General features: G+C 54.0%; 10 protein-coding genes and 2 pseudogenes across 11 annotated transcripts in view; 9 read left to right on the top strand and 3 right to left on the bottom strand.

Annotated features, from left to right (window-relative positions):
• Nucleotides 1-1,403, bottom strand: part of THNSL2 (threonine synthase like 2) — a 12,521-nt gene extending 11,118 nt beyond the window's left edge. The window contains exons 1-2 of one of the 2 annotated variants that reach the window (XM_054172409.1): nucleotides 1,248-1,403; nucleotides 270-497 (exon numbers count right to left, since the gene is read on the bottom strand). In XM_054172409.1, coding sequence (XP_054028384.1) covers nucleotides 270-492 — 223 coding nt within the window. In that variant the 5' untranslated portion in view covers nucleotides 493-497; nucleotides 1,248-1,403. The remainder of the gene's footprint in view (nucleotides 1-269; nucleotides 498-1,247) is intronic. The other variant, XM_009896821.2, reaches the window with a different exon arrangement.
• Nucleotides 1,404-11,943: 10,540 nt separating this feature from the next.
• LOC128898443 (feather beta keratin-like) lies at nucleotides 11,944-12,279 on the top strand. Its single transcript, XM_054172271.1, has one exon. It carries the CDS (start codon nucleotides 11,962-11,964, stop codon nucleotides 12,277-12,279), a length of 318 nt encoding a protein of 105 aa, XP_054028246.1. The 5' UTR covers nucleotides 11,944-11,961.
• Nucleotides 12,280-23,340: 11,061 nt separating this feature from the next.
• On the bottom strand, nucleotides 23,341-23,679 carry LOC128898411 (feather beta keratin-like). Its single transcript, XM_054172083.1, has one exon. It carries the CDS (start codon nucleotides 23,656-23,658, stop codon nucleotides 23,341-23,343), a length of 318 nt encoding a protein of 105 aa, XP_054028058.1. The 5' UTR covers nucleotides 23,659-23,679.
• Nucleotides 23,680-29,909: 6,230 nt separating this feature from the next.
• LOC128898410 (feather beta keratin-like) lies at nucleotides 29,910-30,254 on the top strand. The gene has a single exon (XM_054172082.1). The coding sequence runs from the start codon at nucleotides 29,937-29,939 to the stop codon at nucleotides 30,252-30,254; it is 318 nt and encodes a 105-aa protein (XP_054028057.1). The 5' UTR covers nucleotides 29,910-29,936.
• A 4,829-nt stretch (nucleotides 30,255-35,083) lies between these two features.
• Nucleotides 35,084-35,422, top strand: LOC128898409 (feather beta keratin-like). Its single transcript, XM_054172081.1, has one exon. The coding sequence runs from the start codon at nucleotides 35,105-35,107 to the stop codon at nucleotides 35,420-35,422; it is 318 nt and encodes a 105-aa protein (XP_054028056.1). The 5' UTR covers nucleotides 35,084-35,104.
• A 3,521-nt stretch (nucleotides 35,423-38,943) lies between these two features.
• On the top strand, nucleotides 38,944-40,020 carry LOC128898408 (feather beta keratin-like; annotated as a pseudogene).
• A 3,098-nt stretch (nucleotides 40,021-43,118) lies between these two features.
• Nucleotides 43,119-43,463, top strand: LOC128898435 (feather beta keratin-like). The gene has a single exon (XM_054172244.1). It carries the CDS (start codon nucleotides 43,146-43,148, stop codon nucleotides 43,461-43,463), a length of 318 nt encoding a protein of 105 aa, XP_054028219.1. The 5' UTR covers nucleotides 43,119-43,145.
• Nucleotides 43,464-45,731: 2,268 nt separating this feature from the next.
• On the top strand, nucleotides 45,732-46,070 carry LOC128898444 (feather beta keratin-like). The gene has a single exon (XM_054172272.1). It carries the CDS (start codon nucleotides 45,753-45,755, stop codon nucleotides 46,068-46,070), a length of 318 nt encoding a protein of 105 aa, XP_054028247.1. The 5' UTR covers nucleotides 45,732-45,752.
• A 2,610-nt stretch (nucleotides 46,071-48,680) lies between these two features.
• LOC128898407 (protein NYNRIN-like) lies at nucleotides 48,681-52,186 on the bottom strand. Its single transcript, XM_054172079.1, is given in 2 exon segments — nucleotides 48,681-51,976; nucleotides 51,979-52,186. Coding segments are annotated over 2 exon segments (3,504 nt in total).
• A 4,316-nt stretch (nucleotides 52,187-56,502) lies between these two features.
• LOC128898406 (feather beta keratin-like) lies at nucleotides 56,503-56,826 on the top strand (annotated as a pseudogene).
• Nucleotides 56,827-60,841: 4,015 nt separating this feature from the next.
• On the top strand, nucleotides 60,842-61,180 carry LOC128898405 (feather beta keratin-like). The gene has a single exon (XM_054172078.1). The coding sequence runs from the start codon at nucleotides 60,863-60,865 to the stop codon at nucleotides 61,178-61,180; it is 318 nt and encodes a 105-aa protein (XP_054028053.1). The 5' UTR covers nucleotides 60,842-60,862.
• A 5,023-nt stretch (nucleotides 61,181-66,203) lies between these two features.
• LOC128898441 (feather beta keratin-like) lies at nucleotides 66,204-66,548 on the top strand. Its single transcript, XM_054172264.1, has one exon. The coding sequence runs from the start codon at nucleotides 66,231-66,233 to the stop codon at nucleotides 66,546-66,548; it is 318 nt and encodes a 105-aa protein (XP_054028239.1). The 5' UTR covers nucleotides 66,204-66,230.
• The last annotated feature ends 1,455 nt before the right edge of the window (nucleotides 66,549-68,003 follow it).

Genomic DNA, 68,003 nt, shown 5'->3' with positions numbered 1-68,003 from the left:
GGAGGAGAGCATGGAGCAGCAGCAAGCTCTGATGGGAGGGCAGGTCTGGAGCCCCGCAGCGAGCAGCCCAAGCTCCTGTCTGCACACAGGCAACGCCTGCTCTTCTGCAGGAGGTGACAAGCCCCAGGAAGGTGACAGGGGAGGGCATGACAGAACGGAGCAGGCAGTACGCATCAGGCTCCATCCTCCGAGGACACGCAGCCACATCTGACCGCTCCCAAATCCTCAGCCGGTGGCTGCGGGCAGCTCCCGGCACGGCTGGGGCTCACCGTTGAGCGTGCTCGGTGGCACCAGCGCGGCCGGGATGAAGAGGGCGCAGAGCTCCTTCACCAGCTCCCGGTAGGAGAGGCGGCTCCACCGCCGCAGGGTGTCCCCATCCAGAGAGGGGATGTGCTGGGGCATGAAGAGCCCCGCGTCGGGTGCGTAGCCGGAGAAGAGGGCTCCCTCGAAGTCCACAGCCCCCACGCCTCCCCGTGTGCTGACGTACTGCATGGGTGCTGGGAAGGCAACACGGTCAGTGCCAGGGCCCTGCAGCTTCCCCCCTGCCACGAACAGCCCAAGCTGGCTCCCCACAGAACTCCCGCTGCGCCCAGGCAGAGCTCCTCAGGGAACAAACCACCTCCTGCCAAAGGCAGCGGCAGGGGGCACGGGGGGGTTGCAGGCAGTGGGATCTGCGCTGAAGGGGCTGCTGCCTCCTACGGTGCGGTCCCCGCGCACTTCCCACCCTGCCCTGCAGCCATTTCCCGGCCGGAGCAAAAGCCCTGACGGCACTGAACTCACTGTACCAAGTACGTCATGTCCCTACGGGCTGCTTGCCAAAGCTGGGGCTTCGACAGTGAGAAAAGGGGAAAAGGAAAAGGGGAAGGGGGAAAAAAAAAAACAACAAAAAAACAAAGGGGTGGGGGGTGGGGAGAAAAGGGAAGAAAATAGAAGGAAAAAGAAAATAAAAAAAAAAATAAAAGGGGGGAAGGGGGGGAAGATAAAAAACAAAAAAAAAAGGGGGGTGGGGAGAAAAAGAGGAAAAAGAAAAAGAAAACAAAACTAAAGAGAGGCCAAATCAGCGCAGGCAGGAGCTCTGCTTTTACAGCAGGTCGGTCAAAGGGGTGAAGCTAAGGGCAGGATTTAACTCGGCGTGGGAAGAGCTGCGTTCAGTCTGCCGGAATCGTGCACACCCCACCGGGCAGCCCCTGGCCCTGCCAGCAGCGGCACCTCCTGACCCAGGGAACCCCCCCCCCAGCCCTTCCCACCTGGGCCACTCTGGCCAGCGCTGAGCCCCTCGGCGCGGCACAGTCACACAGCCACCTGCCCCCGCCCAGAGCCAGCGACGCAGCCAAGCGACCGCCGCCGCATGCAACCCAGCTGCCTTTGCACCGGTGCTCACGGAAAACTGCTCCCCGTTGCAACCAGCCCAGGATGTTCCTCTCGCTGGCAGCCAGCCGCTGCTCCTCTAGCTGCAGCAGCGCTGCTGCAAGCAATAGCCCTGCAGCGACCCCGAGAACGATGCAGGAAAGGTGGAGCCAAGCTGCGCCTGGAGGTGCTGGGCACTGGGCAAGAGGCAGCAGGGCACAAATCCAGTTAAATATTAGCAAATAGCTTCTAACAGAGAAGGTGATGAGGCACGGGGCATGGAGAGCTTGTTATCACCACTACCACCCCAGGGGAACTCAAAATTCGACTGGGGAAGCACTGAGTTGCCTGATTTAACTGTGCAGTTGGATTTAAAGCTGAGACTGAACCTGCTTAGAGCAGAGTTTGAGTCAGAAATCTGCAGAGGTCCCTTCCAGCCAAACTCAGCCTGTAACTTGGCTGTGCAAAGCTTGCAAGGATGGGATGTCCCAATAGCCCCATCCCACCCATGGGGAAACTGAGGCACAGGAGGGAGAGGGGACCTCATTTCTCCCTTGCAGGGAAGGAACATCTCTTTTCTTACTCTTTAGTTTAACAAGCAGTGGTTTTCAAAGGGCAAAATCAGCACAGGAGTTGTGGCTGCACAGACCAAGAGTGCAGCCAGTATGTGCTGCTGGAGCATGTGCAGGGACTTCAGCCCAGGAAAACAAGGTGCAGAGGATGGCTGGTAGCAGCCAGCTGTGAGCTGGGAAGCCCAGGTCTGGAGTAAGGGACACAAAGCAGCAGAGTCCAACCCAGCATCATTGCCTCTCCAGGTCTGGGGAGTACCTGGAGCTGTGAGAAACATCTCTGGTAGAGAGCAGTGCAGTCATTACCCCAAGCACCAACATGGAAATAGACTTCTGCAGGCAGCATCCAGCAGGGACTCTTTCTGCAAGCTTCTCAGTGGGAGGCCAGAGATAAACTTCAGGCTCTGAGCAAAGGTCACAGAAGCAGAGAATCATTAAGGTAGGAAAAGACCTTTAAGATCATTGAGCCCAACTGTAACCCAACTACCATGACCACTAAACCACATCCTGAAGCACCACAGCTACAGCCTCTTGAGCACCTCCAGGCATGGGGACTCCACCACCTCCCTGGGCAGCCTGTGCCAATCCCTGACCACTCTGCAGCAAAGAGATTTTTCATCATCTCCAACCTAACCCTCCCCTGGCACTACTTCAGCCACCCCTCCCAGTTTAGTGTCATCTGCAAAGTTGCAGGTGGTGCCCTCAAATCCCTCCCCCAAATCATTAATAAAGACATGTAATGGGTTGGGGCAGACCCCCTCCCCACCACAGGCAGAAATAACGACTCAGACAAACGGATTGCAAAGGTGATGAAAGTTTAAATAGAAAGCAGTGAATGTTACAGAGAACCCAAAGCGCAGTGACAAAGAAAGATCCCATCCCCACCTGAGGGTGCATCCAAACCCCCCCCGGCTCCTTCTTCCCCCTCCCTCTGCTGGGCTAGTCTCAGCTGGCCAGGCCTGAGGCTGCCCATCCCCCTGTGGCCTTGGGCCCAATCAGGCCCATGGCCGGGAGATCTCTCCCCCAGTTACCAAGGCTCGGAGAGGGAAGGAAAGAGGAAGTGCCAGACCCCACTGCAAAATTTATAGTGGTGCAAGGGATTATGGTAGAAATACCTAATTTCCTGAGTCCACCCACTGGGATGGACTTCTGGACACAGGAAACACCCCTGTAGCAGAGGGCACCCAGCCCAAACTACGACAAGACATTAAACAGAACTGGCCCCAACACTGAGCCCTGGGGGACACCCCTTGTGAGTGGCCACCAGCTGCATTGAACTCCCTTGATCACAACTCTTTGGGCCCAGCCTCCAGACAGTTTTGAATCCAGCAGTGTCCATCTGGTTATGCCATGGGCTGCAGGGTTCTCCAGGAGGATGCCATAGGACACAGTCATGGAATCAACCAGGTTGGAAGAGACCTCCAAGATCATCAAGACCAACTGATCACCCAACCCTAACTAATCAACCAGACCATGGCACCAAGTGCCTCAATCCAGGCTCTTCTTAAACACCTCCAGGGACATCAACCCCACGCCCTCCCTGGGCAGCACATTCCAAGGCAAATCTCTGTCTGTGAAGAACTTCTTTCTAATATCAAGACTAAACCTCCCCCTGGCACAGAACAAGAGGACACAGTCTCAAGCTGCACCTGGGGAGGTTTAGGCTGGATGTTAGGAAGAAGTTTTTCACAGCAAGAGAGATTGGCCATTGGAATGTGCTGCCCAGGGAAGTGGTGGAGTCACCATCCCTGGAGGTATCACAGTATCACCAAGGTTGGAGGAGACCTCAAGGATCATCGAGTCCAACCTGTCACCACAGACCTCAGGAAGAGACTGGATGGGGTGCTTGGTGCCATGGTTTAGTTGATCAGGTGGTGTTGGATGATAGGTTGGACTTGATGATCTCAAAGGTCTTTTCCAACCTGGTTAATTCTATTCTATTCTATTCTATTCTACTCTACTCTACTCTACTCTACTCTACTCTACTCTGCTCTACTCTGCTCTGCTCTACTCTATTCTATTCTATGTCCTCTTGTTCTGGTGCTGGGTGCCTGGGAGAAGAAACCAACCCCCACCTGGCTACAACCTCCCTTCAGGGAGTTGGAGAGAGCAAGAAGGTCTCCTCTGAGCCTCCTCTTCTCCAGGCTAAGCAACCCCAGCTCCCTCAGCCTCTCCTCCCAGGGCTGTGCTCCAGACCCCTCCCCAGCTTTGTTGCCCTTCTCTGGACACCTTCCAGCATCTCAGTATCTCTCTTAAACTGAGGGGCCCAGAACTGGACACAGGACTCAAGGTGTGGCCTAACCAGGGCACAGGGCACAAGGACTTCCCTGCTCCTGCTGGCCACACTGTTCCTGATGCAGGCCAGGATGCCACTGGCCTTCTTGGCCCCTTAGGCACACTGCTGGCTCATGTTCAGCTGCTGTCAACACAGTGTTAAAGGCTTTACTAAAGTCCATGCAGACTGCATCCAGAGCCTTTCCCTCATCCACTGTGCAGGTCACTGGTCATAGAAGGAGATGAGGTTGATCTGGCAGGTCCTGCCTTTCATGATCCCATGCTGGCTGGGCCTGATCCCACCCTTACCCTGCACTTGCCATATGAGCACACCTAAGATGAACCTCTCCATAATCTTCCCTGGTACCAAGGTCAGGCCTGGAGTTCCCCTTGGAAGAGGGAGTTGCTCAAGGTCAAACAGAGCAGCGGCAGCAGAGCAGCAGGCAAACAGCAGCTCTTGTATAATGTATCTGAGTTTACCCAGTGGGCCAGAGTTCTGCTGATGGTCTTCCCTTCTTGGCCACCTCCAGAAGTCATCTAGAAGGAGAGCTGCTTGCCTGTAATCACATCAGTTGTGGTGCCCAAGCAGGCCACACCTCCCTGCCACCAGGAGGTCTCTATGCTCAGCCTTTCTACAAAGATGAAGTCTGAGCCACTCAAACCTGCTGTGGGTCCCCCCCACACCTGCAGCCCCCAGGTCCTCATGGCACACTGGTCTGTAATGGGGTGTTGGCCCCTGGCATCCTGGTCCATTCACTGGAAAAAAAGAGGCAGCAGGGCTGGGTCTTGTTCTTCAAGGATGACTCAGGTCACTGAAAGCCTCCAGGTTCATCTGGCCAGCTGAGGCAAGTGGCCATGTCCCTGAAACAGAGCCTTAGCTCCCTGTCATGTTCCAGAGGTAGCTGACACAAAACCCTTCATAACATCTCTGTACAGAGCAGAGCAATACTAGAAATGAAGCAAATGCTGAGAGCTGCAGGACACTTCACCTGTCTCCTCTGACCTCTCCCAGTGCGCAGAGGGGAATTCACTGCACTCTCTGCCTACACAGAGGCAGAGCACACCTTGAGCCCAGCTCAAAGTTAGGCCAGAATGAGGAAGGGAAGGGACTTTTGACAAGGGCTGGGAGTGAATGGATTGAAGCTTGAGGAGGGCAGATTGAGGCTGGAGATGAGGAAGGTCTTGCCAGTGAGGGTGGTGAGACACTGGCACAGGTTGCTCAGGGAGGTTGTGGATGTCCCTTCCTGGAGGTGTTCAAGACCAGGCTGGATGAGGCCTTGAGCAACCCAGGCTGGTGGGAGGTGTCCCTGCTCATGGCAGGGGGTTGGAAATGAGTCATCTTTAAGGTCCCTTCCAACTCAAAGCATTCCTTGAATCTATGAAATGCCCAGGAAAAGCTGCACAAGCTGATAGGTTTCATTGCCAGTGTAATCATTAATACAGCAACGTGCAGCTGATCACCTCCACAAGGGTCACCCGGTGCACCCCAGCAGCACCTCAGCCACTCCCTGCTCCGTGGGGCTTTATGCCTCTGGGCCTTTACTTAGCAGGTGTCTCATTTCTTCAGTGTGTTATAGCTCTGCCAGATGCCCTCTGTGCTCTAATGGACTTATTTTCATGAAGTGAAGAGTTTACAACAAGGTTGATGATTAAAGACAGAGAGATCTGGTGCTGAGGGAAGTGGTTTAGCACCAGGCTTGGCAGAGTTAGAGAATGGTTGGGCTGGAGCATGTGCAGAGAAGAGCAACAAAGGCTGGAGAAGGGCCTGGAGCCCCTGGGCTAGAGGAGGCGCTGAGGGAGCTGGGGGTGTTCAGCCTGGAGAAGAGGAGGCTGAGGGAGACCTCCTTGTCATTCGCGATTGGGATGTGCTGCCCAGGGAGGTGGTGGAGTCCCCATCCTTGGAGGTGTTCAAGAGGGGATTGGATGTGGCACTCGGTGCCATGGTCTAGTCATGAGGTCTTGGGGGATAGGTTGGACTTGATGATCTTTGAGGTCTCTTCCAACCTTGGTGACACTGTGACACTGTGTTCAGGCTGGAGAAGAGGAGGCTGAGGGAGACCTCCTTGCTCTCCGCAGCTCCCTGCAGGGAGGTTGGAGTGAGGAGGGGGCAGCCTCTGCTCCTTGGTGGCAAGGGACTTGAGTAGAGGCAGTGGTTCCAAGCTGCCCCAGGGGAGGCTCAGGCTGGAGCTCAGGAAATCTTTCTGCCCTGGAAGGGATCTGAGGGATTGGCAGAGGCTGCCCAGGGCAGTGCTGCAGTGCCCATCCCTGGGGGTGTTCCAGCAGCCTGTGGAGCTGGTGCTTAGGGCCATGGTTTGGTGCTGAGCCTGCAGTGCTGGGTGGAGGCTTGGCCTGGATGAGCCTGGAGGTCTCTTCCAACCAGATCTGTTCTGTGGTTCTGTGCTGTTCTTCAAGGCCTTTTCCAAGTCAGAGGAGCCTGTGGTCCTATGATTCAGCAGTGCACCTCCCATGCAGCAACCCTGCCACAAACAAAAGCTGTAGCAGGATAGCTGCTGTTCCATATTGGCAGACAGAAAGGGCAGCAGGGCTGTTGCCAGAGTTTGCTGTGCCCTGGGCCAACCTGCAGTGACAGCCCTCCCTAGTGAGGTCATCAACAGCAGGGACTGCTTGTGTGGCAGCCACAGGTGAGCAGAGAGCACAGGGGAGGCTTGGGGGCATGCACCCCCACAAGGCTGTTTCTTGGGAGGTCTTTTCCTATGCTCAGCCCTGCAAGTTCCATCAACTCCAGCTTCAACAGCATTTGGAGTTTTAGGAGTTTAGCAAGGAGGGGAAGAAAGTGCCCACTGGGGCTCCTCCACTGCAGCACAGCCCCAGAGCTGGAAAATGTCATAGCCTTTAATTAGCCTGTCCTGGTGTGAGCTAGGCCAGAGCTAATTCTGCTCAGGGATTTGCCTTCTCAGCTCAGTCCCTGCTCAGAGAGGCACTGGCTGCAGCTCAGGGCAGGCTGCTTCCAGCCATGCTAACACTCAGAGCTCAGACTTAGCACCAAGGCTTGGTGTGCAGAGCAAGGTCACTGCTGCATCTTGTGGACTGCAGTGGGGGGACAGAGTCAAAAGCCACACCTGCAGGGAGGAGGGGACAGTTCAGATGTCCCTAAACTGACCCACAGGGGATTCAGGGTAAGAGGGATCCCCAGGGTCAGGTTCTTCTCTCTCCTCTTCTTCCATAGGCAGTGTCTGAGGGGCACTCTTGTCCATTCTGCCTTTGATCCCAACCCATGAGCTCCTGAATTCAGTTCCAGAATCCTCCTGCTGAACCCAGTTCCCATCTGCTGCTGAGTCCAGTCTGGGACTTCTGCCACAGCGTCAGTGGTGGTGGTGACTGATTGCAGTCAGGGGTTGGGTTGGATATTGCTTTGTATCTATTTGCATCTATTTCATTTTATTGTTCTTATTTCCACCCCAGCTGCTTTAGCTTCTTTCCCCTCAGACTCTCTCCATTACTCACTTTCTTCTCCCTTTGGGAAGGCAGAGGGCTTCCTGCAGAGCCTCAGCCACTCATTCAGGGGCTGGCCCAGCCCTGATCCTTTATGTAACCTTACTCATATTCCTCCACTCTCCTGCTGCGATTTGCACTTCCACTTGGGACCTCATCTGTCCCTGATCACTTTGTGTTCTTTGGACTCATGTCACAGATCAGCCATGCTGGCAAACCCCAGGCAAGGCTGCTCTCATCTTTCTCCAGCTTTTCTTCATACCACAGCCATTCTCATCCCTCAGAAAGAACTTCCTCAGCCTCTCCACCCACCCCCCCAAAGCGTGGTGAGGACTGAGAAGGAGAAGGGCACATAGAATCATAGAAATGTTAGGGTGGGAAGGGACCTCGAGGCTCAGCCAGTTCCAACCCCCCCTGCCATGGGCAGGGACACCTCACGCTGCAGCAGGGTGCTCACAGCCACCTCCAGCCTGGCCTTCAAAACTCCCAGGGATGAGGCTTCCACCACCTCCCTGGGCAACCTGTGCCAGTCTCTCACCACCCTCATGGGGAACAACTTCTTCCTAACATCCAATCTGAATCTCCCCATTTCTAGTTTTGCTTCATCTCCCCCAAGTCCTATCACTCCCTGACACTCTGAAAAGTCCCTCCCCATCTTTCTTATAGTCCCCTTAAGATGCTGGAAGGCCAGAAGCCAAAGTCCTCCTGGACAAGTCCCCCCTAACCTGAGGTCTCAGCCCAGAGCATTGCAGCATCCAGGGGACATCACCACAACACTGCCAGCTTTCCTTGTGCTGGTCACCTCTTGTCCACTCTGTGTCCCAAGCACAAGCCAAGTGTTGGCTTTGGGTCCTCTTTCCACAGCCACACCACAGCTTCCCCAGGCCCAGGAGTGCTGAGTAGAGGCTGTGGAGGGGCACAGTGTCAGCAGATGGCAGCAATGCCCTGTGTGCACCCAGCAGGTGCTGCCAGCTGCCGGGGCTTGCCCTGCTCCCTCCTGGCCTCGCCCACCCCTGCACAGCTGCCTGCAGCTCTCGTGTCATAGACACCCAGGGAGCTCCATCACTTCATCCTGAAGCTGTGCCAACTGGCTAAGCAGGTCAAAACCCTGCTCTCACCCACAGTTAGTATTGCCCCCTGATGCCTGTTGTGGTGGGTTGAGGTTCCCCCCCACCAGCATCAACTTTGCCAGACCAGCTCAGTCAGAAGCAAATGAAGCTGTATTGACAAGCAAGAACTACACTCGACAGTGGGATGCAATGAATGTGTACAACATACCCAGGAGTTACAATAGTCTACAGATATTTACAATTACCAAGCAACACAGACCCCCTATGGTCAAAAAGACCAGGGAAGCTGTCCCACTGCCCCCCCAACCCCTGTCCCACAAGAGAAAAGGAGCAGAGAGAAAGCAGGAGTTAGACTCAACTAACCAGCTCAGCCAAGGCCTGCTGACAAGCAGGTTAATCTCTCCCAAGCAAAGCAAAACCATCAGAGATCAGGAAAGAAGAGAGAGAATTGTTATGGTACAGCCTGTCTCATTCCAGATATTTATCCAATGAATGTGTTTAGAATAATCTTTTGTTTTCCTTTCTACACCCAACATTGATTTATTTATAATTGTCTACATTTCTGCTCAAAATCTGTAACTAAATTTTAGAGGCAGAGCCTAAACCCACCACAATCCACCCCTGCTGAACAGCTCCACTGGCTGCTAATACTATGCTCGCCCTGCTTGCCCCTCACACGGCCTCCCTTCCCCCTGCTGTTCCTGCCTCTGCCCTCTGCTTTGCCCTCAATAAACATCTCCTGCACACCAGACCCAGGTGCCTCCTCTGCCTCTCTTCTCCCAGGCCTCTGCCAGCTTCACAGGGGACAATGGCTTGGCTCAAGAGGCCATGGGGGTGGGTGGGAAAAGTGCCAGAAGACCTCTCATAGGAAGGAGTGACCAGCATTATCTCTAGACACTCAGTCTACCTCCTGGACTCTTCCAGAATGTGCCACAAGTCCACCACTTGCTCACAGCCTTCAAGCACTCTCCTGCACACCCTTCCAATGAATTCAGTCTGCTCCAGGGACACTTGGCTGAATCTCCTCCCACCAGCCTGGCTGGACAAGCCCAACTCTCTCAGCTTGGCCTCCTCTTCCTGGCCTCCTCTGGATCCATTCCAACACCTCCATGTCCTTCCTGGCCTGGGGGCTCCACAGCTCAACCCCACACTGCAGCTGAGCTCTCCTGACAGTTGAGTAACCATGGAGCATCACCTCCCTTGACCTGCTGCTCATGCAGCAGCTCGTCCCTCCAGCCTGTCAGTCACACCACACAGCTTGCTGTCATCCACAGACTTGCTGAGGGTGCCTTGATCCCATGTCACCAACACAGACCTGCTCCCAAGGTGCACCTCTGAGGGACACCACTCGTTACTGGTCTCCACTTGTACATCAAACCTTGGACCACAACTCTCTGAGTGTGGGCATCCAGACTATTCCTTATCCACCAACCTGTCCCCCCAGCAAGTCCACAGCTCTTCAGTTGAGAGACTTGGCTGTTGTGCAGGACAGTGACAAACGCTTTGCACACGTCCAGGTAGGTGACATCAGGTGCTCTGCCCTTACCCACCAACACTCCAACCCTCTTGCAGAAGGCCACCAAATTTGTCAGCCACACTGAGACCTTCTTGAAGCCATGCTGCTTGTCACTCAGCACCTCTCTGTTCTCTGCTCATCTTGCCACAGTCTCCAGCAAGATCTTCTCCATGGTCTTGCTGGGCACAGGGGTGACACCATCAGGCCTGTAGTCAAGCTCACTCTTCCTCTTTAGCCTCCTCACATGGCCATCACCTGCTGCCACCTGCCTGCTGGGCACCCTTTCACCTTACCCCAGGGATGGATGAGGATGGCCAACACTGGGCCCCACGGATACGAGTTCTGGGCTCCACCACTTGAGACTTGCCCCAGCCAGATTTTGGGGCACTCATCAGAAGCCTCTGGGACCAGAGCTTAAGCACTTTGCGGTGCACCACACTGGCCACTTACAGAGCAGGCTGCTGGCCAGCTTCTGTAGCAGCATGCACTCAGAATCTCTCACAGCTTTAGGGAGGGGAATATCAGCCAGAGCTCTCTGTGCCTCCACAAAGCCACTCAGTTCAATGGAGAACACATGGAGGATGGCCAAGGACAGTTTCCCTTCTAGAACCCAGGCTGACAACTCCCCATCCCCTTCTTGGCTTCCAGGAGCCTGGCAGAGCTTGCCAGGAGGAGTTTCTGGAGAACCTGCCCTAGAGACAACGTCAGGCTCACCAGGGTCTAATATCTCAGATCTTCCTACTGAAGCCTCAAACACAGGAGGGCTCTGAGATTTCTCACACTGCTCAAGAACAGCTCCAAGGCACCATGGCCATCCCAAGCTAAGGCACAGTGGCCTCCCAAGGTCAGCAGTCAGCTCCCTCAGCATTCCTGCCCACACCCAGTCCCACACCACTCCTTCCCACCTCCCTTCATCTTCCTCAGCATCCAGCCTAACACTTGCCAGGAAGCCCCAGCACCTGGGCCTGGACTCTGCAACTGCATGCTGCATGCAGCACTCTGGGGAAAAACACCAGGCCTACACACAGGCTCAGCTGCACCTGAGCCAGGCTAAGTCACATTTTCTCTGTTCAGCTAGGCTGCCCTTATTCAGAACCTGCTTCTCTTTAGGAGCATGGGGACAGTCTGCAATTGAATCCACATGACATCCAATGTAAAGGCTCTCGCCCTTCTGGGCACTTTTGACCTTCATGTCTGACTCCAAAGGGACTCTTATGCACCAGCACCTCAAGAGGCCATAATCTGTGTTTAGAAAATGCAGGTTGGCAGAACTGCTGACCTCACTGCTTACTCCTCTCACAACAGAAGGCTCCACCATTGAGGAACTGCTGTGCCCAAGAGGGCCTCCAGGCTCCAGCTCACACCCAGCTCCCTCTTTGCTCACAGACAACAGGGCCAGAGGAGCTGTTGCAGGGCCGCAGGAAATGAGACCCCCAGCCACAGGGCAGCCACAAACCACAGCAGCCCAGGGCCACGCCGTGACCTCACTGCTGACACCCCACCTCTGCTGGGCTGGGCTCACCTCTGCTGCCAGCCCTGCCAGCATAAAGCCGGCCCAGTGCCTCTCTCCCTCACAGACGCCTCCTGACGCCTTCTCCTGCGCTCTGCTCCCTCCACCAGGTCAGCCTCCAGCCCCTCACCCTCCTTCTCCTGCCCCAAAGCCCTTCTCTCTCACAGCCCTGCACTCCCTCCACACCCTCTCTCTCTTCCAGGGCCCCTCCACCCCACACCCATGGCCTGCTACGACCGCTGCCGCCCCTGCGGACCCACCCCGCTGGCCAACAGCTGCAACGAGCCCTGCGTCAGGCAGTGCCAGGACTCCCGCGTCTTCATCCAGCCTTCCCCCGTGCTGGTCACCCTGCCAGGACCCATCCTCACCTCCTTCCCCCAGAGCACCGCCGTCGGATCCTCCTCAGGGGCTGCCCTGGGCACCGAGCTCAACGCCCAGGGACAGCCCATCTCCTCCGGCGCCTTCGGCAACGGCTACGGCTACGGCTTGGCTGGCCTGGGCTATGGCTGCGGCGCCGCGAGAGACTGCTACCCCTGCTGAGGGCGCTGCACACCCCCCCTGACACCACACACAGCCTGCAACAACTCCTGCAGCACAAGCCCCTGGCCTGATGCTCGCCCTGCTTGCACCTCACACCGCCTCCCTTCCTGGCCCTAGCTGCTCCTGCCTCTGCCCTCTGCTTTGCCCTCAATAAACTTCTCCTGCACACCAGACCCAGGTGCCTCCTCTGTCTTTCTTCTCCCAAGCCTCTGCCAGCCTCACAGGGGAAAAGGTCTGAGCTCAAGAGGCCGTGGGGGTGGGTTGGAAAGGGACCCGAAGACCTCTCTTCAAAACAAAAGACCCAGCCAGAGCACCAGAGAGTAGCTCAAGGAGACTTCCAGAATGTAACTCAAACCATTCTCATCGCCAAATTCAGGCGTGGACACACCAAGGCACTTCTGCCCACACCTCTCTCACCATCTCTCTCTGGCAACACACTCCTCAAGCAGAGAGTCACGAGTTGGAAAGGTCCCTCAGTACAACTCAGTCCAACCTTTAGCCAACACTACCAATCCAACTCCAAACCATTGCCCTAAGCACCACAGATAGATCAGAGTTTTGGTGACCCTCATCCCATTGTCCTTAGCCATCGATCCCCCCTGGCCAGAGCCCTCTCTAGAACATTCCTACCCTCAAGCACATCAGGCCTCCTGTGGATCTTGGTGTCATCTGCAAGCTTATTGAGTGTGCCCTCCATCGCTTGCCCACATCAGGGATAGAAGATCCTAAAGAGAACAGGCCCCAGCAGAGCCCTGCAGAAGAGCACTGCTGAGCAGCCACCAACTGGATTGGCCTCCATCCACCACCACTCTAGGGGCACAGCCATGCTGCCAGTTTGGTGCCCTGGGCAGAGTCTGCAGCTCCCAGCTGTCAGCAGCCACTTTCTGCAGGAGCAGCCTGTGGGGCACACTGGCAAAGAGCTTCCTAAAGCCCTGCTGAAAACCACCCAAAGCTGCTCCCTCATCCACCACGTGGGGCCCTTGGTATGGAAGGAGATCTGCTCAGGCAGGCAGCACCTGCCTTTCAAACCCCTTGCTGACTGGGCCTCATGGCCCAGTTCTCCACCATGTGCTGTGGGATGGCACTCAAGATCACCTGCTCCATCACCTTCCCTGGCACCAAACTCACACTGTTATAGATGACTCCTGGTAAAAGGTTTTGGTAACAGTTTTATTGGCACTAAAAGATCTTAAAAAGGTAATAAAAGGCAATAAAAGCAATAAAAGCAAAGCAACCAGTTGGGCATGCGAGGGTACAAAACTTCACCCCACAGCACCTTTACAATAGCTTTCTTCATCTTCTATGGTTACATCATCTACAGAAACAAGCTTATGCTAAATAGAAGGCAGGCATATGATAATGAGTCTTCAGAATAGGTGATCAAATCCCTTCTCCCTACATTCTGTGTGGTAGGGGTCAAAGCATCCACTTGCCCGCGTGCTCAGTCGTCCAGGCTTCTTATCTAAAGAAAACAAATTCTCTGCGCTTCTCCTCAGCCTTGGGGTCTCCAATTAGCCAAACACACTGTCTCTGTTTAAGTCTGTAAAATATGCAGCTCCCCCATTGCCCTCAAAACAGGCTCCTGCAAGCTCCTCACCCCCAATCCCAGAGCACTCGGAATTGTCTAACACAGATCACAGAATCACCAGTATATTCATAGCACACACCAACAGCCCTGCAGCGTCCAACATGCTTCTTCTGGCTCTTTGGTGCCATGGGCAGCACCTTGACAAATGTCCGTTCAGCTGGTGTGGTGAAGGCACATTATGCCCAGATAGTGAATCTTGCCCCAGCATGTGGGCAAGCTCCCCCTCCTTCCAGAGCAGGAGAAAAGCCAAGACAAAAGCCAGGCTAGGACGCATCTAGTGCATGCTGTGCTCGTGCATTCCCCAAATATGGTAGAATTCTAGCTTCATGCTTTCCCATAGGTTGAAGCCAGTTGTTTATGAGAATGCCCATTGGTCAAACCCAGCCTCCAGGGATTCTATAAGTATTACCCCAGTTAATAAACAAGTGCCTTCCTCCTCCATTTTGTCTGTGTGCTCACTCGAGAGTGTTAAGTCCGAGCCGCAGCCTCTGCAATTGAGTTTATTGTTGTCTATCTCTGTTACATACATGCACGCGTATCAAAGCACCTGCATGTGAGAAGCGATTGGAAGAATTATTTCCATAGAGGAAGGACACCACGCTGTGCTAAGGCGCCAGAGTCGCCATAGCCAGTCACACCAACTGGGAGAGAGACCCCCGTCACCACCGTATGGACTGGACCAACCCCCGAGTGTAAGGTCTGCCCAGTTGCCAGGGAAAAAGGACTTGACCCGAGTCTGGTCGTCCGCCCAATTGCTTAACCCCACTGTAGTGGGAGAGAAGAGCGCTACGTGCCGCTCTGAACCCTGTTAAACTCCAGGGGCTACTCAAACAGCGTTCATGCTTACGTTGCACTGACCCCCGGGATCGCCCGAGTGCCCTGCTGTTGCTTTAAGCCCAGCGAACGAGAAGCCGCCGCTTGGGAACTTGCCGAGACGGGTCGAACCCTCTCGGGCCCGCCTCACCTGCATCCCTCACTCCCAGGGCCGCCTCTGCAGATTCGCATGCCGCTGCGTCCTCTGGGCACGCCTGCTGGCGGCCGTCAACCCGCCCTGTGGCACGGGTCGACTCTGAGGGCCGGCCCGTCCCGGGATTAGCCCTGCCAGCCCTCCCTTCCGTGCGAGCCAACTCCGCCAGGGCCGAGCCTCGAACCGGCCCCAAACAGAACTGAGCTTTGCCCTCAACTCGACCAGAAGCCGTCACGTCCCATCGAGTGGCCAAGCGGCGGAACTGCACCCTTCTTGCATATAACTAGAGAAATAAGTTGTAATTAGTTTAAATAAGTTCTAAAAATAACACTAAGCCATTTATGGGATCTATTTCACGAACGTGCACTAGAACATGCACATAAGTTGGTGATCCATCAGCTATTAACAATTTTATAATATTAAGAAAAATAATATTTTTCATAATTCATATTTCATAATTCATAAATTAATAACCTCTTCACCACAGCTGGGCAAACCTGGACTGCTGGGAAACAATGGAAAGTGTCTTGCTGAGCTCCTCCACCAGCTCCCTCAGTAGCCTTGCCTGCCTCCCTCCAGCCCCACAGACCTGGGTGTGTCTCACTGGTGCTCCTTCCTGACCATTTCCCCTTGGAGAAGACAAAGGAACTTCTGCTGTGCAGAAGCAGCAGCAATCCTACTTGGCTTTGCCCTCTCTCATTTGCTCCCTTCAGAAGCTCACAAAGCCCTTGGAGTCCTCCTGGGTTCCCTGCTTTGGCATCCACAGGTCAGGAACTCTTCTCTTGAGGAGCTCCAGCCCCAGCTCTCTGTGCAGCCAGCCTACCCTACCCCAGGGCCTTCTCTTTCTCCAGGAAGTCTTCAAGAAACCTGTGCACATGGCACTTTGGCACGTGCTTTAATGCCCATGGTGGGGCTAGGGCAATGCTTGCACTTGATCCTCTTAGAGGTCCTCTCCAATCCAAACAGTTCTCTGATTCTGGCACTCTATGACCTGCTGCTGAGCCACCAAGAGGTCCTGCTTGAAGACTGTCTGGTCAGGCCTGCTCATCCTGGACTCCTGTGCCCTTCAGGACGGCCTCCCAAGATACTTTGCCAAGCAGGTCAAGGTGAAGTGTGTCTTCTGCAAGTCCAGGGTGGCAGAGCTGCTGACTTCACTGCTTACTCCTCTCAGAACAGAAGGCTCCAGCATAGAGGAACTGCTGTGCCCAAGGCGGCCTCCAGGCTCCAGCTCACACACAGCTCCCTCTTTGCTCACAGACAACAAGGCCAGAGGAGCCATTGCAGGGCTGCCAGGAAATGAGACCCCCAGCCACAAGGCAGCCACAAACCACAGCAGCCCAGTGCCACGCTATGACCTCACTGCTGACACCCCACCTCTGCTGGGCTGGGCTCACCTCTGCTGCCAGCCCTGCCAGCATAAAGCCGGCCAGGACTCCCGCGTCTTCATCCAGCCTTCCCCCGTGCTGGTCACCCTGCCAGGACCCATCCTCACCTCCTTCCCCCAGAGCACCGCCGTCGGATCCTCCTCAGGGGCTGCCCTGGGCACCGAGCTCAACGCCCAGGGACAGCCCATCTCCTCCGGCGCCTTCGGCAACGGCTACGGCTACGGCTTGGCTGGCCTGGGCTATGGCTGCGGCGCCGTGAGAGGCTGCTACCCCTGCTGAGGGCCCTGCACACCCCCCCTGACACCACATGCAGCCTGCAACAGCTCCTGCAGCACAAGTCCCTGGCCTGATGCTCACCCTGCTTGCCCCTCACACCGCCTCCCTTCCTGGCCCTTGCTGCTCCTGCCTCTGCCCTCTGCTTTGCCCTCAATAAACTTCTCCTGCACACCAGACCCACATGCCTCCTCTGCCTTTCTTCTCCCAAGCCTCAGCCTCACAGGGGAAAAGGTCTGAGCTCAAGAGGCCATGGGGGTTGGTTGGAAAAGAGCCACAAGCTCTCTCTTAGGTGCTCTGTCCTGAACAAAAGCTCCACAGGACAGCACAGCAGGGCTCCTGCTGATTAGGGCCTGATCTCCTCCTTGTTTTCTACATTGCCTTCTATAAAGTTCTCCTGCACACCAGTTTTACGTCGCTGCTCTGCCTTTCTTTTACCAAACCTCTGCTAGCCTCAGCCAGAACAAAGCCAGACGCTATTACATTTGGGATCTGGATGTGCTGGAAGGTGTCCAGAGAACGGCCATGAGGAAGAGCAGAGGGCTGGAGCACCTCTCCTCTGAGGATAGACTGAAGGAGTTGGGGCTGTTCAGTCTGGAGAAGAGAAGGCTCCCAGGTGACCTAATTGTGGCCTTCCAGGATTTGAAGGGGGCTACTAGAAGGCTGGGGAGGGATGCCTCAGGATCTCAGTGATAGGACTAGGGGGAATGGAATGAAGCCGGAGGTGGGGAGATTCAGGCTGGAGGTGAGGAGGAAGTTCTTCCCCATGAGTGTGGTAAAGCCCTGGAATGGGTTGTCCAGGGAGGTGGTTGAGGCCCCAGCCCTGGAGGTGTTTAAGCCCAGGCTGGATGAGGCTCTGGCCAGCCTGATCTAGTGTGGGGTGTCCCTGCCCATGGAACGGGGGTTGGAACTAGATGATCCTTGTGGTCCCTTCCAACCCTGACTGATACTATGAGACTATGATACTAAGTTCACAGTCCATTCTGGCTGTCCTCTGATGTAGATGATTCAGAAGTCCCAAACCCAGGAAACAGGAAAACAGAAAACAGTTTGTCTCTCCACAGACAAAGCGAAGAAAAGGAGCAGGGACTCTCAGGTGACTCAGGGCTCTCAAGGTTCTCAGGGGCTCGTACACCGTAGACTCCTCATGGATTCTTCCTTTGGGTGGGATGTATCTGTACAACACTCTGAAATTAAACTCTCTCAGCTCAAGTTAAATTTCTCTGTGGAATACACTGAATTTCACCATTCTCTTGCATTACCCAGCAAGTGTGACCAGGACCTGCAGCTGAGACCACCCCTCGGACAGGTTTCGCCTCTCCTGAGGGAGAAAATACCCAAACAGTTTTACCTAACAGATTCTTTTCTCTAACAACAGGAACTCCATCACCTTCTACTTTCTGTAGCAGACCTGAGTGTGCAGGCCCAGCTCGGTTCACTGAACCTCTGCTGGTCACCAGCCAGGTTGCTTGTGCTAAATGCTTCTCCCAGTTTTTCAAAGCTCCACCTCCCATGGCTTTGAGAGTGGTCTTCAACAAACCGTTGTAGCGTTCCATCTTCCCTGCAGCTGGTGCATAGTAGGGGATGTGGAATATCCACTCCATGCCGTGCTCTTTTGCCCAGCTCTTCACAAGGTTGTTCTTGAAGTGAGTTCCCTTGTCCGACTCAATCCTCTCTGGAGTTCCGTGTCTCCACAGGATCTGTCTCTCCAGACCCAGAATGGTGTTGCGTGCAGTTGCATGTGGAACTGCATAAGTTTCCAGCCATCCAGTGTTCGCCTCTACCATAGTAAGCACGTACTGCTTACCAGAACGAGAACGTGGTAGAGTGATGTAGTCAATCTGCCAAGCTTCACCATACCTGTACCTGGACCATCTGTCACCATACCACAAGGGCTTAATTCGCTTTGCCTGCTTAATAGCCACACCAATGTCACAGTCATGGATGACTTGTGTAATGGCATCCATGGAAATGTCTATGGATCTGTCAGGAGCCCATTGGTATGTTGCATCTCTGCCTTGATGTCCTGATGCATCGTGAGCCCACCGAGCTAAGAATATCTCACCTCGGTGTTTCCAGTCGAGATCAAGTTCAGAGTCCTTGTCTGCTTGAGAAACTCTTGCAGCTAGATCTGCTTGATGGTTGTGCTGCTGTTCCTCAGTAGCTTTGCTCTTAGGAATGTGAGCATCAATGTGTCTCACCTTCACTGGAATTCTCTCGATTCGATCAGCAATGTCCTGCCACAAGTCAGCTGCCAAGCTCAGAAACAGCAGCTGCTTAGACTCCAACTCCAAAGAGACAGAGAGTGACTGACTGAGATTCAAAATGAACTAAAACTTTAAAGTTGCAGTCTACCAATCTACCAATGAAATTCATTTAGAATAATCTTTGTTTTCCTTCTTACACCAAGACATTCAGCTAGAGTGTCTCAGGAACTGTCTCTTCTTAAAGGCATAGCCTAAAAAACGGTCACAGTTGGGCTGGAGCATGTCCAGGGAAGAGCAACAAAGGCTGGAGAAGGGCCTGGAGCCCCTGGGCTAGAGGAGGTGCTGAGGGAGCTGGGGGGGGTTGGGTGACTATGATATAGTTGCCATTTCAGAAACATGGTGGGATAGCCACATGATTGCAGTCCTACACTGAGGGGTTATAGGCTCTTTAGGTGAGCCAGGCAAGGGAGAAGAGGAGGAGGGGTGGCTCTGTATATTAGGGAGTCGCTCGATGCCACAGCGCTTGAGGTGGAGAATGAAGGGATTGAGAGCCTGTGGGTTAAAATCAGAGGGCAGCCTAACAAACCTGATGTCCAGGTTGGAGTCTGTTATGGACCACCCAACCAGGATGAGGAGGCAGATGAAACATTCCATAAACAATAGGAGGCTGTCTCAAGATCATCAGATCTTGTCCTTGTGGGTGACTTCAACCTGCCAGATATCTGCTGGGATCTTAATTCAGCAGAGAGGAGGCAGTCCAGAAGATTCCTGGAGCGCATGGAGAACCGCTTCCTGATGCAGATGTTAAGTGAGCCTGCCAGGGGACAGGCTCTGCTTGACCTGCTGCTCTCCAATAGGGAAGGGTTGGTGGGAGATGTGACCGTGGGAGGCTGCCTAGGGTGCAGTGACCACGAGATAGTGAAGTTTTCAATCTGCAGGGAGATAGGGAAGAGCACCAACAGAACCTTCACCTTGGACTGCAGGAGGGTGAACTTCAGCCTCTTTAAGAAACTTATTTGCAAAGTTCCCTGGGTAGCAACCCTCAAGAACCGAGGGGTCCAGGAGGGTTGGAGCTGCTTCAAACAGGAGCTCTTGAAGGCACAGGAACTGGTGGTTCCCATGTGCCAAAAGATAAGCTGAGGGGAAGGCTCTGGGCCTGAATGAACAAGCAGCTCCTGGAGGATTGAAGGGGAGAAAAGAGGCTATGTCACCTTGGGAAGGAGGGGAAGGCTTCTCCTGATATATTTAAAGATGCTGTTAGATTATGTAGGAGAAAAATTGGAGAAGCAAAGGCCCAGATGGAACTGAAGCTGAACGCCTCAGTGAGAGACAATAAAAAGCATTGTTACAAATATATCAACACTAAAGAGAAGGGCAAGAGGAACCTGCGCTCCTTATTGGACCTGGAGGGGAACACTGTGACTGAAGACAAGGCAAAGGCTGAGGTCCTGAACACCTTCTTTGCTTCAATGTTTAACAGCAAGGCAGGAGTTCAGGACCAGTGGCTCCTGAGCTGGGCAATAGGGTCGGGGAGCAGTGTAGTGCCCTGGAAATCCATGAGGAATTAGCTGGGGACCTGCTGAGCCACTTGGACACTCACAAGTCCATGGGACCGGTTAGGATCCATCCTAGGGTGCTGAGAGAGCTGACAGATGAGCTGCCAAGCCACTCTCCATCACTTTCCTCCAGTCCTGGCTCACTGGAGAGGTCCCAGATGACTGAAACTGGCCAAGGTGGTCCCCATTCACAAGAAGGGACGGATTGAGGAACCTGGAAGCTCCAGGCCAGTCAGCCTGACCTCAGTGCCAGGGAAAGCAATGGAGCAGATTATCTTGGCAGCAATAACTGCACCTGAAGGATGGCCAAGGGCTCAGGTCCAGCCAGCATGGATTTAGGAAGGGCAGGTCCTGCCTCTCCAACCTGATCTCCTTCCATGCCCAGGTGACTGCCTGGTGGCTGTGGGGCAGGCTGTGGATGTGGTCTGCCTGGACTTCAGCAAGGCCTTTGACACTGTCCCCCACAGTGGACTGCTCTGTAAGCTGTCAGCTCGTGGCTTGGACAGCAACAATCTGACCTGGGTTAGGAACTGGATGGAGGCTGAGCCCAGAGAGTGGTGGTGAATGGTGCCACAGCCAGCTGGCAGCCAGGCACCAGTGGCATGCCACAGGGATCAGTGCTGGGCCCCATCCTCTTTAACATCCTCACTGATGAGATGGATGAGGGGATTGAGGCAGATGACACCAAGTTGGGAGCAGATGTTGGTCAGTTAGAGGGCAGAAGGGCTCTGCAGAGGGACCTCAACCAACTGGACAGATGGGCAGAGGCCAACAGGATGGCATTCAACAAATCCAAGAGCCAGGTGCTGTACTTTGGCCACAACAACTCCATGCAGAGCTACAGGCTGGGGTCAGAGTGGCTGAGAGCTGTCAAACAGAGAGGGACCTGGGGGTGCTGATTGACAGCTGCCTGAACATGAGCCAGCAGTGTGCCCAGGGGGCCAAGAAGGCCAATGGCATCCTGGCCTGCATTAAGAATAGTGTGGCCAGCAGGAGCAGGGAATTCATTGTGCCCCTGCACATTGCACTGGTTAGGCCACACCTTGAGTCCTGTGTCCAGTTCTGGGCCCCTCAGTTTAAGAAGGACATTGAGACACTTGAATGTGTCCAGAGAAGGGCAACCAGCACCAGAACAAGGGGACACAGTCTCAAGCTGCGCATGGGGAGGTTTAGACTCGAGGTGAGGAGAAGGTTCTTCACTGAGCAAGTCGTTTGTCATTGGAATGGGCTGCCTTGGTTATAGATGTCGATAAAACTGCTATCAAGCTGCAAAAGCCGTGTCGAGAATGCATAAACTGCATAAATGCATAAGCTGGAACAGCGGATGGCTGCCACAGTGACAGGAACTTTGTCAGGACGAGATGCAGCCCCAGTTCTATCTGAGTTGCAGCCGAACGCTGCGTTTGAAGAGTATCACCAGGGCCGCCCCCGGCACATCGTACGGCGACCACACCGCGTTTACCAGCCGCCACCACTGGCGTTCGCCTCAAGCAGAGAAAAAGCCGAAAAAGGGCAGCGAAACCTGTGCCTCAGTGTGTTCAACCCATTCATCAACATCTTCCTCTGATATCGCCAGCGAGGGCTCGGATTCGGAAGACGACAACACCGATGCTGAGAAATTCACACAGCGCCGACTTTGCTTTACAGCCCCTCTTAGAAACAACGGAGCGCTTGGAGGCTTGCGGTTACGGCATTCTTGCGACCGCACCCCGCCCGCGAGCCCTGCCGGCCCCCACGGATACCGACGGCTCCGACCAAGGCAGTACCGGCTGACGCACCACCGACACCGGCAGCACCGACAGTAGCGGCGGCCGCGGCAGCGCCCCCACTCCCCCAGTGGCTTCAGCTGCGCTACTCTGCTCAGATTTAAAGCAGCAGTGCTAATTTTATCATTTCTGGTTGTAATGTCTTTCAGAGGTTTGTTATTCAGAGTTTTGCTAAGTTTTCCTAATAAGCATAACGAATAGTAAGCACTTGGTGTTTACAGGTACGTAGTACATAGTAATTGTAGCAAGGTAGGCCTACTCAGTGATGAGTTCAAATGGTCAGATTCTCTTTTGGTTCGAACCTTCTTAGTTGTGTGCCTAGGCGTTTCAAAGGAGCTCCCTGTAATATAGTTAAGGTTTGGAGTGAACAGGTATTCATTTTTAAAGGTATTCTTTAGCTAATGTGCAGAAGAATCAAGACTATGAGGAAGCAGCATTTTGAATATCGATGATAATCGATCAAGCTGCTATTGATTTTTTGCTTTTAGCTCACGGTCATAGCTGTGAAGAGTTTGAAGGCAAGTGTTGCTTTAATTTGCCTGATCACAGTCAATTCATATAAATCTTGTTTGACTAGAGGATCAACACTCAATCAACTGTTAAAGATGTTACTCCTTTTGATCAATGGCTTCAATCTTGGTTTGGTAATATGTCTCCTTGGCTGCTGGGCTTACTTAAAGAAGGTTTAGGCTGGCTTGGTATTGTCTTGTTGGTTTTGCTTGTTTTGCGTATTACATATGGATTGTGTCCTGAGGCTGCTCCCCAGGGGGTACGTTGTGGATGCCATAGGAAGGTAAGAGCATGGCCTGGGGACATCCACCTGGGTGGAATGAGGACACTGGCCAGGCAGATGGTCCACCAAGGACCCAGCACTACACCAACTGCGGGTTCCACAGCAAGGCTGGCGGTCAGCTGGGCAGCCTGTTGAGGGACTTGGGCAGAGGCATCACAGAGGAATATTGTGGTGTTGGAGCCTTTGTGTGAGGCCCTGCTGGGGCTGTGTCACAATCCAAACCCTCCCAAGGTGCCGCTGTGAGGTGTTGCTGGTGGCATATTTCTGAGGAGAGCTCTTGTGGACCTTTTTGAGTGACTGCAAAGGCCAGGGCAGCCCTGGCCTTGAGAAGAAATTGAGAGGAGGCATGTGAGTCTGGTGTGCAGGAGAAGTTTATTGAGGGCAAAGCAGAGGGCAGAGGCAGGAGCAGCAAGGGCCAGGAAGGGAGGCAGTGTGAGGGGCAAGCAGGCTGAGCATGAGGCCAGGGGCTTGTGCTGCAGGAGCTGTTGCAGGCTGTGTGTGGTGTCAGGGGGGGTGTGCAGGGCCCTCAGCAGGGGTAGCAGCCTCTTGCGGCGCCGCAGCCATAGCCCAGGCCAGCCAAGCCGTAGCCGTAGCCGTTGCCGAAGGCGCCGGAGGAGATGGGCTGTCCCTGGGCGTTGAGCTCGGTGCCCAGGGCAGCCCCTGAGGAGGATCCGACGGCGGTGCTCTGGGGGAAGGAGGTGAGGATGGGTCCTGGCAGGGTGACCAGCACGGGGGAAGGCTGGATGAAGACGCGGGAGTCCTGGCACTGCAAGGCGCAGGGCTCGTTGCAGCTGTTGGCCAGCGGGGTGGGTCCGCAGGGGCGGCAGCGGTCGTAGCAGGCCATGGGTGTGGGGTGGAGGGGCCCTGGAAGAGAGAGAGGGTGTGGAGGGAGCACAGGGCTGTGAGAGAGATGGCCTTTGGGGCAGGAGAAGGAGGGTGAGGGGCTGGAGGCTGACCTGGTGGAGGGAGCAGAGCGCAGGAGAAGGCGTCAGGAGGCGTCTGTGAGGGAGAGAGGCGCTGGGCCGGCTTTATGCTGGCAGGGCTGGCAGCAGAGGTGAGCCCAGCCCAGCAGAGGTGGGGTGTCAGCAGTGAGGTCATGGCGTGGCACTGGGCTGCTGTGGCTTGTGGCTGCCTTGTGGCTGGGGGTCTCATTTCCTGCAGCCCTGCAACAGCTCCTCTGGCCCTGTTGTCTGTGAGCAAAAAGGGAGCTGTGTGTGAGCTGAAGCCTGGAGGCTGTCTTGGGCACAGCAGTTCCTTTATGGTGGAGCCTTCTGTTCTGAGAGGAGTAAGCAGTGAGGTCAGCAGTTCTGCCACCCTGCACTTTCTAAACAAAGATTATGGCCTCTTGAGGTGCTGGTGCATAAGAGTCCCTTTGGAGTCAGGCATGAAGGTCAAAAGTGCCCAGAAGGGCGAGAGCCTTTACATTGGAAGTCATGTGGATTCAATTGCAGACTGTCCCCATGCTCCTAAAGAGAAGCAGGTTCTGAATAAGGGCAGCCTAGCTGAACAGAGAAAATGTGACTTAGCCTGGCTCAGGTGCAGCTGAGCCTGTGTGTAGGCCTGGTGTTTGTCGCCAGAGTGCTGCATGCAGCATGCAGCTGCAGAGTCCAGGCCCAGGTGCTGGGGCTTCCTGGCAAGGGTTGGGCAATGGCTATGAGCCCAGGTGAGCATTTCCAGGCTGTTTTTCAGACAAGCAGTGCTGGATGCTGAGGAAAATGAAGGGAGGTGGGAAGGAGTGGTGTGGGACTGGGTGTGGGCAAGAATGCTGAGGGAGCTGACTGCTGACCTTGGGAGGCCACTGTGCCTTAGCTTGGGATGGCCATGGTGCCTTGGAGCTATTCTTGAGGAGTGTGAGAAATCTCAGAGCCCTCCTGTGTTTGAGGCTTCAGTAGGAAGATCTGAGATATTAGACCCTGGTGAGCCTGACGTTGTCTCTAGGGCAGGTTCTCCAGAAACTCCTCCTGGCAAGCTCTGCCAGGCTCCTGGATGCCAAGAAGGGGATGGGGAGTTGTCAGCCTGGGTTCTAGAAGGGAAACTGTCCTTGGCCATCCTCCATGTGTTCTCCATTGAACTGGGTGGCTTTGTGGAGGCACAGAGAGCTGTGGCTGATATTGCCCTCTTTAAAGCTGTGAGAGATTCTGCAGTGCATGCTGCTACAGAAGCTGGCCAGCAGCCTGCTCTGTAAGTGGCCAGTGAGGTGGACTGCAGAGTGCTTAAGCTCTGTGCCCAGAGGCTTCTGATGAGTGCCCCAAAATCTGGCTGGGGCAAGTCTCAAGTGGTGGAGCCCAGAACTCGTATCCTTGGGGCCCTGTGTTGGCCATCCTCATCCATCCCTGGGGTAAGGTGAAAGGGTGCCCAGCAGGCAGGTGGCAGCAGGTGATGGCCATGTGAGGAGGCTAAAGAGGAAGAGTGAGCTTGACTACAGGCCTGATGGTGTCACCCCTGTGCCCAGCAAGACCATGGAGAAGATCTTGCTGGAGACTGTGGCAAGATGAGCAGAGAACAGAGAGGTGCTGAGTGACAAGCAGCATGGCTTCAAGAAGGTCTCAGTGTGGCTGACAAATTTGGTGGCCTTCTGCAAGAGGGTTGGAGTGTTGGTGGGTAAGGGCAGAGCACCTGATGTCACCTACCTGGACGTGTGCAAAGCGTTTGTCAGTGTCCTGCACAACAGCCAAGTCTCTCAACTGAAGAGCTGTGGACTTGCTGGGGGGACAGGTTGGTGGATAAGGAATAGTCTGGATGCCCACACTCAGAGAGTTGTGGTCCAAGGTTTGATGTACAAGTGGAGACCAGTAACGAGTGGTGTCCCTCAGAGGTGCACCCTGGGAGCAGGTCTGTGTTGGTGACATGGGATGAAGGCACCCTCAGCAAGTCTGTGGATGACAGCAAGCTGTGTGGTGTGGCTGACAGGCTGGAGGGACGAGCTGCTGCATGAGCAGCAGGTCAAGGGAGGTGATGCTCCATGGTTACTCAACTGTCAGGAGAACTCAGCTGCAGTGTGGGGTTGAGCTGTGGGGCCCCCAGGCCAGGAAGGACATGGAGGTGTTGGAATGGATCCAGAGGAGGCCAGGAAGATGAGGCCAAGCTGAGAGAGTTGGGCTTGTCCAGCCAGGCTGGTGGGAGGAGATTCAGCCAAGTGTCCCTGGAGCAGGCTGCAGGGTGTGCAGGAGAGTGCTTGAAGGCTGTGAGCAAGTGGTGGACTTGTGGCACATTCTGGAAGAGTCCAGGTGGTAGACTGAGTGTCTAGAGGTAATGCTGGTCACTCCTTCCGATGAGAGGTCTTCTGGCACTTTTCCCACCCATCCCCATGGCCTCTTGAGCCGGGACATTGTCCCCTGTAAAGCTGGCAGAGGCCTGGGAGAAGAGAGGCAGAGGAATCACCTGGGTCTGGTGTGCAGGAGAAGTTTATTGAGGGCAAAGCAGAGGGCAGAGGCAGGAGCAGCAAGGGGATGGGTGGTGGTGTGAGCGCAAGCAGGGCGAGCATAGTATTAGCAGCCAGTGGAGCTGTTCAGCAGGGGTGGATTGTGGTGGGTTTAGGCTCTGCCTCTAAAATTTAGTTACAGATTTTGAGCAGAAATGTAGACAATTATAAATAAATCACTGTTGGGTGTAGAAAGGAAAACAAAAGATTATTCTAAACACATTCATTGGATAAATATCTGGAATGAGACAGGCTGTGCCATAACAATTCTCTCTCTTCTTTCCTGATCTCTGATGGTTTTGCTTTGCTTGGGAGAGATTAACCTGCTTGTCAGCAGGCCTTGGCTGAGCTGGTTAGTTGAGTCTAACTCCTGCTTTCTCTCTGCTCCTTTTCTCTTGTGGGACAGGGGTTAGGGGGGGAGTGGGACATCTTCCCTGGTCTTTTTGACCATAGGGGGTCTGTGTTGCTTGGTAATTGTAAATATCTGTAGACTATTGTAACTCCTGGGTATGTTGTACACATTCATTGCATCCCACTGTCGAGTGTAGTTCTTGCTTGTAAATACAGCTTTGCTTCTGACTGAGCTGGTCTGGCAAAGTTGATGCTGGGGTTGGGAACTTCAACCCACCACAAGAGGCAACACGGGACAATACTAACTGTGGGTGAGAGCAGGGTTTTGACCTGCTTAGCCAGTTGGCACGGGTTCAGGATGAAGTGATGGGAGTCTGATGCACCAGGCTCCTCAAGAGGCCATAATCTGTGCTTAGAAAGTGCAGGGTGGCAGAGCTGCTGACCTCACTGCTTACTCCTCTCAGAACAGAAGGCTCCACCACTGACCAACTGCTGTGCCCAAGACAGCCTCCAGGCTCCAGCTCACACACAGCTCGCTCTTTGCTCACAAGCAACAGGGCCAGAGGAGCTGGCACTCAAGATCATCTGCTTAATCACCTTCCCTGGCACTAAACTCACACTGTTATAGATGACTCCTGGTAAAAGTTGTTGGTAACAGTTTATTGGCACTAAAAGATCTTAAAAAGGTAATAAAAGGCAATAAAAGCAATAAAAGCAAGCAAAGCAACTGGTTGGGCATGCGAGGTGTAGTGAAGGATGCTTATGGTCAGGATTGTGTCCCAAACATTTCTGGAACATACTCTTCTGAGTGTTAACCCTCCTTTGTTTCCCCCTCCTTTCTGGGGGCAGCAGGGGGGATCCTGGTGCCACTGAGTCCAGGTAAACAGCCTGGGTATAGCATATACTTACGCCGTATTTGGTAAGTGTTAGTCCATTGGTTAACCTTGCGTTAGCAACAGACTGCTCATGGGGCCAGTATTCACTGGGGCAAATGGTCAATAGAGGTCGTTTGGTAAATAGGCCCCCCCCACATCGTGTTGGAGCCTGTGAGTGTGTGCGTGCCAGTGCTGCCCTGGTCCACCTTGCCCGAGACTCAAGCCAGTGCCCCAAGAGACCTCACGCTCCTTTGACACCGTCACCCAGCTGCGTGCGGTGCCGTGGACAGTACCCCGTGGGATCGACCACTGCGCGATCCCTCGCTGCAGGAGGAGTGCCAGCAGCCCGTGTGAGCCAGCGTGGCTGACCTGCCACAGCCCCCCTCGAGCGGGAGCCCTTTGTGTCCTGGGAGGAGCAGCAGCCACGCGGTGCAGCCACGCGGCCGGCGCCGCTTCCTGTCTCCGTCTCACGGCACATCCGTGCCACATTTCTGGACTATAGATATTACTGAGGGGAGACCTCACGAAGTCCTCAGCTTGTAAGCCAAGCCTTTCTTTAGCGAGTTTCCAGTTAAGGTAGCGTTTGGATTGCTGCGGGTGGAGGGTTGCCGGTCACCGACCAACCCCTCCCCCGCCGCTGTCTGAATTGGTTTCGATTCTAAGTTCTGTGAATGGTTTGATTCAAGTGCCCATACACAAACATTCTGTAAAGACAGTTTCACTAACCGGATAGCGATACCTGTGAAGGGTGACTGGAAATACCCCCTCACAGAGTTTGTAGATATAGATAAAATCAATTCGACATGTATTTCCGTTGGTGTATCTGCCGCTCACTTCTGAGGGCATATTCACAACACGAGGGTACAAAACTTCACCCCACAGTAGCTTTACAATAGCTTTCTTCATCTTATACAGATACATCATCTGCATAAACAAGCTTATGCTAAATAGAAGGCAGGCATATGATAATGAGTCTTCAGAATAGGTGATCAAATCCCTTCTCCCTACATTCTGTGTGGTAGGGGTCAAAGCATCCACTTGCCCGCGTGCTCAGTCGTCCAGGCTTCTTATCTAAAGAAAACAAATTCTCAGCGCTTCTCCTCAGCCTTGGGGTCTCCAATTAGCCAAACACACTGTCTCTGTTTAAGTCTGTAAAATATGCAGCTCCCCCATTGCCCTCAAAACAGGCTCCTGCAAGCTCCTCACCCCCAGTCCCAGAGCACTCGGAATTGTCTAACACAGATCACAGAATCACCAGTATATTCATAGCACACACCAACAGCCCTGCAGCGTCCAACATGCTTCTTCTGGCTCTTTGGTGCCATGGGCAGCACCTTGACAAATGTCCATTCAGCTGGGCCAAGCAGGACTGCTGGGAAACAATGGAAAGTGTCTTGCTGAGCTCCTCCACCAGCTCCCTCAGTAGCCTTGCCTGCCTCCCTCCAGCCCCACAGACCTGGGTGTGTCTCACTGGAGCTCCTTCCTGACCATTTCCCCTTGGAGAAGACAAAGGCACTTCTGCTGTGCAGAAGCAGCAGCAATCCTACTTGGCTTTGCCCTCTCTCATTTGCTCCCTTCAGAAGCTCACAAAGCCCTTGGAGTCCTCCTGGGTTCCCTGCTTTGGCATCCACAGGTCAAGAACTCTTCTCTTGCGGAGCTCCAGCTCCAGCTCTCTGTGCAGCCAGCCTGCCCTACCCCAGGGCCTTCTCTTTCTCCAGGAAGTCTTCAAGACACCTGTGCACATGGCACTTTGGCACGTGCTTTAATGCCCATGGGGGGGCTTGGCCAATGCTTGCACTTGATGCTCTTAGAGGTCCTGTCCAATCTAAACAGTTCTCTGATTCTGGCACTCTATGACCTGCTGCTGAGCCACCAAGAGGTCCTGTTTGAAGACTGTCTGGTCAGGCCTGCTCATCCTGGATTCCTCTGCCTTTCAGGATGGCCTCCCAAAACACTTTGTCAAGCAGGTTACTAAACAAGGCCAAGTGTGTCCTCTGACACTCCAGGGTGGCAGAGCTGCTGACCTCATTGCTTCCTCCTCTCAGAACAGAAGGCTCCAGCATAGAGGAACTGCTGTGCCCAAGACGGCCTCCAGGCTCCAGCTCACACCCAGCTCCCTCTTTGCTCACAGACAACAGGGCCAGAGGAGCCGTTGCAGGGCTGCCAGGAAATGAGACCCCCAGCCACAAGGCAGCCACAAACCACAGCAGCCCAGAGCCACGCCGTGACCTCACTGCTGACACCCCACCTCTGCTGGGCTGGGCTCACCTCTGCTGCCAGCCCTGCCAGCATAAAGCCGGCCCAGCGCCTCTCTCCCTCACAGACGCCTCCTGACGCCTTCTCCTGCGCTCTGCTCCCTCCACCAGGTCAGCCTCCAGCCCCTCACCCTCCTCCTGCCCCAAAGGCCATCTCTCTCACAGCCCTGTGCTCCCTCCACACCCTCTCTCTCTTCCAGGGCCCCTCCACCCCACACCCATGGCCTGCTACGACCGCTGCCGCCCCTGCGGACCCACCCCGCTGGCCAACAGCTGCAACGAGCCCTGCGCCTTGCAGTGCCAGGACTCCCGCGTCTTCATCCAGCCTTCCCCCGTGCTGGTCACCCTGCCAGGACCCATCCTCACCTCCTTCCCCCAGAGCACCGCCGTCGGATCCTCCTCAGGGGCTGCCCTGGGCACCGAGCTCAACGCCCAGGGACAGCCCATCTCCTCCGGCGCCTTCGGCAACGGCTACGGCTACGGCTTGGCTGGCCTGGGCTATGGCTGCGGCGCCGCGAGAGGCTGCTACCCCTGCTGAGGGCCCTGCACACCCCCCCTGACACCACACACAGCCTGCAACAGCTCCTGCAGCACAAGCCCCTGGCCTGATGCTCGCCCTGCTTGCCCCTCACACCGCCTCCCTTCCCCCTGCTGTTCCTGCCTCTGCCCTCTGCTTTGCCCTCAATAAACTTCTCCTGCACACCAGACCCACATGCCTCCTCTGCCTTTCTTCTCCCAGGCTTCTGCCAGCCTCACAGGGGAAAAGGTCTGAGCTGAATAGCCCATGGGGGTGGGTTGGAAAAGGGCTGGAAGACCTCTCTTCAAAACAAAAGACCCAGCCAGAGCACCAGACAGTAGTACAAGGAGACTTCCTGAATGTAACTCAAACCATTCTCATGGCCATATTCAGGCATGGACACACCAAGGCACTTCTGCCCACACCTCTCCCACCATGTCTCCCTGGCACCACACTCCTCAACACAGAGTCACGAGTTGGAAAGGTCCCTCAGTACAACTCAGTCCAACCTTTAAGCAACACTACCAATCCAACTGCAAACCATTGCCCAAAGCACCACAGATAGAACAGAGTTTTGGAGACACTCATCCCATTGTCCTTAGCCATCGATTCCCCATGGCCAAAGCCCCCTCTAGAACATTCCTACCCTCAAACACATCAGGCTTCCTGTGGATCTTGGTGTCATCTGCAAGCTTATTGAGTATGCCTGTGGTGACTGTCGTAGTTTGGGCTGGGTGCCCTCTGCTACAGGGGTGTTTCCTGTGTCCAGCAGTCCAGCCCAGTGGGTGGGCACAGGAAATTCTGTATTTCTACCATAATCCCTTGCACCACTATAAATTTTGCGGTGGGGTCTGGCACTTCCTCTTTCCTTCCCTCTCCGAGACTTGGTAACTGGGGGAGAGATCTCCCGGCCATTGGCCTGATTGAGCCCAAGGCCACTGGGGGATGGGCAGTCTCAGGCCTGGCCAGCTGAGACCATCCTAATAGTAGGGGGGGGGGAAGGAGGAGCCCTGGGCGTTTTGGGTTGCACTCTCAGGTGGGGTTTGGGGTCTTTCTGGGTTTACTTTGGTTTCTTCCTTATCACCATGTTTCCTTTTGTGCACACTCACTCTTCTCTATTTAAACTCTCCACTACTTTTGCAATCAGTTTGTCTGAGTCGTTATTTCTGCGCGTGGTGGTGTGGGGGTTTGCCCCAACCCATTACAGTGACAAAAGAGATTGGAATCAATACAGCTGATCAGTATGATCTACTATTGTTCCTTTATTGCTTCAGTGTTGTTAGATTACAATGCAAGCATAGTACAGAGCAGAGAGTAGAGCTGACAGGCTAGTAAGAAGTGCATCGAAGAAGTGCGCAGTAAGAAAACCTTTACAGCTTCTATCAACTCGTAGGGCATTGCTGGCATGGCTTCATTGGCCCCTCACGAGTGACCACACACTATTACTATTGATTAGTGGTTAAACTAGGAATAACAGGGAAGGTTGTTGATGCAGGTGTGCGTCCTGTTACTCCAAGATAACTCTCTGTGTTTATAGCTACCAGCGTCCTGCTTTGGTTACACGGTGCAGGCACAGCACTATTCTGCTCTACTGCTAGCCACTTCCACACCCATGCTGGACAAGGCCTACCACCATGTCAGGCTCTAGGCCTACACTGCCAGATTGCTCACACTGCTTATTGCAACCATTACCACATAAGCCCTCGATCCCTTGCCCACATCAGGGATAGAAGATCCTAAAGACAACAGGCCCCAGCAGAGCCCTGCAGAACAGCACTGCTGAGCAGCCACCAACTGGATTGGCCTCCATCCACCACCACTCTAGGGGCACAGCCATGCTGCCAGTTTGGTGCCCAGGGCAGAGTCTGCAGCTCCCAGCTGTCAGCAGCCACTTTCTGCAGGAGCAGCCTGTGGGGCACACTGGCAAAGAGCTTCCTAAAGCCCTGCTGAAAACCACCCAAAGCTGCTCCCTCATCCACCACGTGGGGCCCTTGGTATGGAAGGAGATCTGCTCAGGCAGGCAGCACCTGCCTTTCAAACCCCTTGCTGACTGGGCCTCATGGCCCAGTTCTCCACCATGTGCTGTGGGATGGCACTCAAGATCATCTGCTCCATCACCTTCCATGCCAACCTCACATGGGACAATGCCTCAGCTCGGGAGGCTTGGAGGGTGGCTGGGACAGGGCCACAGGACCTCTCTCAGGAAGAGGTAGCTGCCACTACCGCAAGACACACAGTCTGGCTGATGGACTCCTCCAGAATGTGCCACAAGCCCACCACATGCTCCAAGCCTTCAACACAACACCACTCTCCTGCTCATACTTCCAAGGAACTCAGGCTGCTCCAGGGACACTTGCCTGAATCTCTTCCCTCCAGCCCGGCTGAACAAGACCAACTCTCAGCCACCTCCTGATCACCATTCCACACTCCTCAGCATTTCAAGGCATTAGAATAGAATACAATTAACCACCTTGGAAAAGACCTTTGAGATCATTCTCTGCATCCACTCCAGCATGCTCATGTCCTTCCATGGCTAATCTAGGGGCATGCAGTGGACACAGCAACAAAGGCTTTACCAACGCTTCAAGGTGATCACCACTCATGGCTTCCTCCTCTTCCACAAAGCTCCTTACTTCAACACCAAAGACATGCAGGGGGTTCAAACACCACTTACTCTTCCTAAGGCCACACCAATCCTTCCCTGTCACCTTCCTGTCCCTTTCAGCTTGGCAGTGCTCACCTCGACACATCCTTCCACCCCCTGTCCTTCCAGCAAGGTCAGGCTCACCAGGCTCTACTCTCCCACATCCTGCACCTGGATATTTTTCTACTTATGAAGAGCAGGAGCTCTGTGCCATTCTTCAGGAAATGCTGCAGGCACCAGGACCTTCAGGAGCTAAACGAGAGTGGCCCCCAAGGCCATCAGCCAGCTCAAACACCACAGGTAGCAATCCTGCTGAGCCACTTGGACACTCACAAGTCCAAGGGACAGGATGGATCCATCCTAGGGTGCTGAGAGAGCTGGCAGATGAGCTGGCCAAGCTGCTCTCCATCATTTTCCTCCAGTCCTGGCTCACTGGAGAGGTCCCAGATGACTGAAACTGGCCAAGGTAGTCCCCATCCACAAGAAGGGACGGATGGAGGAACCCAGAAACTCCAGGCCTGGCAGCCTGAACTGAGTGCCAGGGAAAGTGATGGAGCAGATTATCCTGGGGGCAATAACTGCACCTGAAGGATGGCCAAGGGCTCAGGCCCAGCCAACATGGATTTAGAAAGGGCAGGTCCTGCCTCTCCAACCTGATCTCCTTCTATGATCAGGTGACTGCCTGCTGGATGTGGGGCAGGCTGTGGATGTGGTCTGCCTGGACTTCAGCAAGGCCTTTGACACTGTCCCCCACAGTAAACTGCTGGCTAAGCTGTTAGCTTGTGGTTTGGACCACAACACTCTGTGCTGGGTTAGGAACTGGCTGGAGGGCTGAGCCCAGAGAGTGGTGGTGAATGGTGCCACATCCAGCTGGCGGCCAGTCACCAGTGGCGTCCCCCAGGGATCAGTGCTGGGCCTCATCCTCTTTAACATCTTCATTGATGATCTGGATGAGGGGGTTGAGTCAGTCATCAGCAAGTTTGCAGATGACACCAAGTTGGGAACGGATGTGAGTCAGTTAGAGGGTAGAAAGGCTCTGCAGAGGGACCTCGACCGACTGGACAGATGGGCAGAGTCTAATGGCATGGCATTTAACAAGTCCAAGTGCCAGGTGCTGCACTTTGGCCACGGCAACCCCATGCAGAGCTACAGGCTGGGGTCAGAGTGGCTGGAGAACTGCCAAACAGAGAGGGACCTGGGAGTGCTGATTGACACCCACCTAATCATGAGCCAGCAGTGTGCCCAGGTGGCCAAGAGGGCCAATGGCATCCTGGCCTGTATTAGGAATACAGTGGCCAGCAGGAGCAGGGAGGTCATTGTGCCCCTGTACTCTGCATTGGTTAGGCCACACCTTGAGTAACTGTGTCCAGTTCTGGGCCCCTCAGTTTAAGAAGGACATTGAGAGACTTGAAGGTGTCCAGAGAAGGGCAACAAGGCTGGGGAGAGGCCTTGAGCACAGCCCTATGAGGGGAGGCTGAGGGAGCTGGGATTGTTTAGCCTGGAGAAGAGGAGGATCAGAGGAGACCTCATTGCCCTCTACAACTACCTGAAAGGTGGTTGTAGACAGGAGGGGGTTGGTCTCTTCTCCCGGGCAACCAGCACCAGAACAAGGGGACACAGTCTCAAGCTGTGCCAGGGGAGGTTTAGAATCGAAGTGAGGAAGAAGTTCTTCACTGAGCGAGTCGTTCGTCATTGGAATGTGCTGCCCAGGGAGGTGGTGGAGTCGCCGTCCCTGGAGGTGTTCAAGGGGATATTGGACGTGGCACTTGGTGCCATGGTCTAGTTGTGAGGTCTGTTGGGACAGGTTGGACTTGAAGATCCTTGGGGTTTCTTCCAACCTTAGTTATACTGTGAGATTGTGATAGGGTGATACACTGCTCCAAAGCCAGCAGAGCTCCCTGGGCTGCCAGGAAATGAGACCCCCCCACCGGGGCACAAGGCAGCCACAAACCACAGTAGCCCAGTGCCACGCCATGACCTCATTGCTGACACCCCACCTCTGCTGGGCTGGGCTCACCTCTGCTGCCAGCCCTGCCAGCATAAAGCCGGCCCAGCGCCTCTCTCCCTCACAGACGCCTCCTGACGCCTTCTCCTGCGCTCTGCTCCCTCCACCAGGTCAGCCTCCAGCCCCTCACCCTCCTTCTCCTGCCCCAAAGGCCATCTCCCTCACAGCCCTGCGCTCCCTCCACACCCTCTCTCTCTTCCAGGGCCCCTCCACCCCACACCCATGGCCTGCTACGACCGCTGCCGCCCCTGCGGACCCACCCCGCTGGCCAACAGCTGCAACGAGCCCTGCGTCAGGCAGTGCCAGGACTCCCGCGTCTTCATCCAGCCTTCCCCCGTGCTGGTCACCCTGCCAGGACCCATCCTCACCTCCTTCCCCCAGAGCACCGCCGTTGGATCCTCCTCAGGGGCTGCCCTGGGCACCGAGCTCAACGCCCAGGGACAGCCCATCTCCTCCGGCGCCTTCGGCAACGGCTACGGCTACGGCTTGGCTGGCCTGGGCTATGGCTGCGGCGCCGCAAGAGGCTGCTACCCCTGCTGAGGGCCCTGCACACCCCCCCTGACACCACACACAGCCTGCAACAACTCCTGCAGCACGAGCCCCTGGCCTCATGCTCGCCCTGCTTGCCCCTCACACCTCCTCCCTTCCCCTTGCTGCTCCTGCCTCTGCCCTCTGCTTTGCCCTCAATAAACTTCTCCTGCACACCAGACTCACATGCCTCCTCTCAATTTCTTCTCAAGGCCAGGGCTGCCCTGGCCTTTGCAGTCACTCAAAAAGGTCCACAAGAGCTCTCCTCAGAAATATGCCACCAGCAACACCTCACAGCGGCACCTTGGGAGGGTTTGGATTGTGACACAGCCCCAGCAGCGCCTCGCACAAAGGCTCCAACACCACAACGTTCCTCTGTGATGCCTCTGCCCAAGTCCCTCAACAGGCTGCCCAGCTGACCGCCAGCCTTGCTTTGGAACCCTCAGTGTGTGTAGTGCTGGGTCCTTGGTGGACCATCTGCCTGGCCAGTGTCCCCATTCCACCCAGCTGACTGTCCCCAGGCCACGCTCTTACCTTCCTATGGCATCCACAACTCGCCCCCTGGGCAGTAGCCTCAGGACACCATCTCCTCTTCACTGCAGGCTCTGGACTAGCATCCTCCTAGCTGCACGCTCCCTAGACCACCTGTGAGGGGTCTTGTGACCGTTTGAGGCTGTGCCTTTAAGAAAGGGACAGTGCTGGGACACTCTGGCTGAATATTTTGACAAACAAAGATAGGTCTAAATGAATTTCATTGCTAGATTGGTAGACTGTAGCTTTAACTTTTAGTGCAGTTGGAATGTTCCTCAGTTCCACTCTGTTCTCCCTTTCCAGCCTGTCTGCTTCTGAGCAACCAGCCGGAATGCCCTTCAATGCCAGGTGATCATTAATCCCGCATGCGCTTGTGTATTGGGTTGGGGCAGATCCCCTCCCCACCACAGGCAGAAATAACCACTCAGACAAACGGATTGCAAAAAGTGATGGAAAGATTAAATAGGAAAACTATAAAAACAACAATGAAAGTTTTTACAGAGGACCACAAGCACCATGACAAAAGAGAGAGATCCCAGAACATACCCAAGAACGTCCCATCCCCTCCTGGGTGTACACCCAAAAGCCCCAGGGCTCTTTCCTCCCCACATCCCCAAACCCAGCCTTGGGCCTGTGCAGGCCCGAGGGAGGCAGCTCATGCCATTTTACCTAGGCAGCAGCAGGGAATGAAAGAGGAAGTGAAGACCCCGCATGGACATTTTAAAGGGGAGCAGGGCATTATGGGAATGGAATACCTGGTTCCCTGTGACCACCCCCTGGGCTGGGGCTACCCCTTGGGACCTCCCAGGTGTGGCCTGCGCAGTGGCATCTGGGCCAGCACCCAGATGCTTGTAAATGCAGCATTCCTTTGCTTCTCCGACTGAGCTAGCTGTGCTTTCTTTCTCTGTGGGGGAGGGAGAGCTGGGCCTTCTCTCAACCTACCACAGGTCTCCAAGCAACCATCTCTCTGATCTGAGGTCACACAGAAAGCTCCCTCTGTGAGGTCAGCTGCCTGCTCAGGGTGGGCTCCCTGAGGTCCTGAGGACCAGAAGCAGGAGCAGGCCCTTGGCCCTGCTTGGCTGGGCTGCTGAGGCTCCTGTGGGGCGGCGTGGCCAAGAAGGTGGCACTTTGGGCACATTCCCCTCTGCTACCCTTTTACCTCTCTGCCTTCTGAGCCTGGGCACTTAAACCTTGACCTCTGGCCACTGAAGATCTTTGCTCGCCCCCCACTTGCTTATCACCAAGGAAAAGGACCTAGAGATGTTGGTCAATATCCAGCTGGAGATCAGCCAGCTTGTGCTCCGGTTGCCAAGGCAGCCTCCAGCCTCCTGGCTTGGATCAGCAAGAGTGTGAGCAGCAGGAGCAGAAGGTGACCATGCCCCCTGCACTGTGGGGCACTGTGGAGGCCACAGCTCCCATCCTGTGCTCACTTTTCAGGCCTCTCACTCCCAGAAGGACATTGAGGTGCTGCAGCAGGTTCAGAGAAGGGCAATGAAGCTGGTGAGGGGTTTGGAGCACAGGTCTGGTGAGGAGCATTTGGGGGACCTGGGCTTCTTCAGCCTGGAAAATGGGAGGCTGAGGGAAGAGCTTTGGAGTGTGTGCAAATCTCAGAAAGGCCATTGGAGACTGGTAGAGGTTGGTCTCTTCTCCCAAGGAACAAGGCAGAGGGCAAGAGCAAATGGCCTCAATTTGCACCAGGGGAGCTTTCAGTTAGATATGAGGAAGAATTTCTTAATGGAAAGGCTTGTTGAGCCCTGCACCAGGCTGTCCAGGGCTGGAGGGATGGAGAAGCTGTGCAGGGGTGGTGCTAAGGGACTTGTTTGAGTGGTGGCCTTGGCAGCACGAGGATGCTTCTTCTTAATGCTCCTAAGCAGCAAGCAACCATCCTGTTGGCCAGGTGAGTGGTAGAGAAAGCTCTCCCTGGGCTTGCCTTTAAGGGCATGCCCGTATCTCCATGCCACAGCAAGCCCTGGCTGCTCCCACAACATCACAACACACTTCAACACCATGTTTGACAAGGAGATGGGAGCTGGCAGAACTCTTGCATCACAGACTCACTTGAGATGGAAAACTCCATCAAAATAACCGAGCCCAAGCTTTAAGCAACACTACCAATCCAACACCAAAGCATGGCCCGAGGCACCAGAGATAGAGCAGAGTTTTGGTGACCCTCATCCCATTGTCATAGCATTGCCACTTTGGTCCCCAGGGCAGAGTCTGCAGCTCCCAGCTGTCAGCAGCCACTTTCTGCAGGAGCAGCCTGTGGGGCACAATGGCAAAGAGCTTCCTAAAGCCCTGCTGAAAACCATCCAACGCTTCTCCCTCATCTGCCACGTGGAGCACTTGGTATGGAAGGAGATCTGCTCAGGCAGGCAGCAACTGCCTTTCAAACCCTTTGCTGACTGGGCCTCATGGCCCAGTTCTCCACCATGTGCTGTGGGATGGCACTCAAGATCATCTGCTCCATCACCTTCCATGCCAACCTCACATGGGACAATGCCACAGCTCGGGAGGCCTGGAGGGTGGCTGGGACAGGGCACAGGACCTCTCTCAGGAAGAGGTAGCTGCCACTACTGCAAGACACACAGTCTGGCTGAGGGACTCCTCCAGAATGTGCCACAAGCCCACCACGTGCTCCAAGCCTTCAACACAACACCACTCTCCTGCTCATACTTCCAAGGAACTCAGGCTGCTCCAGGGACACTTGCCTGAATCCCTTCCCTCCAGCCCGGCTGAACAAGACCAACTCTCTCAGCCACCTCCTGATCATCATTCCACACTCCTCAGCATTTCAAGGCAGTAGAATAGAATACAATTAACCACCTTGGAAAAGACCTTTGAGATCATTCTCTGCATCCACTCCAGCATGCTCATGTCCTTCCATGGCTGTGGCCACACAGCTGAACACTGCACTGCAGCTCAGCTCTCATGAGAGCTGAGCAAAGATGGAGATTCAGCCTGCCCACTCACACAGCCCCTGCCGGATCAGCTCGTCTAGGGGCATGCAGTGGACACAGCACCAAAGGCTTTACCAACGCTTCAAGGTGATCACCACCCATGCCTTCCTCCTCTTCCACAAAGATCCTCACTTCAACACCAAAGACATGCAGGCCGTTCAAACACCACTTACCCTTCCGAAGGCCACACCAATCCCTCCCTGTCACCTTCCTGTCCCTTTCAGCTTGGCAGTGCTCGCCTCGACACATCCTTCCACCCCCTGTCCTTCCAGCAAGGTCAGGCTCAAAAGGCTCTACTCTCTCACATCCTGCACCTGGATATTTTTCCACTTACTAAGTGCAGGAGCTCTGTGCCATTCTTCAGGAAATGCTTCAGGCACCAGGACCTTCAGGAGCTAAAGGAGAGTGGCCCCCAAGGCCATCAGCCAGCTCAAACAGCGCTGGTGGTCATCTACACTGCCGCAAAGCCAGTAGAGCTTCCTGGGCTGACAGCAAATGAGACCTCCCAGCCACAGGGCAGCCACAAACCACAGCAGCCCAGTGCCACGCCGTGACCTCACTGCTGACACCCCACCTCTGCTGGGCTGGGCTCACCTCTGCTGCCAGCCCTGCCAGCATAAAGCCGGCCCAGCGCCTCTCTCCCTCACAGACGCCTCCTGACGCCTTCTCCTGCTCTCTGCTCCCTCCACCAGGTCAGCCTCCAGCCCCTCACCCTCCTTCTGCTGCCCCAAAGGCCATCTCTCTCACAGCCCTGCACTCCCTCAACACCCTCTCTCTCTTCCAGGCCCCCTCCACCCCACACCCATGGCCTGCTACGACCGCTGCCGCCCCTGCGGACCCACCCCGCTGGCCAACAGCTGCAACGAGCCCTGCGCCTTGCAGTGCCAGGACTCCCGCGTCTTCATCCAGCCTTCCCCCGTGCTGGTCACCCTGCCAGGACCCATCCTCACCTCCTTCCCCCAGAGCACCGCCGTCGGATCCTCCTCAGGGGCTGCCCTGGGCACCGAGCTCAACGCCCAGGGACAGCCCATCTCCTCCGGCGCCTTCGGCAACGGCTACGGCTACGGCTTGGCTGGCCTGGGCTATGGCTGCGGCGCCGCAAGAGGCTGCTACCCCTGCTGAGGGCCCTGCACACCCCCCCTGACACAACACACAGCCTGCAACAGCTCCTGCAGCACAAGCCCCTGGCCTCATGCTCGGCCTGCTAGCCCCTCACACCACGTCCCTTCCTGGCCCTTGCTGCTCCTGCCTCTGCCCTCTGCTTTGCCCTCAATAAACTTCTCCTGCACACCAGACCCAGGTGCCTCCTCTGCATTTCTTCTCCCAGGCCTCTGCCAGCCTCACAGGGGAAAATGGCTTGGCTTGGGGGTGGGTGGGAAAAGTGCCAGAAGACCTCTCATAGGAAGGAGTGACCAGCATTACCTCTAGACACTCACTCTACCACCTGGACTCTTCCAGAATGTGCCACAAGTCCACCACTTGCTCACAGCCTTCAAGCACTCTCCTGCACACCCTTCCAATGAATTCAGCCTGCTCCAGGGACACTTGGCTGAATCTCCTCCCACCAGCCAGGCTGGACAAGCCCAACTCTCTCAGCTTGGCCTCATCTTCCTGGCCTCCTCTGGATCCATTCCAACACCTCCATGTCCTTCCTGGCCTGGGGGCCCCAAAGCTCAACCCCACACTGCAGCTGAGCTCTCCTGACAGTTGAGTCACCATGGAGCATCACCTCCCTTGACCTGCTGCTCATGCAGCAGCTCGTCCCTCCAGCCTGTCAGCCACACCACACAGCTTGCTGTCATCCACAGACTTGCTGAGGGTGCCTTGATCCCATGTCACCAACAAAGACCTGCTCCCAAGGTGCACCTCTGAGGGACACCACTCGTTACTGGTCTCCACTTGTACTTCAAACCTTGGACCACAACTCTCTGAGTGTGGGCATCCAGACTATTCCTTATCCACCAACCTGTCCCCCCAGCAAGTCCACAGCTCTTCAGTTGAGAGACTTGGCTGTTGTGCAGGACACTGACAAACGCTTTGCACACGTCCAGGTAGGTGACATCAGGTGCTCTGCCCTTACCCACCAACACTCCAACCCTCTTGCAGAAGGCCACCAAATTTGTCAGCCACACTGAGACCTTCTTGAAGCCATGCTGCTTGTCACTCAGCATCTCTCTGTTCTCTGCTCATCTTGCCACAGTCTCCAGCAAGATCTTCTCCATGGTCTTGCTGGGCACAGGGGTGACACCATCAGGCCTGTAGTCAAGCTCACTCTTCCTCTTTAGCCTCCTCACATGGCCATCACCTGCTGCCACCTGGCTGCTGAGCACCCTTTCACCTTACCCCAGGGATGGATGAGGATGGCCAACACTGGGCCCCACGGATACGAGTTCTGGGCTCCACCACTTGAGACTTGCCCCAGCCAGATTTTGGGGCACTCATCAGAAGCCTCTGGGCCCAGAGCTTAAGCACTTTGCAGTGTACCACACTGGTGACTTACAGAGCAGGCTGCTGGCCAGCTTCTGTAGCAGCATGCACTCAGAATCTCTCACAGCTTTAGGGAGGGGAATATCAGCCACAGCTCTCTGTGCCTCCACAAAGCCACCCAGTTCAATGGAGAACGCATGGAGGATGGCCAAGGACAGTTTCCCTTCTAGAACCCAGGCTGACAACTCCCCATCCCCTTCTTGGCTTCCAGGAGCCTGGCAGAGCTTGCCAGGAGGATTTTCTGGAGAACCTGCCCTAGAGACAACGTCAGGCTCACCAGGGTCTAATATCTCAGATCTTCCTACTGAAGCCTCAAACACAGGAGGGCTCTGAGATTTCTCACACTCCTCAAGAACAGCTCCAAGGCACCATGGCCATCCCAAGCTAAGGCACAGTGGCCTCCCAAGGTCAGCAGTCAGCTCCCTCAGCATTCCTGCCCACACCACTCCTTCCCACCTCCCTTCATCTTCCTCAGCATCCAGCACTGCTTGCCTGAAAAACAGCCTGGAAATGCTCACCTGGGCTCATAGCCATTGCCCAACCCTTGCCAGGAAGCCCCAGCACCTAGGCCTGGACTCTGCAACTGCATGCTGCATGCAGCACTCTGGGGAGAAACACCAGGCCTACACACAGGCTCAGCTGCACCTGAGCCAGGCTAAGTCACATTTTCTCTGTTCAGCTAGGCTGCCCTTATTCAGAACCTGCTTGTCTTTAGGAGCATGGGGACAGTCTGCAATTGAATCCACATGACTTCCAATGTAAAGGCTCTCTCCCTTCTGGGCAATTTTGACAAAGGCACTTCTGCTGTGCAGAAGCAGCAGCAATCCTACTTGGCTTTGCCCTCTCTCATTTGCTCCCTTCAGATGCTCACAAAGCCCTTGGAGTCCTCCTGGGTTCCCTGCTTTGGCATCCACAGGTCAGGAACTCTTCTCTTGAGGAGCTCCAGCCCCAGCTCTCTGTGCAGCCAGCCTGCCCTACCCCAATGCCTTCTCTTTCTCCAGGAAGTCTTCAAGAAACCTGTGCACATGGCACTTTGGCACGTGCTTTAATGCCCATGGTGGGGCTAGGGCAATGCTTGCACTTGATCCTCTTAGAGGTCCTCTCCAATCCAAACAATTCTCTGATTCTGGCACTCTATGACCTGCTGCTGAGTCACCAAGAGGTCCTGCTTGAAGACTGTCTGGTCAGGCCTGCTCATACTGGACTCCTGTGTCCTTCAGGACGGCCTCCCAAGATACTTTGTCAAGCAGGTTACTAAACAAGGCCAAGTGTGTCCTCTGCAAGTCCAAGGTGGCAGAGCTGCTGACCTCACTGCTTACTCCTCTCAGAACAGAAGGCTCCAGCATAGAGGAACTGCTGTGCCCAAGAGGGCCTCCAGGCTCCAGCTCACACACAGCTCCCTCTTTGCTCACAGACAACAGGGCCAAAGGAGCTGTTCCTGGGCCACAGGAAATGAGACCCCCAGCCACAGGGCAGCCACAAACCACAGCAGCCCAGAGCCACGCCGTGACCTCACTGCTGACACCCCACCTCTGCTGGGCTGGGCTCACCTCTGCTGCCAGCCCTGCCAGCATAAAGCCGGCCCAGCGCCTCTCTCCCTCAAAGACGCCTCCTGACGCCTTCTCCTGCGCTCTGCTCCCTCCACCAGGTCAGCCTCCAGCCCCTCACCCTCCTTCTGCTGCCCCAAAGGCCATCTCTCTCACAGCCCTGTGCTCCCTCCACACCCTCTCTCTCTTCCAGGGCCCCTCCACCCCACACCCATGGCCTGCTACGACCGCTGCCGCCCCTGCGGACCCACCCCGCTGGCCAACAGCTGCAACGAGCCCTGCGTCAGGCAGTGCCAGGACTCCCGCGTCTTCATCCAGCCTTCCCCCGTGCTGGTCACCCTGCCAGGACCCATCCTCACCTCCTTCCCACAGAGCACCGCCGTCGGATCCTCCTCAGGGGCTGCCCTGGGCACCGAGCTCAACGCCCAGGGACAGCCCATCTCCTCCGGCGCCTTCGGCTACGGCTACGGCTACGGCTTGGCTGGCCTGGGCTATGGCTGCGGCGCCGTGAGAGGCTGCTACCCCTGCTGAGGGCCCTGCACACCCCCCCTGACACCACACATAGCCTGCAACAGCTCCTGCAGCACAAGCCCCTGGCCTGATGCTCGCCCCGCTTGCCCCTCACACCGCCTCCCTTCCTGGCCCTTGCTGCTCCTGCCTCTGCCCTCTGCTTTGCCCTCAATAAACTTCTCCTGCACACCAGACCCAGGTGCCTCCTCTGCCTTTCTTCTCCCAAGCTTCTGCCAGCCTCATAGGGGAAAAGGTCTGAGCTCAAGAGGCCGTGGGAGTGGGTTGGAAAGGGGCCAGAAGACCTCTCTTCAAAACAAAAGACCCAGCCAGAGCACCAGAGAGTAGCACAAGGAGACTTCCAGAATGTAACTCAAACCATTCTCATCGCCAAATTCAGGCGTGGACACACCAAGGCACTTCTGCCCACACCTCTCTCGCCATCTCTCCCTGGCAACACACTCCTCAAGCACAGAGTCACGAGTTGGAAAGGTCCCTCAGTACAACTCAGTCCAATCTTTAACCAACACTACCAATCCAACTGCAAACCATTGCCCTAAGCACCACAAATAGAGTTTTGGTGACCCTCAACCCATTGTCCTTAGCCATCGATCCCCCATGGCCAGAGCCCTCTCTACAACATTCCTACCCTCAAGCACATCAGGCTTCCTGTGGATCTTGGTGTCATCTGCAAGCTTACTGAGTGTGCCCTCCATCCCTTGCCCACATCAGGGATAGAAGATCCTAAAGAGAACAGGCCCCAGCAGAGCCCTGCAGAACAGCACTGCTGAGCAGCCACCAACTGGATTGGCCTCCATCCACCACCACTCGAGGGGCACAGCCATGCTGCCAGTTTGGTGCCCAGGGCAGAGTCTGCAGCTCCCAGCTGTCAGCAGCCACTTTCTCCAGGGGCAGCCTGTGGGGCACACTGGCAAAGAGCTTCCTAAAGCCCTGCTGAAAACCACCCAAAGCTGCTCCCTCATCCACCACGTGGAGCCCTTGGTATGGAAGGAGATCTGCTCAGGCAGGCAGCACCTGCCTTTCAAACCCCTTGCTGACTGGGCCTCATGGCCCAGTTCTCCACCATGTGCTGTGGGATGGCACTCAAGATCATCTGCTCCATCACCTTCCGTGCCAACCTCACATGGGACAATGCCTCAGCTCGGGAGGCCTGGAGGGTGGCTGGGACAGGGCCACAGGACCTCTCTCAGGAAGAGGTAGCTGCCACTACCGCAAGACACACAGTCTGGCTGAGGGACTCCTCCAGAATGTGCCACAAGCCCACCACATGCTCCAAGCCTTCAACACAACACCACTCTCCTGCTCATACTTCCAAGGAACTCAGGCTGCTCCAGGGACACTTGCCTGAATCTCTTCCCTCCAGCCCGGCTGAACAAGACCAACTCTCAGCCACCTCCTGATCACCATTCCACACTCCTCAGCATTTCAAGGCAGTAGAATAGAATACAATTAACCACCTTGGAAAAGACCTTTGAGATCATTCTCTGCATCCACTCCAGCATGCTCATGTCCTTCCATGGCTAATCTAGGGGCATGCAGTGGACACAGCACCAAAGGCTTTACCAACGCTTCAAGGTGATCACCACCCATGCCTTCCTCCTCTTCCACAAAGCTCCTCACCTCAACACCAAAGACATGCAGGGGGTTCAAACACCACTTACCCTTCCGAAGGCCACATCAATCACTCCCGGTCACCTTCCTGTCCCTTTCAGCTTGGCAGTGCTCGCCTCGACACATCCTTCCACCCCCTGTCCTTCCAGCAAGGTCAGGCTCATCAGGCTCTACTCTCCCACATCCTGCACCTGGATATTTTTCCAGTTACTAATAGCAGGAGCTCTGTGCCATTCTTCAGGAAATGCTGCAGGCACCAGGACCTTCAGGAGCTAAAGGAGAGTGGACCGCAAGGCCATCAGGCAGCACAAACAGCACTGGTGGCCATCTACACTGCAGCAAAGCCAGCAGAGCGGCCTGGGCTGGTAGGAAATGAGACCCCCTGGGCACAGGGCAGCCACAAACCACAGCAGCCCAGTGCCACGCCATGACCTCACTGCTGACACCCCACCTCTGCTGGGCTGGGCTCACATCTGCTGCCAGCCCTGCCAGCATAAAGCTGGCCCAGCGCCTCTCTCCCTCACAGACGCCTCCTGACGCCTTCTCCTGCGCTCTGCTCCCTCCACCAGGTCAGCCTCCAGTCCCTCACCCTCCTTCTCCTGCCGCAAAGCCCTTCTCTCTCACACCCCTGCGCTCCCTCCACACCCTCTCTCTCTTCCAGGGCCCCTCCACCCCACACCCATGGCCTGCTACGACCGCTGCCGCCCCTGCGGACCCACCCCGCTGGCCAACAGCTGCAACGAGCCCTGCGCCTTGCAGTGCCAGGACTCCCGCGTCTTCATCCAGCCTTCCCCCGTGCTGGTCACCCTGCCAGGACCCATCCTCACCTCCTTCCCCCAGAGCACCGCCGTCGGATCCTCCTCAGGGGCTGCCCTGGGCACCGAGCTCAACGCCCAGGGACAGCCCATCTCCTCCGGCGCCTTCGGCAACGGCTACGGCTACGGCTTGGCTGGCCTGGGCTATGGTTGCGGCGCCGTGAGAGGCTGCTACCCCTGCTGAGGGCCCTGCACACCCCCCCTGACACCACACACAGCCTGCAACAGCTCCTGCAGCACAAGCCCCTGGCCTGATGGTCGCCATGCTTGCCCGTCACACCGCCTCCCTTCCCCTTGCTGCTCCTGCCTCTGCCCTCTGCTTTGCCCTCAATAAACTTCTCCTGCACACCAGACCCACATGCCTCCTCTCAATTTCTTCTCAAGGCCAGGGCTGCCCTGGCCTTTGCAGTCACTCAAAAAGGTCCACAAGTGCTCTCCTCAGAAATATGCCACCAGCAACACCTCACAGCAGCACCTTGGGAGGGTTTGGATTGTGACACAGCCCCAGCAGCGCCTCACACAAAGGCTCCAACACTACAATATTCCTCTGTGATGCCTCTGCCCAAGTCCCTCAACAGGCTGCCCAGCTGACCGCCAGCCTTGCTGTGGAACCCGCACTTGGTGTAGTGCTGGGTCCTTGGTGGACCATCTGCCTGGCCAGTGTCCTCATTCCACCCAGGTGGATGTCCCCAGGCCATGCTCTTACCTTCCTATGGCATCCTCAACGTACCCCCTGGGGAGCAGCCTCAGGACACAATCCATATGCAATACGCAAAACAAGCAAAACCAACAAGACAATACCAAGCCAGCCTAAACCTTCTTTAAGTAGGCCCAACAGCCAAGGAGACATATTACCAAACCAAGATTGAAGCCATTGATCAAAAGGAGTAACATCTTTAACAGTTGATTGAGTGTGATCCTCTAGTCAAACAAGATTTATATGAATTGACTGTGATCAGGCAAATTAAAGCAACACTTGCCTTCAAAATCTTCACAGCTATGACCGTGAGCTAAAAGCAAAAAATCAATAGCAGCTCGATCGATTATCATCGATATTCAAAATACTGCTTCCTCATAGTCTTGATTCTTCTGCACATTAGCTAAAGAATACCTTTAAAAATGAATACCTGTTCACTCCAAACCTTAACTATATTACAGGGAGCTCCTTTGAAACGCCTAGGCACACAACTAAGAAGGTTCGAACCAAAAGAGAATCTGACCATTTGAACTCATCACTGAGTAGGCCTACCTTGCTACAATTACTATGTACTACGTACCTGTAAACACCAAGTGCTTACTATTCGTTATGCTTATTAGGAAAACTTAGCAAAACTCTGAATAACAAACCTCTGAAAGACATTACAACCAGAAATGATAAAATTAGCACTGCTGCTTTCAATCTGAGCAGAGTAGCGCAGCTGAAGCCACTGGGGGAGTGGGGGCGCTGCCGCGGCCGCCGCTACTTTCGGTGCTGCCGGTGTCGGTGGTGCGTCAGCCGGTACCGCCTTGGTCGGAGCCGTCGGTATCCGTGGGGGCCGGCAGGGCTCGTGGGCGGGGTGCGGTCGCCAGAATGCCGTAACCGCAAGCCTCCAAGCGCTCCGTTGTTTCTAAGGGGCTGTAAAGCAAAGTCGGCGCTGTGTGAATTTCTCAGCATCGGTGTTGTCGTCTTCCGAATCCGCGCCCTCGCTGGCGATATCAGAGGAAGATGTTGATGAATGGGTTGAACACACTGAGGCACAGGTTTCGCTGCCCTTTTTCGGCTTTTTCTCTGCTTGAGGCTGACTTGGAGAAAGGTACACAAGAGACTCAGCAAGTGTCTTGTATTATGCTTCTATTTCAGCGCCGGACACAGGTAGAATCATTTCAAAAGGCCTGTGTGTCTTCAGACAGTTTTGGGCAAACCTTTATACAAAAAGTTGTCTATTTGTCATGACAGAGGTATGTCAGTATTTTGCAGAAAAGTCCAGGTGTCCATTATCTAATACAAAAACTATCTTGTCTAGGACTAGCAGAAGTAAATGACTAAAAACCCTGCTATTCCTTATCTATGCAGAGGCTGTCTGCCAACTCCTCTCCCCCTCCCTGCATTCCAGCATTCAGCTAACGAGGAAAATTCTTATCTACTTGGTTATTCTGTTAATGAGAATTTTCTGTTCATCAGTTCCCCCCTTTGACCACTTTCAGTATTCAGTATCACTAAGGTTGAAAGAGACCTCAAAGATCATCGAGTCCAACCTGTCACCACAGACCTCATGACTAGAGTAGGGAGGACACTAGTGCCCACTGCAGGCTTGAACTCACGACCTTCCCCATTAAAGGTCTTATGTGCTACCAACTGAGCGAGCTTTCTTACAGCCAAGAGTATATTCCTATACTATATTTTCTTAAAATAATGTCCTGTTTCCAGCTCATGCCTAAGTTTATAATTTTTATACTTCTGGTAGGATTCTACACTACTCTTTCCAGTTTTCACTTTTTTCATTACTTTCTACAAAAAGGGTTCGTGAAGGATCTACAATTAATAAGTCAAACTTTGGACCCAGGCTTTCTGAGCTATCTTTCCCATGCTGACAATTGTGGAAGTTACTATCAGATGTAGTCACCCAGTCTGATGGCCCCCAAGTCCAATTCATTGAGGCTACCCCAAATAAAGGGGTCCTCATTTGGCCTCGAGGAAGTTCAGTGCATATCCAACAGTTAGAGAGATTAGTTTGCAAAGCCAATTCTTGACTAACATTTAAGTACGTATTTCCTTCCCATCCCTCAACAGTATCAATCAACAAACAAATCACAATTATCTATACAACTTGAGCTTCAGGGGCCCCTGGGATTCGAGTTTCCATTCTCTCGCTGAGGTCTTCTTGACTCTGGTGTGGTGAATCCAAGCAGCTTGTTCCTTGATTTTGATGGCTGTGAAGGATGTCAGTAACACCTGGTATGGTCCAGTCCACTTGGGCTCCAGAGGGTTCTCTGAAAGAGATCTGACATAGACATAATCTCCAGGTTCCACATCATGGACTGGTCTGTCTAACCCTCTCACATGGGTTCCAATCACCTGTTTGTTGACAATGCTCAGGTTCTTATAAATTTGCTGAACATACTTGTTCAACATTTCCTCTCTAAATTGCCCTGCTTCAGAAGGGTCCATAGTGCCTACTACATAAGGTCTTCCAAACAGGATTTCAAATGGGCTCAACCCTTCCTTTATTCTTTGCTTAGTTCGAATTCGCAACAGGGCAATTGGTACTGCTTGTGGCCAAGGCAGGTTTGCTTCCTGTCCAATTTTTACTATCTGATTTTTGATTAAGTGGTTCATTTTCTCCACTTGCCCACTTGAATGTGGATTGTAGGGGGTGTGGAGTTGCCAATCAATCCCTAAAATTTTGCTCACCTGCTGTACCACCTTGGCCACAAAATGAGGTCCCCTGTCTGAGGAAATAGCAGCAGGTACCCCAAAATGAGGTATTATCTCTTGTAACACTGCCTTAGTAACCTCCCGTGCTTTGTTTGTGCAGCAGGGAAATACTTCTGGCCAACCAGAGAAGGTGTCAGTGAGTACCAACAGGTACCTGTATCCCCCCTTTCTTGGGAGCTCAGTAAAATCAATTTGCCATTGTTGTCCTGGATAATTTCCTTTGCTAATTTGTCCCAGTCTAACTCCTCTTCTTACTTTGGGGTTAGCCTTAAGACACACCTCACAGTGCCGGGTTACCTGTTCTACTGTGGTGTATAACTTCCGTGCTATACACTCCTGAACCAATTTTCCATACAGGGCTTCTGCTCCCCAGTGAGTCTTTGCATGTTCCATCTGAACAAAAGCCCAGAGAAGGTTAGTGGGAATGATTAATTTCCCATCCGGTGTCCTGGCCCAGCCCTTTCCTATCCTATTCCCCAAAAGGTCTTTAATTAATTTCTGATCCTCTGTGCTGTACACAGGTTCTGGCTCTTTTTGCTCAATTGACAGTTTGCCATCTGGGATCAAAACAAACTCTGCCACCTTCCTCCCCTCCCTGGCCACCCTTTTTGCTGGTTCATCTGCCAGTCTGTTGCCTCTTTCCTGACCAGTATTCCCTTTTTGGTGTGCTTTGCAGTGCATTATGGCTACTTTGCTTGGCTTCTGCACTGCTTCTAGCAGCCTCAGTATTTCTTCTGCATGCTTAATACCTTTTCCTTGAGATGTCAACAGTCCTCTTTCCTTCCAAATGGCTCCATGGGCATGTACCACCCCAAAGGCATACTTGGAGTCAATCCATATGTTTGCACTTTTCCCTTGGGAAAGCTCAAGGGCTCTGCTGAGTGCTATTATCTCTGCCTTTTGAGCGGAGGTGTTACTTGGTAGGGCTTCTGCCTCTATTGCCTCTTCTGCGGTAGTTACGGCGTACCCAGCTTTTCTTTCTCCCTGGATCACAAAACTGCTTCCATCAGTGTACCAGTTATGGTCTGCCTTTTCCAGGGGTTCTTCCTTCAGGTCAGGTCTGCTGGAATAAGTGGCCTCAATTGTTTCCAAACAATCGTGAATAACTGGTTCTCCATCACCACCCTGGAGGAAAGAGGCTGGATTGACAAAGTTAGCAACTTTAATTTCTACATCATCCTGCTCCACTAGGATGGCTTGGTGTTGATGAAATCGTTGTGGAGACAGCCAGTGTCCTCCCTTGGCTTCTAGAACAGCAGAGCTGGTGTGTGATACCAGGACCGTGATCTTCTGCCCCATTGTGAATTTGTGAGACTCTTGAATGTTAATTGCAACTGCTGCCACGGCCCTCAGGCATCCTGGCCATCCCTTGCTTACCTCATCCAGTTGTTTAGAGAGGTATGCCACTGCCCTTCGGTAGGGTCCTAAGGTTTGTGCTAGGACTCCGAGTGCTATCCCTTGGCTTTCATGGGAATACAATAAAAAAGGTTTAGTGACATCAGGTAGGCCTAGTGCTGGTGCCCTCATCAATTCCTTCTTTAAGGTATGGAAAGCTTGTTCAGCTTCTCCATTCCATTGCAAGTCCTTATCAGTCACTTTCAATAATTCATAGAGGGGTTTCACAAGCAGGCCAGAATTATAAATCCACAACCTGCACCACCCTGTCATTCCCAAAAAGGTTCGGAGTGCCTTTGCTGTGTTTGGCAGTGGGATAGAACAGATGGCCTCCTTTCTTTCGGGGCCCAGCACTCGTTGTCCTGCTGTTAATTCATATCCCAAGTAGGTTACTTGCTGCTGTACTATTTGGGCCTTCTGTGGGCAAACTCGATACCCATTCAGTCCCAGGAAATTCAGAATACTCACAGTCCACCTTTCACAATCCGTCCTGGTCTTGGTGGCCAGCAGGATGCCATCTACATACTGCAGCAGAACTCCGTTGCCTTCTGGCTTGTTCCACTTTTCGAATTCTTTTGCAAGCTGATTTCCAAAGATCGTAGGACTGTTCTTAAACCCTTGGGGCAAGACTGTCCAAGTTAATTGACACTTCCGGTTAGTTTCTGGGTTCTCCCATTCAAAGGCAAACAGTGGCTGGCTCTCGGGGGCCAGGGGTAAACAGAAAAAGGCATCTTTTAGATCCAAGACGGTAAACCATTCTAATTCTGTTCTTAATTGAGTCAAGAGGGTGTATGGGTTTGCCACCACAGGATGGATATCCTTTGTTATTTTATTTATAGCCCTTAGGTCCTGCACTAACCGATACCCTCCAGCTGGTTTCCTTACAGGTAAAACTGGAGCATTGTAAGCTGATTCACACTCTGTTAGCAGCCCATACTTTAAGAATTTTTCTACAATAGGCAAAACTCCTTCCCTATCTTCTTTCCTTAAAGGATATTGTTTTAATCTAACTGGTGGAGCTCCAGGCTTAAGATCTATTATCACAGGTAGGGCATTTTTAGCCCTTCCAGGCTGCTCAGTGTCCCAGACTCCAGGATATACTTGATCTTTTATGCTTTCTCTTATTCTGTTTTTCTCTTGTCGAGGGCTCATTAATGCAAGACTTAAAACCTCAATCAACTGTTCCTCCCTTACTCTGAATTCTACCTTCCCCTTATTAAATTTAATTTCAGCTCCCAATGCTTCCAACAAATCCCTCCCAGCAATGACTTTGGGGCATTTGGCATATATAAAAATTTATGTAAGCCCCATGTTTTACCATATTTATATTTAAGAGGTTTAAAAAAATATGCCTTCTCAGTTTGACCTGTAGCCCCTATCACAGAAACATAGCTCTCATCCAAAGGCAGCAGTGCTTGATTTAAGACTGAAAAGGTTGCTCCGGTGTCCACTAAGAATTCCAGTTTATTTTCTTGTTCCCCTAGCTTCATTATAACCAGAGGATCTGCTAGGGTATTTATAGTCTCCTCCGGTCCTCCCTAGTCATCCTCTTCTAGTTGTGCCTGAATTCTATTTTTCCTTTTCCTCTCTGGACATTCTCTTTTCCAGTGTCCCTTCTTTTTGCAGATCGCACACTGATCTTTTTCCAACCGTACTCTGTTAGTCCCTTTAGTCTCCCTACCTTCCTGTAACGCTGCTACCAACATTCTCTTCTCTTTTCTCCTATTTTCTTCTTCCCTGTTAGAGAATACTCTCCATGCTACATCCAAAAGTGCCTCTAAATCCCTTCCCTGCGGGGGTGACAACTTTTGCAACTTCTTTCTGATATCACTAGCAGATTGCCCAATAAATAGTGATACCAGTTGTTGTATACCTACTTCTGATCCGGGGTCAAGAGAGCTGTTTTTCCTCATGACTTCCCTCAGCTTATCTAAGAATTCCGAGGGTGATTCACCAGGCCCTTGTCTGACCGAGTATAACACAGACCAGTTAACTGCTTTCGGCATGGCTTTTTCTATTCCCCTGGCTACGAACTCCCGGTATTCCTCCAATCTAGCCCTTTGCAGGGCATTGTTTGTATTCCATTCCGGATTTTGGAGTGGAAATACGTCTCCAATGTTTGCCCCCCCTCCCCGGGTTTGAATTCTTTCTGTTGCTAGCTCCAATCCATGTTTTTCAACTAATTGTTTCTCTGTTTCAGTCATTTGTTCTAATAGTAACTGGATATCGTCCCAGTCTGGATTGTGCTGCCTGATCATGAATCGAAAATGTGTAGCCATGCCTGTGGGATCGTGACGATAATTTTTAGCCTTTTCTCTCCAACTATCCAAATCATGACTTGTAAAAGGCACCTTAGTCCAGACTGGGTCCCCCTCAGGCCCTACTGCTTGTCGCAGGGGGGCTTGAATGAGTGCCTGGGAAGCCGGGGCATTTGCTTGCTGTCCTCGGGTCCTTCTTGACACTGGGCTTCCCTGAGCATAGCTCTGGGAACTGACTCCGGTGTCACTCTCTGAATTGCTGCCACTCCCAGAACTTCCTGCATTATTTTCCGAACTCTCTGTCACTACCTCTTGCAGTTTTCCTGGAGATTGATAAAATTCAGGCAGATCCTTTAATTCCTCAAGTTTAAGACACCTCTGCCCTATGCTACACGCAGAGCAACACCTTTTCAATCTTGTCTGCCTCTTATTCTTGGCCTTGTATTCTTTTTCAAGGGCCAAAACCATTGGATCAGAGGGAGCTCTAATACCACAGTCCCTTTGACACTCCGGATGTTCTCGGAGATAGAAAAACATGTCAGCATATATTGTCTCATCCCATTTCTTTTCTCTTCTTAAAAACAACATCAATTGCAGTAAGGTATCATACTCCAGACTCCCATTTCCAGGCCATTTCTCTCCACTGTCTAATTTATATAATGGCCACCACCGAGTACAATATTTAATTAGAGTCTTTTGATTTGTTGACCCTCCTGGGGGACCTCCAATTTCCCTCCAGTGGGCAATTATACAACCAAGTGGGCTATGTCTTGGGATCTCACTACTTTGTCTCCCTCCCATTTTACACAATACAACACAGTACTGTCTTTTTTACAGCACACAGAACACAAAACAAATACAAATACAACTACAACAGTGATGACCGGTTCTTAGCACACAGTTATTGGCCACACACACTCAGCCACACATTCAAAACCTAAACAGTATTTCTAATACTTTATGTTCTTTAGGGACCCTCTTGGCCCCTCGCACACTTAAACAATGTTTATAGTTCCCTTTGGGACCCCCCTGGTCCCAACCCAAGAGCTCTTTTACCTAGGGGTGCAATAAATGCCTCTCCCGCGCAGGGCGTCCCCTCGCGCCTTACGGAGTTACCCCTTTCATAGAAGCAAACCTTCTCTTAGATGGCAGTCTTGTCTGTTCCTGCAGCGATCTGATGAGCAGCGGAGCTCTCCTCGAGAATTTCTCAGCGGGCCCTGAGAGGTCCGGCTCCTCAGCAGGCCCTGCAGCCAAACAGAGTCGTCCTGCCGCGGTCGCCAAATTGACGTGGAGAAACATACACAAGAGACTCAGCAAGTGTCTTGTATTATGCTTCTATTTCAGCGCTGGACACAGGTAGAATCATTTCAAAAGGCCTGTGTGTCTTCAGACAGTTTTGGGCAAACCTTTATACAAAAAGTTGTCTATTTGTCGTGACAGAGGTATGTCAGTATTTTGCAGAAAAGTCCAGGTGTCCATTATCTAATACAAAAACTATCTTGTCTAGGACTAGCAGAAGTAAATGACTAAAAACCCTGCTATTCCTTATCTATGCAGAGGCTGTCTGCCAACTCCTCTCCCCCTCCCTGCATTCCAGCATTCAGCTAACGAGGAAAAATTCTTATCTACTTGGTTATTCTGTTAATGAGAATTTTCTGTTCATCAAGGCGAACGTCAGTGGTGCCAGTCGATCGCTGCACAAGCAGGGAATACCCTATTGACGCTTCTCGGGGCTCGCCCTTCACCTCAGTAGCCATAGGGTCTCTGACAGTTCTTCCTTCTGTCCCTGTTAACCCTTTACATCCCTGTTCGAGGCGCCACTTCTGGGTGAATGACAAGGGAAGACTCGCGGCAAATCAATATGATTGATAAGCAAGCTCCAACTTTAGTGTTCGAAAGCACGGCTTATAAAGCATCTCAGCTAACTATGCACAGATGTCAATATTCCATTGGTTAGTAGTCCAGGGTTACATTATAATACCCAGCCTCCTCGCGGTTCCGTCCACGAGCAACTTCACAAGCTCCTTTCTCACAGTTCTTTGTTTCACAGACATTTTGTTTCACATGCTGTTATCTTCTAACACAGCTGAAAGCAAAGCCACGAGGCTATGGTGACATTGCTGCATCAGCACACCAGCTAACTGTGAGCAGTAAACAAGAAGATGCAGTCCGGCCTACACACTTTGTTCAAGCAGCTGTTCCACAGAACCATGTCCCTGTAATTCGAACCATTCCTCAATACCTGCCTTTCAAACCCCTTGCTGACTGGGCCTCATGGCCTTCTCCACCATCTGCTGTGGGATGGCACTCAAGATCATCTGCTCCATCACCTTCCCTGGCACCAAGTCACACCAACAGCCCTGAGGAATCCATCATTCTTCTTCTGGCTCTTTGGTGCCATGGGCAGCACCTTGACAAATGTCCATTCAGCTGGGCCAAGCAGGACTGCTGGGAAACAATGGAAAGTGTCTTGGGGAGCTCCTCCACCAGCTCCCTCAGTAGCCTTGCCTGCCTCCCTCCAGCCCCACAGACCTGGGTGTGTCTCACTGGAGCTCCTTCCTGACCATTTCCCCTTGGAGAAGAGAAAGGCACTTCTGCTGTGCAGAAGCAGCAGCAATCCTACTTGGCTTTGCCCTCTCTCATTTCCTCCCTTCAGAAGCTCACAAAGCCCTTGGAGTCCTCCTGGGTTCCCTGCTTTGGCATCAACAGGTCAGGAACTCTTCTCTTGAGGAGCTCCAGCCCAAGCTCTCTGTGCAGCCAGCCTACCCTACCCCAGGGCCTTCTCTTTCCCCAGGAAGTCTTCAAGAAACCTGTGCACATGGCACTTTGGCACGTGCTTTAATGCCCATGGTGGGGCTAGGGCAATGCTTGCACTTGATGCTCTTAGAGGTCCTCTCCAATCCAAACAATTCTCTGATTCTGGCACTCTATGACCTGCTGCTGAGGCCACCAAGAGGTCCTGCTTGAAGACTGTCTGGTCAGGCCTGCTCATCCTGGACTCCTGTGCCCTTCAGGACGGTCTCCCAAGATACTTTGTCAAGCAGGTTACTAAACAAGGCCAAGTGTGTCCTCTGCAAGTCCAAGGTGGCAGAGCTGCTGACCTCACTGCTTACTCCTCTCAGAACAGAAGGCTCCAGCATAGAGGAACTGCTGTGCCCAAGAGGGCCTCCAGGCTCCAGCTCACACCCAGCTCCCTCTTTGCTCACAGACAACAGGGCCAGAGGAGCTCTTGCTGGGCCGCAGGAAATGAGACCCCCAGCCACAAGGGCAGCCACAAACCACAGCAGCCCAGGGCCACGCCGTGACCTCACTGCTGACACCCCACCTCTGCTGGGCTGGGCCTCACCTCTGCTGCCAGCCCTGCCAGCATAAAGCCGGCCCAGCGCCTCTCTCCCTCACAGACGCCTCCTGACGCCTTCTCCTGCGCTCTGCTCCCTCCACCAGGTCAGCCTCCAGCCCCTCACCCTCCTTCTGCTGCCCCAAAGCCCATCTCTCTCACAGCCCTGCACTCCCTCCACACCCTCTCTCTCTCCAGGGCCCCTCCACCCCACACCCATGGCCTGCTACGACCGCTGCCGCCCCTGCGGACCCACCCCGCTGGCCAACAGCTGCAACGAGCCCTGCGTCAGGCAGTGCCAGGACTCCCGCGTCTTCATCCAGCCTTCCCCGTGCTGGTCACCCTGCCAGGACCCATCCTCACCTCCTTCCCCCAGAGCACCGCCGTCGGATCCTCCTCAGGGGCTGCCCTGGGCACCGAGCTCAACGCCCAGGGACAGCCCATCTCCTCCGGCGCCTTCGGCAACGGCTACGGCTACGGCTTGGCTGGCCTGGGCTATGGCTGCGGCGCCGCGAGAGGCTGCTACCCCTGCTGAGGGCCCTGCACACCCCCCCTGACACCACACACAGCCTGCAACAGCTCCTGCAGCACGAGCCCCTGGCCTGATGCTCGCCCTGCTTGCCCCTCACACCTCCTCCCTTCCCCTTGCTGCTTCTGCCTCTGCCCTCTGCTTTGCCCTCAATAAACTTCTCCTGCACACCAGACTCACATGCCTCCTCTCAATTTCTTCTCAAGGCCAGGGCTGCCCTGGCCTTTGCAGTCACTCAAAAAGGTCCACAAGAGCTCTCCTCAGAAATATGCCACCAGCAACACCTCACAGCGGCACCTTGGGAGGGTTTGGATTGTGACACAGCCCCAGCAGCGCCTCACACAAAGGCTCCAACACCACAACGTTCCTCTGTGATGCCTCTGCCCAAGTCCCTCGACAGGCTGCCCAGCTGACCGCCAGCCTTGCTGTGGAACCCTCAGTGTGTGTAGTGCTGGGTCCTTGGTGCACCATCTGCCTGGCCAGTGTCCCCATTCCACCCAGCTGGCTGTCCCCAGGCCACGCTCTTACCTTCCTATGGCATCCACAACTCGCCCCCTGGGCAGTAGCCTCAGGACACCATCTCCTCTTCACTGCAGGCTCTGGACTAGCATCCTCCTAGCTGCACGCTCCCTAGGCCACCTGTGAGGGGTCTTGTGACCGTTTGAGGCTGTGCCTTTAAGAAAGGGACAGTGCTGGGACACTCTGGCTGAATAGTTTGACAAACAAAGATAGGTCTAAATGAATTTCATTGCTAGATTGGCAGACTGTAGCTTTAACTTTTAGTGCAGTTGGAATGTTCCTCAGTTCCACTCTGTTCTCCCTTTCCAGCCTGTCTGCTTCTGAGCAACCAGCCGGAATGCCCTTCAATGCCAGGTGATCATTAATCCCGCATGCGCTTGTGTATTGGGTTGGGGCAGATCCCCTCCCCACCACAGGCAGAAATAACCACTCAGACAAACGGATTGCAAAAAGTGATGGAAAGATTAAATAGGAAAACTATAAAAACGACAATGAAAGTTTTTACAGAGGACCACAAGCACCATGACAAAAGAGAGAGATCCCAGAACATACCCAAGAACGTCCCATCCCCTCCTGGGTGTACACCCAAAAGCCCCAGGGCTCCTTCCTCCCCACTCCCCCAAACCCAGCCTTGGGCCTGTGCAGGCCCGAGGGAGGCAGCTCATGCCATTTTACCTAGGCAGCAGCAGGGAATGAAAGAGGAAGTGAAGACCCCGCATGGACATTTTAAAGGGGAGCAGGGCATTATGGGAATGGAATACCTGGTTCCCTGTGACCACCCCCTGGGCTGGGGCTTACCCCTTGGGACCTCCCAGGTGTGGCCTGTGGCAGTGGCATCTGGGCCAGCACCCAGATGCTTGTAAATACAGCATTCCTTTGCTTCTCCGACTGAGCTAGCTGTGCTTTCTTTCTCTGTGGGGGAGGGAGAGCTGGGCCTTCTCTCAACCTACCACAGGTCTCCAAGCAACCATCTCTCTGACCTGAGGTCACACAGAAAGCTCCCTCTGTGAGGTCAGCTGCCTGCTCAGGGTGGGCTCCCTGAGGTCCTGAGGACCAGAAGCAGGAGCAGGCCCTTGGCCCTGCTTGGCTGGGCTGCTGAGGCTCCTGTGGGGTGGCGTGGCCAAGAAGGTGGCACTTTGGGCACATTCCCCTCTGCTACCCTTTACCTCTCTGCTTCTGAGCCTGGGCACTTAAACCTTGACCTCTGGGCCACTGAGATCTTTGCTTGCCCCCACCTTGCTTATCACCAAGGAAAAGGACCTAGAGATGTTGGTCAATATCCAGCTGGAGATCAGCCAGCTTGTGCTCCGGTTGCCAAGGCAGCCTCCAGCCTCCTGGCTTGGATCAGCAAGAGTGTGAGCAGCAGGAGCAGGACGGTGACCATGCCCCCTGCACTGTGGGGCACTGTGGAGGCACAGCTCTCATCCTGTGCTCACTTTTCAGGCCTCTCACTCCCAGAAGGACATTGAGGTGCTGCAGCAGGTTGAGGAGAAGGGCAATGAAGCTGGTGAGGGGTTTGGAGCACAGGGCTGGTGAGGAGCATTTGGGGGACCTGGGCTTCTTCAGCCTGGAAAATGGGAGGCTGAGGGAAGAGCTTTGGAGTGTGTGCAAATCTCAGAAAGGCCATTGGAGACTGGTAGAGGTTGGTCTCTTCTCCAAGGAACAAGGCAGAGGGCAAGAGCAAATGGCTTCAATTTGCACCAGGGGAGCTTTCAGTTGGATATGAGGAAGACTTTCTTAATGGAAAGGCTTGTTGAGCCCTGCACCAGGCTGTCCAGGGCTGGAGGGATGGAGAAGCTGTGCAGGGGTGGTGCTAAGGGACTTGTTTGAGTGGTGGCCTTGGCAGCACGAGGATGCTTCTTCTGAATGCTCCTCAGCAGCAAGCAACCATCCTGTTGGCCAGGTGAGTGGTAGAGAAAGCTCTCCCTGGGCTTGCCTTTAAGGGCATGCCCGTATCTCCATGCCACAGCAAGCCCTGGCTGCTCCCACAACATCGCAACACACTTCAACACCATGTTTGACAAGGAGATGGGAGCTGGCAGCACTCTTGCATCACAGACTCACTTGAGATGGAAAACTCCATCAAAATAACCGAGCCCAAGCTTTAAGCAACACTACCAATTCCAACACCAAAGCATGGCCCGAGGCACCAGAGACAGAGGCAGAGTTTTGGTGACCCTCATCCCATTGTCATAGCATTGCCAGTTTGGTCCCCAGGGCAGAGTCTGCAGCTCCCAGCTGTCAGCAGCCACTTTCTCCAGGAGCAGGCTGTGGGGCACAATGGCAAAGAGCTTCCTAAAGCCCTGCTGAAAACCACCCAAAGCTTCTCGCTGTAGCATCCTACATGCTTCTTCTGGCTCTTTGGTGCCATGGGCAGCACCTTGACAAATGTCCATTCAGCTGGGCCAACCAGGACTGCTGGGAAACAATGGAAAGTGTCTTACTGAGCTCCTCCACCAGCTCCCTCAGTAGCCTTGCCTGCCTCCCTCCAGCCCCACAGACCTGGGTGTGTCTCACTGGAGCTCCTTCCTGACCATTTCCCCTTGGAGAAGACAAAGGCACTTCTGCTGTGCAGAAGCAGCAGCAATCCTAGTTGGCTTTGCCCTCTCTCATTTGCTCCCTTCAGAAGCTCACAAAGCCCTTGGAGTCCTCCTGGGTTCCCTGCTTTGGCATCCACAGGTCAGGAACTCTTCTCTTGAGGAGCTCCGGCCCCTGCTCTCTGTGCAGCCAGCCTGCCCTACCCCAGGGCCTTCTCTTTCTCCAGGAAGTCTTCAAGACACCTGTGCACATGGCACTTTGGCACGTGCTTTAATGCCCATGGTGGGGCTAGGGCAATGCTTGCACTTGATCCTCTTAGAGGTCCTTTCCAATCCAAACAATTCTCTGATTCTGGCACTCTATGACCTGCTGCTGAGCCACCAAGAGGTCCTGCTTGAAGACTGTCTGGTCAGGCCTGCTCATCCTGGACTCCTGTGCCCTTCAGGACGGCCTCCCAAGATACTTTGTCAAGCAGGTTACTAAACAAGGCCAAGTGTGTCCTCTGCAAGTCCAAGGTGGCAGAGCTGCTGACCTCACTGCTTACTCCTCTCACAACAGAAGGCTCCAGCATAGAGGAACTGCTGTGCCCAAGAGGGCCTCCAGACCCCAGCTCACACCCAGCTCCCTCTTTGCTCACAGACAACAGGGCCAGAGGAGCTCTTGCTGGGCAGCAGGAAATGAGACCCCCTGCCACAGGGCAGCCACAAACCACAGCAGCCCAGAGCCACGCCGTGACCTCACTGCTGACACCCCACCTCTGCTGGGCTGGGCTCACCTCTGCTGCCAGCCCTGCCAACATAAAGCCGGCCCAGCGCCTCTCTCCCTCACAGACGCCTCCTGACGCCTTCTCCTGCGCTCTGCTCCCTCCACCAGGTCAGCCTCCAGCCCCTCACCCTCCTTCTGCTGCCCCAAAGGCCATCTCTCTCACAGCCCTGTGCTCCCTCCACACCCTCTCTCTCTTCCAGGGCCCCTCCACCCCACACCCATGGCCTGCTACGACCGCTGCCGCCCCTGCGGACCCACCCCGCTGGCCAACAGCTGCAACGAGCCCTGCGCCTTGCAGTGCCAGGACTCCCGCGTCTTCATCCAGCCTTCCCCCGTGCTGGTCACCCTGCCAGGACCCATCCTCACCTCCTTCCCCCAGAGCACCGCCGTCGGATCCTCCTCAGGGGCTGCCCTGGGCACCGAGCTCAACGCCCAGGGACAGCCCATCTCCTCCGGCGCCTTCGGCAACGGCTACGGCTACGGCTTGGCTGGCCTGGGCTATGGCTGCGGCGCCGCGAGAGGCTGCTACCCCTGCTGAGGGCCCTGCACACCCCCTCTGACACCACACACAGCCTGCAACAGCTCCTGCAGCACGAGCCCTTGGCGTGATGCTCGCCCTGCTTGCCCCTCACACCTCCTCCCTTCCCCTTGCTGCTCCTGCCTCTGCCCTCTGCTTTGCCCTCAATAAACTTCTCCTGCACACCAGACCCACATGCCTCCTCTCAATTTCTTCTCAAGGTTAGGGCTGCCCTGGCCTTTGCAGTCACTCAAAAAGGTCCACAAGAGCTCTCCTCAGAAATATGCCACCAGCAACAACTCACAGTGGCACCTTGGGAGGGTTTGGATTGTGACACAGCCCCAGCAGTGCCTCACACAAAGGCTCCAACACCACAATATTCCTCTGTGGTGCCTCTGCCCAAGTCCCTTGACAGGCTGCCCAGCTGACCGCCAGCCTTGCTGTGGAACCCGCACTTGGTGTAGTGCTGGGTCCTTGGTGGACCATCTGCCTGGCCAGTGTCCTCATTCCACCCAGGTGGATGTCCCCAGGCCATGCTCTTACCTTCCTATGGCATCCTCAACGTACCCCCTGGGGAGCAGCCTCAGGACACAATCCATATGCAATACGCAAAACAAGCAAAACCAACAAGACAATACCAAGCCAGCCTAAACCTTCTTTAAGTAGGCCCAACAGCCAAGGAGACATATTACCAAACCAAGATTGAAGCCATTGATCAAAAGGAGTAACATCTTTAACAGTTGATTGAGTGTGATCCTCTAGTCAAACAAGATTTATACGAATTGACTGTGATCAGGCAAATTAAAACAACACTTGCCTTCAAACTCTTCACAGCTACGACCGTGAGCTAAGAGCAAAAAATCAATAGCAGCTCTATTCTGTAAAAATGCATGCCTTAAACTATTTTGATCTACAAGCAATTGGTTTAAAATTTCAGTAGTAACATGAGCTTGTTTAAATGACCAGCCAGCCAGTTTCTCAATTTGCCTTAAGGCCTGCTTAGCAGCAAGACGAGGAATAAGCAAAGAGGCAAAAGTGTTCTGTAGCGCAGCATGTCTAACAGACTGACGTAACCCATACAAGGCACAAAGCTTACGTTGAGCTAGTACAACGTTCTAACAGAGCTGGCATAATACATGGTCAAAGATAACAGACATTGTAAAAAAGAATTTAGATCTTAATAGTTCCAATCTTTACATTTCACTCCTCTTATTGACAGAGAAAACTTGATTATGCTTGAACACATAGCACACAGAGATTAAGACACAAACGCAATCCTTAGCGCTGTCTTTTACAGTCTGCTTTAGGGGTATGTTGCATTTTTATTTTCTCTGGGATGGTCAGAAATCATCAATTGTTTAATGGTAGCAAGATTTCTTGAATCTGTACAGGTAGCTCTGGCCAGGCTCTAGCTTCACGGATACAAAACTTGCAGGCAAACAGCAACAGCGAAAGAGCTTCATTGCTTTGCCCAATATAACATTACACATAACAATGTGTTTTTGCTCATCCTAGTAATACTGATCTCTTATTGGCACCATTAAAACTTCTTTTTTTGCTATGGGGTATTCTCCCACTCACTCTTATTCGTATTTGTTCGTTGATGTTTTCAACCTCAAATGAAAATACATGTAAAATTATAGCAAACTGGTGAAATAACACATAGGTCCACATAAACATCTTCTCTAATCACACAACAATCAAACAACCATAATATTCAGTCCTAAGTCACATGGTGTTGTGGTACATTCTTCTGAGTGATGCTTTTGATCCCAGATTATCATCAATGTTCAAAATGCTGCTTCCTCATAGTCTTGATTCTTCTGCACATTAGCTAAAGAATACCTTTAAAAATGAATACCTGTTCACTCCAAACCTTAACTATATTACAGGGAGCTCCTTTGAAACGCCTAGGCACACAACTAAGAAGGTTCGAACCAAAAGAGAATCTGACCATTTGAACTCATCACTGAGTAGGCCTACCTTGCTACAATTACTATGTACTACGTACCTGTAAACACCAAGTGCTTACTATTCGTTATGCTTATTAGGAAAACTTAGCAAAACTCTGAATAACAAACCTCTGAAAGACATTACAACCAGAAATGATAAAATTAGCACTGCTGCTTTAAATCTGAGCAGAGTAGCGCAGCTGAAGCCACTGGGGGAGTGGGGGCGCTGCTGCGGCCGCCGCTACTGTCGGTGCTGCCGGTGTCGGTGGTGCGTCAGCCGGTACCGCCTTGGTCGGAGCCGTCGGTATCCGTGGGGGCCGGCAGGGCTCGCGGGCGGGGTGCGGTCGCAAGAATGCCGTAACCGCAAGCCTCCAAGCGCTCCGTTGTTTCTAAGAGGGGCTGTAAAGCAAAGTCGGCGCTGTGTGAATTTCTCAGCATCGGTGTTGTCGTCTTCCGAATCCGAGCCCTCGCTGGCGATATCAGAGGAAGATGTTGATGAATGGGTTGAACACACTGAGGCACAGGTTTCGCTGCCCTTTTTCGGCTTTTTCTCTGCTTGAGGCGAACGCCAGTGGTGGCGGCTGGTAAACGCGGTGTGGTCGCCGTACGATGTGCCGGGGGCGGCCCTGGTGATGCTCTTCAAACGCAGCGTTCGGCTGCAACTCAGATAGAACTGGGGCTGCATCTCGTCCTGACAAAGTTCCTGTCAGCCATCCGCTGTTCCAGCTTATATTTCTTAATACAGTTTATGCATTCTCGACACGGCTTTTGCAGCTTGATAGCAGTTTTATCGCCATCTATAACCAAGTCCCACAGTTTGTTCCCATATTCTGTCCAACAAAAACAACTATCTCCACTAGGGAAAAATCTCAAGGCGGATCCATGAGCTACAAGCCCAGGAATTACCTTAGACGATACGTCTGCCTTTCGTTGTTCTGAAAAACAATGAGACAATGAGGACGCTACCTCTTTTTCCATAATCACCGGTACTCGTCTCCTTCCACGCCGGTCTCCTTAGGGCTCTTCCGTGCCGCAAGCTCCCCTAATTGGTCTGCTCGCTGGCTGCCGTTTTGACCCACCGGTGCGGTCTTGCACTGTCGTCCCCATCGACATGGCTCGTTTCTCAAGGAAACATCTAAATAACTTAAGGGCTTCTTCGCTCTCCTTGGCCGGGGGATTTCCTTAGTGCAGCCCTGAACCTAGAGTCTGCAGCCCTTACCCGGACGGCGAGCAGAATTCCTGCCCAGGCACGGTACGAACTCCTTACGCCAGCATCAAGTCGTACTTTGCCAGTCGATCGCTGCACAAGCAGGGAATACCCTATTGACGCTTCTCGGGGCTCGCCCTTCACCTCAGTAGCCATAGGGTCTCTGACAGTTCTTCCTTCTGTCCCTGTTAACCCTTTACATCCCTGTTCGAGGCGCCACTTCTGGGTGAATGACAAGGGAAGACTCGCGGCAAATCAATATGATTGATAAGCAAGCTCCAACTTTAGTGTTCGAAAGCACGGCTTATAAAGCATCTCAGCTAACTATGCACAGATGTCATTATTCCATTGGTTAGTAGTCCAGGGTTACATTATAATACCCAGCCTCCTCGCGGTTACGTCCACGAGCAACTTCACAAGCTCCTTTCTCACAGTTCTTTGTTTCACAGACATTTTGTTTCACATGCTGTTATCTTCTAACACAGCTGAAAGCAAAGCCACAAGGCTATGGTGACATTGCTGCATCAGCACACCAGCTAACTGTGAGCAGTAAACAAGAAGATGCAGTCCGGCCTACACACTTTGTTCAAGCAGCTGTTCCACAGAACCATGTCCCTGCAATTCAAACCATTCCTCAACACCTGCCTTTCAAACCCCTTGCTGACTGGGCCTCATGGCCTTCTTCTCCACCACCTGCTGTGGGATGGCACTCAAGATCATCTGCTCCATCACCTTCCCTGGCACCAAACTCACACCAACAGCCCTGAGGAATCCATCATTCTTCTGGCTCTTTGGTGCCATGGGCAACACCTTGACAAATGTCCATTCAGCTGGGCCAACCAGGACTGCTGGGAAACAATGGAAAGTGTCTTGCTGAGCTCCTCCACCAGCTCCCTCAGTAGCCTTGCCTGCCTCCCTCCAGCCCCACAGACCTGGGTGTGTCTCACTGAAGCTGCTTCCTGACCATTTCCCCTTGGAGAAGACAAAGGCACTTCTGCTGTGCAGAAGCAGCAGCAATCCTAGTTGGCTTTGCCCTCTCTCATTTGCTCCCTTCAGAAGCTCACAAAGCCCTTGGAGTCCTCCTGGGTTCCCTGCTTTGGCATCCACAGGTCAGGAACTCTTCTCTTGAGGAGCTCCAGCCCCTGCTCTCTGTGCAGCCAGCCTGCCCTACCCCGGGGCCTTCTCTTTCTCCAGGAAGTCTTCAAGACACCTGTGCACATGGCACTTTGGCACGTGCTTTAATGCCCATGGTGGGGCTAGGGCAATGCTTGCACTTGATCCTCTTTGAGGTCCTCTCCAATCCAAACAGTTCTCTGATTCTGGCACTCTATGACCTGCTGCTGAGCCACCAAGAGGTCCTGCTTGAAGACTGTCTGGTCAGGCCTGCTCATCCTGGACTCCTGTGCCCTTCAGGACGGCCTCCCAAGATACTTTGTCAAGCAGGTTACTAAACAAGGCCAAGTGTGTCCTCAGCAAGTCCAGGGTGGCAGAGCTGCTGACCTCACTGCTTCCTCCTCTCAGAACAGAAGGCTCCAGCTCACACCCAGGTTCCTCTTTGCTCACAACCAACAGGGCCAGGGGAGCCGTTGCAGGGCCGCCAGGAAATGAGACCCCCGGCCACAAGGCAGCCACAAACCACAGCAGCCCAGTGCCACGCCGTGACCTCACTGCTGACACCCCACCTCTGCTGGGCTGGGCTCACCTCTGCTGCCAGCCCTGCCAGCATAAAGCCGGCCCAGCGCCTCTCTCCCTCACAGACGCCTCCTGACGCCTTCTCCTGCGCTCTGCTCCCTCCACCAGGTCAGCCTCCAGCCCCTCACCCTCCTTCTGCTGCCCCAAAGGCCATCTCTCTCACACCCCTGCGCTCCCTCCACACCCTCTCTCTCTTCCAGGGCCCCTCCACCCCACACCCATGGCCTGCTACGACCGCTGCCGCCCCTGCGGACCCACCCCGCTGGCCAACAGCTGCAACGAGCCCTGCGTCAGGCAGTGCCAGGACTCCCGCGTCTTCATCCAGCCTTCCCCCGTGCTGGTCACCCTGCCAGGACCCATCCTCACCTCCTTCCCCCAGAGCACCGCCGTCGGATCCTCCTCAGGGGCTGCCCTGGGCACCGAGCTCAACGCCCAGGGACAGCCCATCTCCTCCGGCGCCTTCGGCAACGGCTACGGCTACGGCTTGGCTGGCCTGGGCTATGGCTGCGGCGCCGCGAGAGGCTGCTACCCCTGCTGAGGGCCCTGCACACCCCCCCTGACACCACACACAGCCTGCAACAGCTCCTGCAGCACAAGCCCCTGGCCTGATGTTCGCCCTGCTTGCCCCTCACACCGCCTCCCTTCCTGGCCCTTGCTGCTCCTGCCTCTGCCCTCTGCTTTGCCCTCAATAAACTTCTCCTGCACACCAGACCCACATGCCTCCTCTGCCTTTCTTCTCCCAGGCCTCTGCCAGCTTCACAGGGGAAAAGGTCTGAGCTCAAGTGGCCGTGGTGGTGGGTTGGAAAGGGGCCAGAAGTCCTCTCTTCAAAACAAAAGACCCAGCCAGAGCACCAGAGAGTAGCACAAGGAGACTTCCAGAATGTAACTCAAACCATTCTCATTGCCAAATTCAGGCGTGGACACACCAAGGCACTTCTGCCCACACCTCTCTCGCCATCTCTCCCTGGCAACACACTCCTCAAGCACAGAGTCACGAGTTGGAAAGGTCCCTCAGTACAACTCAGTCCAACCTTTAACCAACACTACCAATCCAACTGCAAACCATTGCCCTAAGCACCACAGATAGAACAGAGTTTTGGTGACCCTCATCCCATTGTCCTTAGCCATCGATCCCCCATGGCCAGAGCCCTCTCTACAACATTCCTACCCTCAAGCACATCAGGCTTCCTGTGGATCTTGATGTCATCTGCAAGCTTATTGAGTGTGCCCTCCATCCCTTGCCCACATCAGGGATAGAAGATCCTAAAGAGAACAGGCCCCCGCAGAGCCCTGCAGAACAGCACTGCTGAGCAGCCACCAACTGGATTGGCCTCCATCCACCACCACTCGAGGGGCACAGCCATGCTGCCAGTTTGGTGCCCAGGGCAGAGTCTGCAGCTCCCAGCTGTCAGCAGCCACTTTCTGCAGGAGCAGCCTGTGGGGCACACTGGCAAAGAGCTTCCTAAAGCCCTGCTGAAAACCACCCAAAGCTGCTCCCTCATCCACCACGTGGGGCCCTTGGTATGGAAGGAGATCTGCTCAGGCAGGCAGCACCTGCCTTTCAAACCCCTTGCTGACTGGGCCTCATGGCCCAGTTCTCCACCATGACTTGTGGGATGGCACTCAAGATCACCTGCTCCATCACCTTCCCTGGCACCAAACTCACACTGTTATAGATGACTCCTGGTAAAAGGTTTTGGTAACAGTTTTATTGGCACTAAAAGATCTTAAAAAGGTAATAAAAGGTAATAAAAGGCAAGAAAAGCAAAGCAACCGGTTGGGCATGCGAGGGTACAAAACTTCACCCCACAGCACCTTTACAATAGCTTTCTTCATCTTCTATGGTTACATCATCTACAGAAACAAGCTTATGCTAAATAGAAGGCAGGCATATGATAATGAGTCTTCAGAATAGGTGATCAAATCCCTTCTCCCTACATTCTGTGTGGTAGGGGTCAAAGCATCCACTTGCCCGCGTGCTCAGTCGTCCAGG

The sequence above is a fragment of the Dryobates pubescens genome, chromosome 23, assembly GCF_014839835.1.
Source record: "Dryobates pubescens isolate bDryPub1 chromosome 23, bDryPub1.pri, whole genome shotgun sequence".
Taxonomy (NCBI): domain Eukaryota; kingdom Metazoa; phylum Chordata; class Aves; order Piciformes; family Picidae; genus Dryobates; species Dryobates pubescens.
Note: the sequence above shows the minus strand (reverse complement) of the source record. Positions and strands in the feature narration are given on the sequence as shown.

Bases quoted from the DNA above. Each gene is read 5' to 3' on its own strand.
- LOC128898443 (XM_054172271.1), top strand. From the start codon at position 11,962: ATGGCCTGCTACGACCGCTGCCGCCCCTGCGGACCCACCCCGCTGGCC.
- LOC128898411 (XM_054172083.1), bottom strand. From the start codon at position 23,658: ATGGCCTGCTACGACCGCTGCCGCCCCTGCGGACCCACCCCGCTGGCC.
- LOC128898410 (XM_054172082.1), top strand. From the start codon at position 29,937: ATGGCCTGCTACGACCGCTGCCGCCCCTGCGGACCCACCCCGCTGGCC.
- LOC128898409 (XM_054172081.1), top strand. From the start codon at position 35,105: ATGGCCTGCTACGACCGCTGCCGCCCCTGCGGACCCACCCCGCTGGCC.
- LOC128898435 (XM_054172244.1), top strand. From the start codon at position 43,146: ATGGCCTGCTACGACCGCTGCCGCCCCTGCGGACCCACCCCGCTGGCC.
- LOC128898444 (XM_054172272.1), top strand. From the start codon at position 45,753: ATGGCCTGCTACGACCGCTGCCGCCCCTGCGGACCCACCCCGCTGGCC.
- LOC128898405 (XM_054172078.1), top strand. From the start codon at position 60,863: ATGGCCTGCTACGACCGCTGCCGCCCCTGCGGACCCACCCCGCTGGCC.
- LOC128898441 (XM_054172264.1), top strand. From the start codon at position 66,231: ATGGCCTGCTACGACCGCTGCCGCCCCTGCGGACCCACCCCGCTGGCC.